Raw genomic sequence first — 70,273 nt, forward strand, 5'->3', positions numbered from 1 at the left:
CATTCGACTATTCATATGTTCCAAAAGCATCATTTCCGTTAAAAAATAAACAGTTGTCTGAGCTGAACGTAAATATATTGATTGAAAATGATAAAATCTGATCTCAAAATCGTCCAGGCTATATTTTATAGATCAACTCTCTGTTTACATTATGTCATCGAGCTAGAACTTGAAATATTGTGTCGTCGAGAGAGCACTTAAAAGTAACGACAGTGCCAATAGACATCATTAAAATACGATTTTATCATATCTCAATCAATATGTTAAAATCTAGCTCATACAATTGTCAATTTACAAAAAATGATGATTTTGGAAGATATGTATAATTGAGTGGTCATTTTGTAACTTTTCATAGTCAATTAACTTAACGAAACAACATCCTATAGTTCATAAATTATTTTATAACTTTTAATAGTTAAAGGAATCAATAAAACAACGCCTTATAGTAAGATGTCATTTGTATACTTTACGCTTAAAATTAATTTATCCGATATTCATATAATAATTAAGTAACCCTACATAGAATTGACGAGGGGATAATGTGTGTTTTTCCCAAGCAAGCATATGCTTTTTGTATCAAAAAGTGTACAACATGTCAACCCACTACATATGTACATGTTTTACTATTGATGATTAATCATTGATATACAAACACATATTGGTCCAATAATAATAATAATAATAATATAATAATAATAATAATAATAATAATAATAATAATAATAACAATAATAATAATAATAATAATACATTTGTGGTTGAAAGTAGGCTCATGGACCTGAGTGTCACAATTAATGGATTAAAATTACGTAATTTAACAATATATCCAATATTAGTAGTTGAGCTCAACTAATTAATATAATACATGTATTAATTGTACCTGCTGCTGCCAACCCTTCTTTATTTTACTCCATTTAGCATCTTGTACAACAATTATTTTATATACAAACACAGCCTTGCAGCAATGAAATCAGAATAAAATTTTGAGAGTTGTTAGTAGGTGACCAAGAGTTGTTAATTAGAGATGATAACGATGAGACAACAACCTAATTATCATTTAAATGATAATAAAACCACCACATAATTGAAGTGGTTCGGCATATATACATACCATGGTTTTGACTTCATTTTTGTTAATAGGGTGAATATTACCGTGCCATCGAAAGTCGTCGTAAGAAGACGTCCAGGAGACATAACGTCTTCCAGCATCATCACCCCAAGCTTCATTAACGACATCTCAGTCTATCCAATTAATCAATTTTTATTTGAAAAATATGTAATATTGAAGAAAAAAATATAGGTTGGATTGAAAATCTTTATCCACATTCAATTCAGATTAGGCTTAATCATCGTGCCATCTAACCTATAGACAATCTAATTCCAATGTTCTTTAACATTATTTTCAAGAAAACAAAGAGAATAATAATATCTTTTTTACTTACATAATTATCACACAACTTTAAATTGATTACGAGAGTTTTCAAAATATAATAACAATCTAAATTTATAGAAATCTCCAAAGATAATAAGTTATAGAGAAATTAAGTTTTAGATGTGTGAAGAGTACAAGGACCAAAAGCATAGTTAAACCTTTTTAGAGTGTTTATCTTTGTATGTGGCATGACAAAACCATTCGTATCTATTTTATATTCTATTTTTGTGAATGCATTACTTTTGGGCGAATAACTAAACTTATTATTTTTACGATTTAATCATATATCTTAAATAGTGAAATGTTATTTTTTAATATATTTATTAATCATAGATTAATAATTTAATTTAATTTCTGAATATATTTATATATTATAATTTATAAATATAAAAAAATTATCAATCTAATGATCATAATTAATCATGTGACTTAAGTAGTGAAAATTTATTTTGTTACTTTATAATATTATAAATTCATAATCTCCCAAGTCTCAATTACCTCGTTCTTCTCACACAAATCATAGACTTCATCAATTACAATTTACAAGTCAAGTGAATACCAATTTGGGTCAATATTAAATCAGTTCAATAATAAGTCAGATCATTTATAGGTCGACTCAAGAATAAGTTGAGTCAATTACAAGTCAAATAAAATCCGATTTCGAATCGGTTCGAGTTGAATTATATCAGTTATTTACCAAGTTGATCTCATGTTTGAGTTCATATCAGGTTGGATGTAGGGTAAGTTTAATTTTCATATTATCAGGTTTAATTTGTATTCATGTCGTTCTCAGGTCGGGTTTAAATCATTTTAGGATAAAAAAGGCTCCTATTTTGGAGTGTGTTATCTAATAGTATTTATTCATAGAGGGAGCTCCAAAGTGAAACGTTAGGGCCAAAATACTCCAACAAAAAATATATGTCAAAATAATCATTTTGGTAAAAAGTAGAGGCTATTTTTACCATTATGCCAATTTTAAAATTAAGGGGCGAATAATAAATATTCACAAGGCAAGCATAATAAAAGGGGAAAGTGGACAACTCTGATACGATGACTGAGTATTTGAAATTTGAAATGGAAAGTTGATATATGTACACACCAATGAGCGATTAGCAGAGCCAGGCATGGATTGCTATGTTAACAGCTGGCGCCTAATTCCCTCCGCCTGGACAACAGAAAGGAGTATTTTATCCGTCGGTTCGATTAATCAATCAAATTAAAATTATAAAAAATTTATTAACCGATTCTTTTTAACTGTTAATTGAACAAAAACATTTTTAAAAACTTTTAATTGAACTCAACAAAGTTCAATTAATTTGATCGGTTAATCAATTTATCCGAAATCAAATGCTACTCATTTATTGTGTTATTGCTTATTCTGGTCAAACTATTTTATAGTTTCATCTCATCTCTTCTAAGCTAAGCTACTTCCACTTTCAACTCACCCATGATTCAGATTTCAAACATTCCTCTTCACATAACGAGATTGAATTATCATTAATGATAAAAAAAAAGGTTAAATTATTAAGTTTAAAAGGGATTAAAAATGTTATTATACCATTCTACCTGCTGTGGCGGTTCAATTTAAGAAGATAACTAAACCGAGTAACCAAGTGTTTTTTAAGCTTAAACTAAATTCATAACTAAAGTCTAAAAGTTAAGTGGTGTCCACATCTTGAAAGCCCGCAGAAAGAGGAGATGCCCACATGGCAGGTACAGATAAGTCACAATCATAGGACGTGGCAGAACTGCCAGCGTGTTCGGTGGTGCTTCCCAGCTGGCCATTACGAGTCTCGGCCTTTGTCTTTGCTCGTAAGTCGGAAAAATAATTATTAATAATAATTAAGATAAAATATATACAAATGATCCCGACTATAGTATGATGTTTTATTGAGTCTCTCGACTATTAAAAATTATAAAATAATATCTTAATTATATGATGTTATTTTGTTAAATTCTTCAGCAATTAAAAATTAAAAAATAGTCATTTGACTATTTATATATTTCAAATTCGTCAATTTTCGTTAAAAAATTAGTTATCGTCTGAGTTGGACATTAACTTATTGACTAAAATATGAAAAATCTGATCCTAAAATCGTTTAAGTTTCATCTTATAGATTGACTCACCATTTACATTATATTATCAAGCCAATACTTAAAAGATTATGTCGTCGAATCAATGTTTGAAAACAATGACGATATCAGTAGACATTATTAAAATATAATTTTTATTTCAATTAGAAAATTATTTTCTAATTTAGACAACCATAATTTTTTTAACGATAAATGATGAGTTTATAACATATGAATAATCAAATAATAATTTTATAAATTTTAATAGTTGAGAGAATCAACAAAATATCACCCTACAATTAAAGGACCATTTATGTAGTTTACCCAAATAAAGAAACCCCAGATTCCCAGAAGGAGGAATTGAAACTCTTAATAGAGAAATTAAAAACTTGAAAAGAGAAGGAAACAGGCTGTCTTTTTTTTTTTTGCAAGAAAAAGAGAGAGAAAAGCAGAGGCAGCAGCAGCTCACTTACTGCACAAATAAAAAATAAACACCCTCATCTAAGTCATCAATTATTGACATTTGATTAATAATTATATTTTATAAAAATATATATTCAAGAATATTAAATAAAAAATAAATAACAAATTTAATTGACAAAGAGAATACCTTTATTATCATCCCATATCTTAGCGCTTAATAGTAGATCCTATACACTAAAAGTTTTGTTATTAATTAGTTTTATTCTTTAATAAAAAACTATGTGGTTATTTGAGCTTCCACATTGTAATATTAACGAATTACTAAATCAGAAGCACAAAGTGAGTAAAGTCATAATATTTGAAATAGAGAGACTAAATATAAATTTGTAAAAGTTTACAAGGAGCGGGAGAAGAATTAGACATGTATAATCATAAATTGTCAGTCTACCCACGTCTCACCTCACCTTTTTAAGACATTGCCTACGCGTTCCTGCCGCCCATTCTTCTTCTTCTTCTTCTTCTTGTGTTCATTTCGATTACGAACACCGTTTCTGCTTACTTTAATGGCAAAATCGAAGAACATAATCAACGCCAATCAGCTATCGTACATTTCTGTTCCATCTCAGATAATCAACTCTCTTTCCTCCTCTTCTCTCCAGTCTCTCTTGGTTTCTCCCAAGAGAAGCAGTTCCAGCAGCTTCTTTTCCGTCAACAAGTACTCATGTAGAAGGCCGAGGGTCTGGTTGTTCGCTCTCTTCCTCTTCGGCCTTGTTGGGATGTTGAGGTTGGGCTGGAATGTTAACACTTTGATCCCATTCTCTCCCTACCCGAACCCGTGTCTCCAAACTCAACAAAACGTCGACACCATTGGTCGAAACCACGACTCCTCGGTGGTTGCTACTAATCTCGGTCAACCCCCTCATGAGGAATCAGGTGAGTTTTGGAAGCAGCCTGATGGGATGGGTTACCGGCCGTGTTTGGATTTCAGCCGCGAGTACCGAAGAGCAAGTGACGCCATTGTCAAAGACAGGAGTAAGTACTTTCTGGTGGTTGTTTCGGGTGGCATCAGTCAACAAAGGAACCAAATCGTCGATGCCGTTGTCATCGCTAGGATTCTTGGAGCTGCTTTGGTTGTTCCCATCTTGCAAGTCAATGTTATCTGGGGCGATGAAAGGTAACAAGTTAAATCAAATCATACATTCCCCGAGTACATAAATTGTTGTTTACTAATATGTTCATCATTTGCAGTGAATTTTCTGATATATTCGACTTGGCTCATTTCAAGAATGCTCTTGCGGATGACGTGCGTATACTATCCTCGTTGCCTTCTACACATATAATGACAAGGCCAGTAGAGGAAAGAAGGACTCCACCTCATGTCTCGCCTCAATGGATCCGTTCACGTTATCTCAAGAGGGTATCAATCCTTTTCCTCTATATTGTTTCATTTTCAGCAAGTAATTTAGTCACTTGCAAAATATTAGGCTTTTTGTTGTTAATGGATAGGTCTCTTAACAGAGATTTAAATAGCGGTCCACAACCGCAATTATGTGTCATCACCCACTATTGTCTCCTAATTGCAACTCAACCAAAAACGCGACCACCAGATAAACTATGACACATTGCGTTTGCTTAGGCTTTCAAAAGTGTGAGACTCGTTTAGATATGTTGCGTATGGATTACTTGTCAATTTTCTTTTCCTTTTAATCTGCACCTATTGATGCGTTTCTCTTTGTGTAATAGATAAATAGGGAAGGGGTTTTGCTTTTACGAGGCTTGGATTCAAGGCTCTCTAAGGATCTTCCTTCTTATCTTCAAAAGCTTCGCTGCAAGGTACACAAAATCTTACTGGATTTGAATGACTTTGCCCTCTTCTTTACCAAGTCATGTTTGATCTGGAGATTCTAATTTTTCATTATTTAATATCAGGTGGCATTTCAAGCTTTGAAATTTGCTCCACCAATCCTTGAACTTGGCAACAAGCTGGCTCAGAGAATGAAGAGTAAAGGACCCTACCTTGCTCTTCATCTTCGAATGGAGAAGGATGTGTGGGTGAGGACTGGTTGCTCACCTGGCTTGAGTAAAGAATATGATGAGTTAATCCAAGATGAGAGGAGACGGCGTCCCGAGCTTCTTACTTCGAAATCGAACATGACTTACCATGAGCGAAAGCTTGCAGGACTCTGCCCCTTGAATGTTTTCGAAGTGACTAGGTAAGAGCTAGTTCCAAGTTATGCAATGCTATGCGCTCCACTTGATACCCTATCATGTACTGAACAATCTTCTCTCGTATACTTCAGGCTGCTTAAAGCTTTAGGGGCTCCAAGGAGTGCAAAGATATACTGGGCTGGGGGGCAACCACTTGGTGGGAATGAAGCCTTGTTACCTTTAACCAGAGAATTTCCCCATTTTTACAATAAGGACGACCTTGCGTTGCCCGGCGAATTAGAACCATTTGCGAAGAAGGCTTCTTTCATGGCTGCCATTGACTACATAGTTTCCGAGAAGAGTGATGTTTTCATGCCATCTCATGGTGGAAATATGGGCCATGCCATCCAGGTTCGTTGTAATGTCTTTTGTCCAAAACCACATATGCTTCTCTGCTGCTACAACAAAACTGATTTTGTTGTTGATTGTTGATACAGGGACAGAGAGCATTTTCAGGACACAGAAAGTATGTAACTCCAAATAAAAGACACATGCTTCCTTATTTCCTCAACTCTTCAATGCCTGAAGCAGAGTTCAACAACATCATCAAGGAATTACACCAAGAATCTTTGGGGCAGCCGGAACTCAGGACCAGCAAAGCAGGAAGGGATGTAACAAAGTATCCGGTTCCGGAATGTATGTGCAACGATGTACATTCCAGTTCGATTTGATGCCGAAGGTTTCCAACACGACAACAACATTGCACAACAGTTTCTTGACACTGAATTGAGAAAATCATTGGTGCTTCCCCTTTGAAAATTTGAGAAGAATGGCTTCTGGGGCACTGATCATCATCTGGAGCGCCGTTTCATGAATGAAGCCGGCTCGAGCTTGGCACAAGCGTATCAGATTTCGTCTTTGCGTATACCCATCCTGCTTGGATGTGTATGTACGTATTCGAAGCAAGAGAAGTCAGAAGTGTTCACATATAATGAGATAATGTATACATACGATATAGTTTATCATTCTTTGATTCTTTAAGAAAAGATATTTTTTATTCATTGGATATGTATGTACCTCATAATTATAATATACATTGCATATTTGTTAGTAAAGAGCTTCTTCCTTTTTGCCGTGTGTATGTTTTTCCCCCTGATAAATCGGGTGAATATAAAATAATATCTATTCAAAGATTTTCAATTAATCATTTGACAACGAACGTTTATATCTTTATATACACGGTATTTAAACCTGGGATCTTAAGAGATAATAACTCATAAGGTCATTGAATTCGTGTATGTTTCTTTGGATTCACACAATTGAAATTTCCTTCACCAAAAACATAAATGGGTGTATATCTATATGATATTGCCTTTTTCAAAAGAATTTGGAAAGTTATAATTTAATCTTTCACTTAAAATATTATTATAAATAAATTATTTTTATTAAATATTAGAAGAAATAATGCTATAGTATGATATAATAATAATTTTAATATCAAAACTTATATATTCTATTAATATAGTTCTAATTTATAAGATTCCAATAAATTTAATTCCTCCTGTTTAAAGAATCTACCAATTCAATTTTTGTTCTACTCCTAAAATATTATTACTTTCTTAGTAATAATAACAATTTAGCAATAACTTATTGTTGTTTATAGCATGATGCAATTATTCGAGTATAATTATACATTTCTAATTCCACTCAGTCAAATAGTCTAAAAAATTGTTACTATATTAATAAATCATACCACACTACAAGAATTGTGATTTTTGAATAATATTATTTTATTAAAAAATGTCATTAATTATAAATTAGATGATTAAAATTATATAAAAACAAAAAATTCTTTTATTTTTCACCGTTTATCCAAATATATATATATATATATAACAATTAATTTTAATCCCTTACTTTATTAATTTAGCCATCCAAACATGAATTAAATGCATTCATTCCTTTCTTTTAATAATATTTAGGGAAAATTACTTATTTAGTCACCCACATATTCTCACTTTTTTATTTTGATCATCTAATTATTATTTTTAAATCATGCTTTTCGTTACGTTTTGTTTTTGTTTTTATCATCCGTCGTTAAAAAAATTAACAATATTGACGTGACATGATGTGATTTTCTTAATTTCCACGTCACTTTTCTCTTTCATATTCAGCATCCAAGTGGCATTTTCAATAATTTTATTCGATTAATAAGATAACGACACATTTCATCATCTTAGGATTAAATAAATTAAACATCCAAATGAAGGAAAGGAACCAAGAACCTAGCCATTGGGCTAAGCATGTTAGTTGTGTTTACTTCACCAAAATGTATATTTAATTTCAAGCGTGTAGGCATTAGAAATTGAACCCTAACTACCTTGAAGAGAGGCTAAATACTTAGTCACTGTACTAACTATGATATTAATTATATATACACCAAAACTCACCCCGTATTTCCTCCACGCATGACCATCTTCAAAAGTTGCAGAAGCTACTGTCCATGTATGTTCAACTTTCCTGCAACAAAAACACACCCCGTTAACATTTCGTACAATCTATGTATGAACATCCAATGTTTAAGATCATGAGTTTTCTAACACCTTCTCTTATAACCTCCTCTCTTTTCTTTGGAGACAGGTCTCTTCTTACAACAAGGGGAATCATAGTATGAAGCTGCTTGATTCTGAGAAGCCTCGATAGATTCAACACTAATTAGCAAAGAGATCGGGTGAATTATGAATGCATATATTGCTTAACCTACTTAAGTTGTGGGTTGTTTTAATGTTCTTGCTCCATGATCAGCGATGAAGAAGTTGAACAGCAAGAAGCGCGGCAAGAGGGGAAGCCAGAATTGGGAAGAAAAGCATATTAAAAAAAGGGTAAATTAAAATTTTGTCCCTAAATTAATTTTTATTTATAAAAAGACCCATAATTAGTATTTTATATAAAGCTTAGGGGTTAAAATAAAAATTAAACTCTTCTATTAGTGTTTCACATCATTAAATTAACGACATTAAACGTCTAGTAGCCAAAACTTAATAAAATGATAATGTAAGTGACCAAAACTTAAGTTTTTTGAATTTGATGAGTAAAATGTACAATTATAAAACGTAAGTGACCATTTGGTAGTTTACCCTACAATTAAATAAAAAATTCTTTTCAAGTGAAATTTAAAACAGCTCCAAAAGAAGCTTCTTGAGCATATTGTAACATCCCAAATCAGTGTCAGTGACTAAATTGTAAATTTTGAAAGTTTTGTGCTCAATTTAGAAATAAATTAAAAGTCTCGGGAGTTAAGTAAAGAATTTTAATATTGGATTAAATAGCAAAGATGGATGAACTAAAGGGGAAAATGGTCTTTTCATGGGAAAGATTTTTATCTTCCCTTTTTGAGTATTATAAAACGTGGGAAATATGAGAGAGTTCCATACTTCTCTTCTTCATTCTCTTCTTTTCCACCGTGAAGCCATAAGCAAAGGTAAGATCTCTTGTTAGTTGATATTTAGCTGAATTTAGGATTTGGTTATGATCATTGGATGATAATTAAGCTTTAGGAAAGCTTAAATCATCTTAAAAACAAAGGATGGTGGAATTAGGAGAGATTAAAGATCAAGAGTTTTTGAATGAAATTCTGGAATAGAGTTCTTTACTCAAATTGGAAGATAAATTTGACTTGTCAATGGTTGAATTAAGAGATATGAAGTGATGGAATTGAATTTAGAACAAGAAGAAAAATTAGTGTGATTCTTGAATTCTATGTAGAGGATTAGATTTTGAAGTTAAAGATGTATTGAATGAGTAAAAATGAGTTTAAACATGTATATGTAAGTTAAGAATAAGAAAGGGGATGTTATATGAAATGTTTGAGAGGAAATGAAGTAATTTTCGTGCTGAAAAATGTGATTTCTGGGCTAGGGGAATCGGTACCCATTCAAGGGGAACCGATTCCCCCTCAAGCGAACTAGAATTTACAGAATGTCATGGGGGAACCGATACCCCCACAGGAGGGAACCGATTCCCCCCTAAATGAAGAAATGAATATTTGTTTATTAAGTTCGTTTAAGTTGTTAGTATCGAATTACAAGATGTAGGTATCTAATAATTGTCTTGAAAATGTATAATTATGTAGATTCAGAGCCTGAACGAGTTCCGGAATCATTGTCAAGTAAGATCGATCAAAGGGAAAGATAAGAGATTGGAATTGACTAGTGAGGCAAGGTGAGTGCATATTCAATAGTATATGATGGGCGATGGGAAGAAGACTTGCGATGAGTCTATTTCCTGAAGAGTTACATATGAATTCATGATTAAAGGCATGAGTTGAATATGAGTGTATGTATGCTTGATTATATGAATTGATATGTTTTGTATGTGATGTGGTTTATGTACACACACTATTAAGTGTTAATGAGAGAATATCAAATAAGTTATGAAATTATATGAATATAGAAGATAAGTCAAGAGTTGTAGGGAAAGGAAAATAGAGGTTTATGAAGAATCATAGGAGAATAAATATAAGTAATAAGATAATGAAATATAAGACTATGTGAAATACATGGTTATGAGAATTAGTAAAATAGAGTTATTTGATTTAATGAGAATTGAGGAAACTAAATAAGATTGAATTATAGAATGGAATGAGAATAATATATCTATTAGGGAACTTGAATATAAAGCGCTGATATGTATATATATATGATAAATTATATGCTAAAGATCTATGGGGTTATATGAAAAGGTTATAAGGAAGGTATGAAATTGAATTAATTAAATGGATTAAAGTAGTATATAAGTAAAATATGATTAAGTGTAATATATTTGTTTAGAAATACAACATAAGTTATATAATCTAAGGGAATATAAAGAAATAAAGAATAAAGTAGACGAAATGAGATAAGTTATTATATACCTATATGATATACGTTATCAGGTAATATGAAAGGATTCAGGAAACTTATATAAGCTATGTGAAAGTGATCTAGGTGTTTATATGTGAATTATTCGGTAATAAGTTATATGAAATAAGTGTAGTGATTACCAGATCATAAGAGATAAGTCAGAGAATGTGAATAATATGACCAGAAACTATGAGTATGTGTGATGAAATGAATATATGAAGACATGACTATGAGATATGTGATAAGAAGTTATGATTAAATGATCAAGAGATATAAGCTAAGGGATATCTGTGAATTACATGAAAAATGTGCTATGTGTAAGTGAATTACGTGATTATATGAATATGAAATCATATGAGAATTTACATGAACTACGTGATTACATGTATGTGTGAATGAAGCTACGAGCTTATATGAATATGTGATATGTTTACATGAATATGTGCAAGGATATAAAAGATAGTGTCCATGTTATGTGTCTTGAGAGCTAGGGGTATAGTTGGCATGCCAAGAGTCGAGGGTCTACGCGGTCCTTCGGGATATATATATATATATTCTTTGGAACATGTGTGAAGTCTTGTGAGACACATTCTTGATCCCTAGTATATGTATATGATTCTTAAGGAATGATATGTGGTCCTTATGGACATTATTATATGGCACTACGGTGCAATTCTACGCGGCACTCCGGTGCAATTCTATGTGGCACTTCGGTGCAATTATACGAGCTGTGGTGACAGCATTAGTGCACAACCTCTATAGACTCACATATCTATGGTTCTCACATGTGTACATGGGCTAATAAAGGAAATAATATAAAAGAACCTTGCATGATAGTATGTGATTGATTTGTAATCTTTATGGTGTGAAGTGATATATGTGATATGATGATGTGAATATAGCTTGGTTAAGAGGAATTGATGCACGAACATATGACAAAAAGATAAAGAACGAAAATAAGACTAATAAAGAGATAATAATAAATACCTTACATATGATTTACATGTTTTGTGCTAGGAAACCTGTTATAAGAATATGTGAATGATGTGTGTGTACAAGTGGATAGTGGTTGCATTACAGAATGTATGATTTTGTATGATATAATAAGTATAGATTATGAATGCATTAGTAGTGGTTATATGTTTTTATGCCTCATTAAGTCATCGACTTAGCGTGTGAGTGTTTCACACGTAGGTTCCAGAAAGCTAGAAGAAAAGTGAAGAGGAGCAAGACCGGTCAGTTACTTCTTACCGAAGATCAGATCAGAAAAGATGTCTTGAATTAGATGTATTCTGTATATTGAATATAGTTGGCATGTACTAATTGATTGAGTTAAACAAACCGTTGTGACTTTAATGAAAGTTTTAAATTTTCTCGAGTTTTTGTCATGAGTCAAAGTTTGAAAAGTAAATGTGATACCTCAGACTCGTATCCGGGTCAGGTACGGGTTGGGGGTGTTACACATATTCACCAATAAGCACTTCACTACTATTATATTCCATTATATGTTTCTATGTCGGTTTACAGTTAACTTTTGGATTATGGCACTATTTTATATTTAAATTTAAGGGTAAAGTACAAAATGGTCCCCAACTATAAAAGATTACTTTATTAAGTTCATCGACTATTAAAAGTTACAAAATGATCTTTCGACTATAGGGAATTATTTTGTTGAGTCCCTTGATTATTAAAAGTTACAAAAATGGTCAACTAACTATTCATATGTTCTAAACTCGTCATTTTCCGTTAAAAGTTTGACGGTCGTCTGATCTGGATGTTAATATGCTAACTGAGATATGATAAAAAAATCATATTTTAATGATGTCTATTGGCAGCTTCGTTGTTTTTAAACACTGGTTCAACGAGATAATGCTTCAAGAGCTAACTCGATGATATAATGTAAACAGAGGCTTGATCCACAAAATACAACTCAAACAATTCTAAAATTATATTTTTACCATAACACAGTGAGTAGGTTAACGTTTAGCTGAGACAATCTCCGATTTTTTAACGAAAATGAACGAATTTGGAACATAAAAATAGACAGGTGACTATTTTGTAACTTTTAATAGTAGGGAACTCATCAAAGCAACACTTTATAGTCAGAGGATCATTTTGTAACTTTTAATAGTCAAGAAACTCAACACGCAACACCCTACAGTCGGAGGATCATTTGTGTACTTTACCCTAAATTTAAATTAAAAATTTTAGTTGATATTATATATATTTTTATAATCTAAATAGGTATTTTATGTATTTTTTTTAAAATCGATATTTAAATTTAGTTTTATCAAAATGTTTTGATATTAAGTATTAAAATGTATGGTAAAAATTAAATTAAATAATCAATATGAACTAAAAAAATTGATTTAGATGATGAGATTAAATTTAAATATAAAATATTATAGTAATAGAAAATTTTGATGCAAATAATAGATTAGGAGCCATCTTCTCCAACAATGCATTCCTTGCTTCAACAATGAGAGAATCTTAAGTATTCCATCTTTACAATCTCCTCCTTTCTTACACCTTCTTTCCTTGAGAATAGAGTTTGAGGTTTCTTGTGATGAGCTACTAACTTAGCTTCTTCCACCAGCCTCACACACCCTCTTAACTAACTGATTAATATTGAAAAGGAGCATGAAGCTGGATGCTACACATACTTGCTTTGAAAACCTTGATTCTCCAAACCAACTAAGCAAAAGTAAAACCTGCAGAAACAAACTCCATAGTCCATACATACATAAACACCTACCAAAGTAGTGCAAAACTAAAACTATGCAGCCTCTCAGTGCACAAGGTCAGCTGCCTGGCGAGCAGGAGGACGACTATAATCTCAAGGACACCAATCCCCAGCTGGGCGAACGATGGCCTAATGGTGGTGCTTTTGGAGGACGAGGGTGGATGACTGGCGGCGAGAGATACACAACCACTTACGACCTCGTCGAGCAAATGTTCTATCTTTACGTTCGGGTCGTGAAAGCTAAAGATCTTCCTCCCAGTTCCCTAACCGGAAGCTGCGATCCGTACGTGGAAGTGAAGCTGGGGAATTACAAGGGAAGAACGAGGCACTTTGAGAGGAAAACAAATCCAGAATGGAACCAGGTGTTTGCTTTCTCAAAGGACCGTGTTCAGTCCTCGTCGCTAGAAGTTTTAGTGAAAGACAAAGAAATGGCGGGACGAGACGATTATCTTGGAAGGGTGGTTTTCGATTTGAACGAGGTTCCAACGAGAGTCCCACCCGACAGTCCATTGGCTCCTCAATGGTACAGATTAGAGGACCGACGTGGAGAAGGGAAGGTCAGGGGAGAGGTGATGGTTGCAGTTTGGATGGGAACGCAAGCTGATGAAGCGTTTCCCGATGCATGGCACTCGGATGCCGCCACAGTCCATGGAGAGGGCGTTTTCAACATCCGATCCAAGGTTTATGTGTCGCCCAAGCTTTGGTACCTAAGGGTGAATGTGATTGAAGCTCAAGATGTAGTGGCCAGTGATCGAAATCGCCTCCCCGAGGTTTTCGTGAAAGCACAGATAGGAAATCAAGTGCTGAGGACCAAGATATGCCCCAGTCGTACTCCCAACCCGCTGTGGAATGAAGATTTAGTGTTTGTAACGGCTGAGCCTTTTGAGGAACACCTTTCGATCACTGTCGAGGATCAAGTGCACCCATCGAAGGAGGATGTGCTGGGGAAGATAAACCTTCCTCTTAGCGCGTTCGAGAAGCGGCTCGACCATCGTCCTGTGCAATCTCGGTGGTTCAATCTCGAGAAGTACGGTTTTGGTTCCATGGAAGGTGATAGGAGGAAAGAGCTTAAATTTTCTAGTAGGATTCATCTGAGAGTTTGTCTTGAAGGTGGATATCATGTGCTGGATGAGTCAACAATGTACATTAGTGATCAAAGGCCCACAGCAAAGCAGCTTTGGAAACAACCTGTTGGGATACTAGAAGTCGGCATTTTGGGTGCAAAAGGGCTCCTCCCAATGAAAATGAAGGATGGTCGAGGGTGTACGGATGCCTATTGTGTGGCCAAGTATGGCCAGAAGTGGGTTCGGACCAGAACCATCATCCAAACTTTCAATCCCAAATGGAACGAGCAATATACGTGGGAAGTTTACGATCCTTGCACGGTGATTACACTGGGAGTTTTTGACAACACCCACTTGGGTGGCAGCAACGGTGGTGAAAGCAATGCAGCACGAGATTCACGGATCGGAAAGGTACGAATTCGGTTATCAACTCTAGAAGCTCATAGGATATACACACATTCTTATCCACTCCTGGTGTTGCACCCACATGGATTGAAGAAAATGGGGGAGCTACAACTAGCATTTAGATTCACTACTCTCTCACTTGCTAACATGATATACATCTATGGGCAACCTTTGCTGCCAAAGATGCATTACTTACATCCATTCACAGTTAATCAACTAGACAATCTGAGATACCAAGCCATGAATATTGTGGCAAGGCGGCTCGGTCGAGCAGAACCACCTTTGAGAAAAGAGGTGGTTGAATATATGTTAGATGTGGATTCCCACATGTGGAGCATGAGAAGAAGCAAAGCTAATTTCTTCCGCATTAAGTCTCTTGTCTCCGGCATGATCTCTGTCGGTCGATGGTTTGATAATGTTTGCAACTGGAAGAACCCCATCACATCCGTTCTAGTGCATGTTCTGTTTCTGATTCTGATATGGTACCCTGAGTTGATTCTGCCGACGCTGTGCTTCTACCTGTTCCTTGTGGGACTATGGAACTATAGGTTTCGCCCAAGGCACCCACCCCACATGGATACAAAGCTTTCATGGGCTGAGGCAGTGAATCCAGATGAGCTTGATGAAGAATTTGACACCTTTCCGACATGTAAACCACATGATGTAGTTAGAATGAGGTACGATCGGCTTCGAAGTGTTGCAGGGAGGATTCAAACGGTTGTCGGCGACATAGCAACACAAGGGGAGAGATTCGAGTCACTGTTGGGGTGGAGAGATCCTAGAGCCACCAGCCTTTTCATTCTGTTTTGCCTTTGTACGGCTGTTGTGTTGTATGCAACGCCGTTCAGGGTAGTGGTTCTGGTGGGCGGTCTGTATTGTCTGCGCCATCCCAGGTTCCGAAGCAAGATGCCATCTGTTCCCAGCAATTTCTTCAAACGGTTGCCTGCTCGAAGCGATAGCTTACTGTGATGATAAATGATGTTAGTTTGCTCTACAATCTTGGGTCGATTTAGTTTTAATTAAGCAAGTGTCCTATCAAAACAAGTATTAACCAATACGAAATAAATAAATAGTTTGCTCCTCTTGCAAGTTGCAATACAAGGTTATTTCTCTTAATTGGTTGAAAATTGAGGTCTGTTCAAAACAAAGTAAAATTGTTTGTACGAGCATACAATAATGGAAAACGCTATTATGAGAGAACGAAACCTAGGAAAGGAAGCTCATTTCATTACACTTCAATACCAAATACTTGAATCCTAAAATGACAAGTCCAAAAGGAACACAACTGACTGAAAATGCCAAAATCCTAGTCGCCTCAGATGCTGCCCTGTGCTTAGCAACAAGCTGATTTCATGCCAGATTATTGGGGGGCAAAAAAACTAAAACAATGTATATTGCAACTTTGAATTCTTGCTCCGGACTTGCAATCGATAACTACCAAGGATGAAAAAAACAATCCTCAAGCTACACACGTCAATTTCAAGATGTGACTTTGTGTTTTGCTTTCTGCTTTTTAGCATTCAATGAAACCAGACCTGTGCCTAATCCAACAGGTGCTGCTGCCTCTTCTCCTTGCTTGGATGTTGACTCATCTTTTTTGGTATCAACTGGAGCATCTAGATTATGATGCCCATTTGCTTCCTTACTCTCTCCGGCAGCTTCTCCCCCATCTCCTACCTCTGGAGTTGCCCCCATATTGGTCATATTAAGAAGCTGACTTAACGGGGGCACAGCTTGGACTGGTATTCCATGCGAGCGAGTCAAAAGACCTCTGGCAACAGCCTTCTTCCTTGCTTCCGCTGTGGCTCGAGCTGCTCTTTCATCAAATCCTCGTCCACGAGGTAGAGTCTCGCCAATCATTGCTGCATTCAGAGACTTGTTGAAAGATGCACTGGAACTCCCAGATCCTCCAGCTGCAGCAGCGGCTTGGAATGCATGCACCAAATCTGGATGAGCCTGCCAAGCCAATTTATGTCAGGTATACAGTGTGGCTAATCACATGAAATAACATTGTTTCTCTCGGATCTGTCTACTGATTTGCAGAAAAAGGAACCCAGAGAAAGAAAGCAAGAAATGGTTACATGCATAAGTTTCTAATAGCAGTTGCATAGTGAAACTGACAATGTCAAAGGGAGGGGAACAAAGAACGGGGTGATTAGAATACCTTCAAGAGATCAATTGCCTTTTGAGCAGAAGCTGCATTTAAAGCTTGACCTTTTTGCTTTTGAGCATTCATCTGCAATAAAAATTAGCTACCTCAGAAACCACAAAGAACATATATAAGAAAGGCACACTCAACATTACTCTTCAAATAATTCTTTCCCAGATATTAGACCCTTCGACAATAGATTGATATCAAAGTGATTGCATGACCAATTACTTGCCTGAAGTTCACGCATTTTAAATGTCTTAATCCAGTTCTGGGAGTCTCTTGTTCTTGAGTCCTCCTCACCAAGCTGTTTTACGAGAATGTTGTATGTTTTCTTCTCATGCTGTGTGCACCAAAAACAATAGTCAATAAAAATCAATCTTATTTAAACCAATTGGTTAGAAAAATTGCATTACTCTTCCAGAAACACATGCCTGATGCGAAAGTTTGAAGGCACCCATACAGTTGAACACAATTGCAAGTGCGTGATAGCATACAGCTGTTTGAATATGTTCCTCGCCAAGCAGCCTTTCATTCTTTTTCAAGGCTTCTTGCAGATAACGAAGTGCTGTATCCATCTTCTTAAGATCTTGATACATCATTGCAACATTTATGAAAGTAGCAGCAACATCAGGATGATCTGGGCCACAGGATAGGCTTAGCAAAAGCAGTGCTCTGGACATGTGCTGTAGTGCCAGTTCTGTCTGGCTCAGGCCGTGGTAGAAAAGAGCCATATTGCCATAACTGCAGAGCATGATAGTTGAAAATTAAATTTTTATTAGACCCCTGAAGAGAGCAAGAAAGGTTAAAAATATCTAGAAGTTTAAAAATCAAAATAATATTGTTGTAGCAATGGCAATGAAGATCAGTTCAGATTGTAAGACACCAAATGAACCCAATATTGTGTCTGAGAAGAAAATAGAGAAAGAACCCATGCCTATGAGCAGTATCAGGGTGGTCCAAACCCAAGCAACGTTCATTTATAATTAGTTCTTTGTGCTGTTGCATTATGGCCCCGGCCATATCCCTGCATGATACAAAACCATAGCAAGGTACCTGAAAACATGGAAGTAAAACCATTTAGACAAGATTGGAAGTCAAAAAGAATTGCCTAACTATAAAAGATATAATACCATGTCTTTAACATGGTTAAAAAAGGTTGGTTCACGTACATAAAGCAAAACATACAAAAATAAAGTACCATCACTATACTATGAAGAGGGCATAAAATTTTCTTTTTGGACAATTAAAATATTAAAGACAGAAAAATGATTAGAAGACAAAAATTAGTAAACTGATTGAGCTATGATAACTACCGACAGCAATTGGCAACCTCCCGGTGCATTGGCCCAGTGACCTGAAATCATTCAATTGATTAAATCAAGAAAAGCTTACATTTATTTATTCATAATAAGAGGAATGACCTAACTTACCTGTTGAAGTATTGAAAAGGCCTCTGAAAATATTGTGTACGCTTCAGTAAGCATGCCCTGAGAGAGATATTGGAACACGGTTTATTCAGAATGTGAAAAATATACATGCAACAAACTGCCAACACAATTCAACCATAAACCTAATAAAATTGCAGAAAAAAATGACCCTCAATTTTTCTTGTCTAATGTACTTCCAAAATTTCTACTGTAATTTTTCCACCTGGTAGTAGATACACAACAAATGCAGAAATCGAAAAAATGGTGCCATGAAATTAGATATATATCCTTGTGTTTATGAGTGAAAAGGGGAATACAGTGCTTACTTCAGCTAATTGGACCTTTCCCATCTCTATAAGATCTTTAGCTTCTGAACATACAGGAACTGACTGCTTCACTACAGGTTGGAGATTCAAGATATCCGATGTATGAAAGGGTGTAGCAGCATTCAAATCATACTTCCGAGCAGCAATAGTTATACCCACCTGTATAGAAAACCATATTCATGTAAGCATGTGGTGATAGTGCAAATTACTTAGCACATGTGACATAATCAAAAGACAAAGGCTTACAAAGGTTGTGTAAGGTTATCTAAGCTAGAAATTCATCCAAATTTTAAACAGACAAGCATATGCAATCAACTACAATCCATGGAACAGATAACGATGGAAATCACCCCTAACAAAATTGTTAGTTTGTTCCTGACACAAGATGCATCTCCTGAGGAAAATGTTTCACAGCATGGACCAGCAATGTAGGCAAACACGAAAAATCTGAAACTGACATGGAAGCAAATCATCAAACAAGAAGGAAAGATGTAAGAAATAGAAAATTGTAAGAACCTTTTGACATAGATTGCGTAAGACAGAAATTTTCTTCACCCGTGATCTTGCATCCTCTGGCAACTCAAACTACATAAAGAAAATCCAATATCAAACATAAATCATAGATATGCTCAATTCAAAGTATATTCATAAATTCAATAACCTCATATTAACATATCATGTTTTCTTGAGGCACTAACAGAAGGATATGGTGGTAAGCATTCATTCATAACTATAGGACATCCATACCAACAACAAAAATACAATTCAATACCTGATATTTCAATTTTGCAAATTTCTGAATTTCAGACCATAAACTTTCAGAGCTGACATTCATATAATAAGAAATATTCTTCTTTGCAGATGCTTTACCCTTCCATCTGGAATGTCCCTTTGATGTTTTGCCTGAAGATTGGTGACTTGCTTGCTCCTGCATATAGTTTGAACATAAATATAGGCCTCATGCACTCTAGTCCAGTCTAGAATGCCATCAGATGGACACTTACTCTTAAGAAACAGCATCTTTAGCTTACACAGATTTGGATAATTAACACACCAAAATATAGTGATAGTATACTATAAAGGGCTCTGAAATAGCAAGTAACTTGGGATGCAAAAACTCATCTACTTGAACTTACTTTCTTTTGGTTTTTGGACTGTGTGCTAGAAGTCAATTTTGCACCAACAGATTGGCAACTTCCAAATAAACAGCTAAAAAAAATGTGCAATTGCAGGTCCCAGATCATGATCCTCTGTATCTCTCAAAACATCCTGCATAATCATAAATAAACAGCAAGAGGGTCGATTACAATTTACATATTGAAAAATCACAGCAAAATATCCAGAACATAGAAAGCATTATACAACAAGAACAGATCTTAAGCAGACAAATAATACCACCTTCAAGACATGCTTTGCTGACCGGACAACAATCTCATTAGAACAAAGATCCCAAAGATGAGGAAGATGTTTTGTCCCATGGCAACCTGTAAATTATGCAATTCAGTAACAGCTTTCAGTTCTGTCACCAAAATGGATTAAACAAATAAACCCGCATAATTCATAAAGATTACATTCCCAATGTATCGGATATTAATTCCATGTGCATGAAGTGCTTCTGTCAGTGTCTGGCCATCCATGGGTGAAACTTCCAGCGTGCAAAGATCTTGTATAAACTTGGGAAGAACAACATCTAAAAGATAAGAGCTAGCTTTCCTTACATTTTCCTCATCAGCGTCTATCTCCTGGTGTACACAAAGGAAAAATCTAAGATATCAAAAGTTTAGCAGCATTGTAAAGGAAGGAAAGTTGCAGATAAAGAAGACTCACCTCTTGACTCCCACCCAATTTAAATTCGGTGAAAACGTTGGGGTTAAATAATATCTCATGTGTTTCACAACTTTTAACAGATGCAGAAGCACATTGTGTATCAACCTTATTTTTATCTTCCTTGGTTGTACCCTGAGGTCAAAGGGCCCATGAGCAAAATATCTTTCATGTTAAACAGACTGAAATATGTTTTGCAGCAAACGGTTATAAGGTAATAAACGGAGTATAGTTAAATATTACATTATAAGCCCAAAAATTCACATCTTACTACTAATCAAACAGTTCCTTAATCCACGTAAAAAAAACACTAGATATAAAAATGTCTGCAACCATTTCAAAATTTCCACCTAATCAAGAATTTGCATAACAAATGCATTATCCACTTATCTTTGCAGAAAATATTTAAAAGCTTTGACAAACACAATGACCACTTGAGTCACTTTCTTAAAGTTGGGTGATTATCACCATTTACCACATTTGGCAACAAAAAAGAAAATGCTTATGAGAACTCGAAAACCTGAACAGTATTAGATAGAAAGGCAAATGCAACAGATTAGATCTGTGTTATCGAAGAGAGACTTGCCTCATGATCAGAAGTTGCAGCTTCATGAGCATCTGTAGCCACTGGTGCTTCGTCAACAGCAGCTTTTGAAGAATAAGTTGCAACATTAACCTCTTCCTCAAATTTTGAAGAATCGGTTACAACATTAACCTCTCCCTCAGATTTTGAAGAATCTGTTGCAACATTAACCTCTCCCTCAGATTTTGAAGAATCGATTGCAACATTAACCTCTCCCTCAGATTTAGACACAGATTTTGAGCTTTCTGGAGCTTGAGCCTTCTCCAGTTAAGCAAGTCAACATCAGATAAGAGCACTTCATACAAATTGCAAATTGACATTAATGTAAGAATGTAATACCTGGATAAAAGCAATAATTAGTTCTGATCTCAATATACAAAATCGAGATCCTGGTCCATTAAAATTTGCATCACGAGGAGTTGCTCTCATCAAATCCAGAAGATAATGCCTAATTAAAAAATGGAATTTAAGGAACAGGAAAAGAAAGCCAAAGACAAAAATTTAGTTGAGCACAAATTATAACATGCAAAGTTGAAGCTCATATTAGCATGTAAAATGAAAAAATATAGTCATCTTTCTCTCTCTTAGGAGAAACATTCCTTGGAAGGAATATTAACTAATCTCATCTAGCAATTAAAGCTGCAAAGTAGATGTGTCCTCTGACTAGGAACCTAAAGAAAATAAACTGAACAGAATTGAGTAAAACTAAGATTAAGTCGGTGAAGTGCGAGGAAATTGCAACTCTTAAGAAAAGGGAAGAGTTAATTAGAAATGTGAAACAACAAGTAAATAGAATCAATGATTTGAGAACACTATGCCTTAAGTAAATAAAAAAAAATGTGAACTCAAGGCCAGTGATGGGTATCAAAAAGACTGTTAAGGACATCAAGAGAAGAATATCAATGCATCTCTGAGCTTGCAAACCAAAAGGATAGGTTCAATAACCTGTCATCACTACCAACAATGCCCTTGCATTCCACTGGAGCAGCCAATTTGAAAACATTCCCAGATGCATCAAGTACCGTGTGCTCCTTCAAATGAAGGCGTTTGGCAGCTTCAAGTACCTAAAGGAACATAGAAGTCAGCACTCCCCACCAAAACATTTATTCTCTGTAAAGAGTATCTAATATAGTAATGTAAGAAATTAAAATAAAATGAAATATAAAAGTTGAAAGAAATTGATGCTACAACCAACAAGAAAGTGATTTGTCCACAAACATGCCACATAAAACGGACATTTTTTTGAGAATGTCAAATTTTCTCACCTTTGAATGAAAATCTTCATTCCAACAGATCTTTTTTCCATTGTCAACAGATCCATAAAGGAGAGAATCTGATTTATCCCCTTGGAGAATGCCAGGTAAGACACTCTACAAAAGAAGTGTCAAATTATTACCTAATTCTAATCAAATAAATGAAGACATCAAAAAAGGAAAAATTAACAATTAGGCTGAAGAAGCATCCAACAACTTCTCCTAAAATAGCAAAGGAAAGGGCGCTCACCTGCGCCACCACTCTATGACCTCTATAATCAATTATGGCCATAGCAAGGTTATGAAGTCCAGGGACATCAGCTTCCTGATATGCCTTTGTGCCTTTCAAATCATTATTTGCAGAAGCATATGTAGCCTGCTCGCTCTCAGCCAATGGTGTCTCAACAGACCCTTGAGCCAATTCTGTTACACTATCACTTCCCCCCATGCTTGATCTTACCTCGTTTGGATTCATGCTACCTGCAGCTTCGTTTCTGCTCTCAGAATTTGAATAAGTATCTACTGAACGTTTCCTGGACAGTCGTTCCATATCCGAATCAACAGCAAAACTGAAGAATATGTTGTTATGAACGTACCTGAAATGAAAATATATGACATTACCAAATTTATCTCGATTATAAGGTAAAACAACAAGAGCAAAAATGCAATGAGGAGGAAAATTAGGCTGTAAAAAATGAAATTACTAAACAAAGAACAGAGAAATAAATGAATTGATAAACTGCTAAGAGATGCCTAAGCCTGACCTTAAAATAATATCACAAACATCAAGAGGGGGAAACAGGACAATGTAACTCCTCAGAGAAATCATAGTTCATCTTTCCAGAGGAAATGTGAAAGATAACACAGTTTTCAAATCATCCTAAAATTCTCAATCAAAGGCAGAGTTCTTTTAAGGAATACTAACATGTGAAAGCACTCAAGGATCAGTTGGATTTATAGGTGGTATACATCTGTTGATGACTCCAACAGCACCACTAATTGCTGCATCAACAAAGTCTGAGGTCACTTTATAGAGAGCCCTATCCCGCAGGATCCTGCAAAAAATGTCCACATGATAAGCAGAAACTCTAAAATGATTGATAATGGCTTAAAGCCTGCGAACATGTGGCATGTATGTCCAGCTTAAAAGAAAATTAAGATACTAATTCATTCACAAACTACAAAATAGTACATATCATACATTGTAACCTTAAAAATCTTAATATCAGAAATGCGTTGGATTAATTTTTTTAATTTCCCATTCAACCACACATTAACTCTATATTTTGGGGCTTCTTATGTCAAGATTTAGAACATTAATGACTCATTTGGCATAAGTATTAGCAAAAGGAAAAGTTTAATTATTATAGGGGTTTTAAAATAGTTTCTCATAACATAAAAAAGAATCTATACAAATCTAAACTGGAAATTAGAAAGATGAGTAAAAAACTCAGGTAAAAATGAGACCTCATCAAAATAGACAATTTCTCTTTATTTTAAACTAAGTCACGTGAATAACTAAAAATTAGAGTACGAAGTTAAGTTAGTTTATTGCTACCTCATGTACTAAAACGTGAGGAAAAAAATAACAGTGCTACCAAATGTAGCAAAAGTTCTATCAGACCAAAAGACAAAAAGATTTAATTTCCTTTCAGTATGACACATCAAATTTAATCCTCTATCTGATATGTATGCTATTACAATTTAAATTTACAGTACCAATTAAATTCGGTGCACAAGCATATAAAACTGTTATTCAAACATGATACATTCTTATCAAAATGAATAATCAGCATTGCATGGATCACGTAGATCCAGCTAGACATAATTTGCAAAGAATATTGATTAAGGGGTCGTTTGTTTACTGCTGAATGGAACCCTTCAGCGCTGAATGCTGAACCGTTCAACATTCAACGTGTTTGATTGTCACCTTTGAATGAAGACTATGCTGAATGAAACATCAACACTGTTGAATGAAACAACAAAACACTGCTGAATGATTCAGCATTAAAGCACATTCTGAATCATTAAGCACCTGGTATTTTACCATAACACCTATTTTTTCACATGTTGTCTTATTAAACAATCATATCTTATAATATAATAAATCATTATGAAGGTAAAAATGAAAATATTCATGATTCAGATTGTACATTCAGAACCATTATCAAACAACATGTCACATTCAGAGTCAATCATACAAAGCCTTTGAATCATTCAGGCGATTGAATCATTCAGCGCTTAAACATTTTATTTTATCAAACAACCCCTAAATGTTTTATTACTAGCTAATTATTAGATAATAAGCATTATACATCTACAGGATGAGTTAAGTTCTTCAAAAAAATTATTATGATAATTAGAAGTTAATTATAAGTAGGTCATGGTATTATGTACCTTTCTTGAGGAGTTGTATGCGGGAACTCTCGACAAGATTGCAGTTCCTCATTCCAATCTCTTTGCATGCCAATCAACTCACTCCCATATGAAGGAGTTAATGCATCCTCTGCTCTGGCTGCATCGCGTTTGTGATCTGACAACAGCACAAACAGCAGAATCAGCTTTGCAAAACAATAATACTGTTTTTCCAATGCAACATACTTAAATTCATTGTTTTTAATTTTTTAAAACAAAAAAAAATATATTCTCACTGCGCAAACATCTAACAAGCACACCCAAAAAGCAAACAGAAAAAATTACACTAGATGGAAGGGAATGGAATATTAGGATAAACTGCTTTCTTTCCACCCTTTCCTACAATTGATAGGAAAGAAGTACAGGAAAAGAAAATGGGTGCATTTGCAACTATCCTTTCCCTTCAAATCAAAGCCTTCTATGGGATATAAAAACGCCATTCAACTTACATTAACAACTTTATTTATAACTTTACCCTATCTTCTCTCTTTTCCTCTATTTTTATCCTCCATAGCATACAACTTTTAACAACTTTCTTCCCTTTCCTTCTTTTTTCCTCACTTTTTTCACTTCCGTCCATTTTCTTCCCTACCGCACGTAGTGTAAGAAAAAACAGACAAAAAAGAAGTACCCTCCACATCAGAGGTTCAATCCATTTATTCCTTTTCCGAAGCAAAACACTAAGCATAACTTTAGAAAGAACTTACCAGGAACTGGATATGATTCCAGCCATGAATTTGGTGGAAGCAAAGATTGAACATTTTCAAAAGGATGCGCAGTGGCCTTCCGCTCCATAGTCTCATGGAAAGCTTCATTACAAATACAAAAAAAAAATTACAGGATAATGGTAAATGGACTAGAAAATATCAACCTCTAAAACCAGGTAAAAGAATGTTTTGACATATTATGTTACCTTTCCTGAATTTAGAGCTAATTTTCTGCAAGAGTCCAACGAGAGTTGTTGCTTCATAACCAACTTTGCTTGGTCTGGGATCAAGAATGTTCCCAGTGCTTGAATTGACATAAAATATCTTTGCGGTTCCCGTAATACAGTATTTGTTACCCTCTAAAGTTTCTACATCCAAATAGATCAAATCCCCAACAAGCCTGTCCCCAACAAAGTTACAATATGTTGTTACTCATTCAAGATAAATGGCAAAACTCATTCACCCCCAGCAACAAAAACACCCTGCCAATATAAAGAAAAGAAATTCAGAATTTTACCTTTGATAGCTTGGTGGAGGATTGAAGGACGAAAAAACAATGTTCTCCACACATTTGATCTCCTTTGAAGATGAGGACAGTAATTTACCTAATGATCCAGTAACATCCTCCATAAAGCCCAAGCCATCAAGCTCTGGAACTTCAATTTTTGCAGCATCTGGATTTTAAAAAAAACTAAAGGTTAAAATCCCAGAGTTTGCAAAATGGTAAATGACGGTGATTTAAGGTCCAATTTAAAACCTCCTGAATTGGAAGCTTTACTTTGTGCCTTCTCATACTGCAATGCAAGTGAAGTTGAGAGCGAGGCATGAAGTGTAGAAAGGGAAAGTAGATCTCTTGTGCAGTGAACATGAGCTCTGATGGATCTATCATCATATAATGCTGCCAAAAATATCAGGTTAGAGCCCACGCATAGACCTTAAAACCATAAAATGGAAAACAATGCTAGTATACCAGCAACCATCTCCAAGGAGCAACCACCGATAGTAATGTCAGCTACTTCAGAAATTTCATTATAGTCTTCTAAATGATGAGTTGAACCGTCCTTAATGTGCAGCAGTAAATCATAGCATGTGAAGTAACAGGTCTCTGGAGCATCAAGAAGGAATTGCCGTATGTCCATGACAGAATCTCCAGGATTCAACTGCATATGCAAATAGTCAATTCATCATTTAAACCACATCAGTAATAAGGTATCTACACAAAAAGCAAATTCAATTTTTAATTGTATCCCAATGAAAACCATTCCAAATCTAGATTTGTAAACACATCCACCCATAAAAAGAATACATCTGCAAACCATATACATGCATAGAGAGAGTGAGAGCATTGTTCTGAAAGCAAGTTGGTTCACCTGCAGTTCAAGCTTTTCTCCGCTTTGTGTTTTAACAGGCACCGGATAAAGATGAAGGTCACCTGCATTAATATGGGAAGAATGTGAGTCCAAGAGCAATTCAAGAAGTATTCAATAGAAGTAGAACCATAAAAAACACACTTAAATTAAGATTTCATATAAACAACAGCAAAAGCAGGTTGTTAAACCAAAGATGAAAAGTCTAATAGATGCAAAGATATGAAATGACTATTCATCTGTCTAATATTGTTCAAGGAAACATATTTATCAACAACTTTTCAGAATTTTGACAAATGAACACGTACACACAGACAAATAACTGAAGTCTGAAAATCATGGATTAGACGACTGAAAATACATACATATAGATAAATTATTGAAATCATAGAATGTAGATGGAAAAATAATAATAATAAAGCTCTTTCTTTAAACACCAATGCTAATAAATCTCTTGAAAAAAGGAAATCATTATAAGATTTCAGAGCTGATCATAATTTGCTAATGGAAGGTCATCACACTAAAAGTAATAATATAGCAATCATGCATAAAAATTCACCTTGCTTTTGTTGGCTTGATGAATCCAAAGCTTCTTGCTCTGTCATTTCTGACTTGGGACCAGATGATTCAACCACGTTTGCAACTCCATTAGAGGCAACATTAGGAGGCTTGGAAGCAGTTACATTATCCTTCAAGGGAACATCTGAGGAGACAGCTTGCTCTGAAGAAGTTGTTGAATTGTGTGACCCTCTCCGGTTCCTTCCCTTACTAGATTTTCCCGCCATTTGCACTAACTTGATTTTTCAATACTTATAAGCACATAAAGAGATTGAATAACTTCTACAATGAGTTGGTTGTCACCCAAAAATCCGATAACAAATATTATAAGTGTATAACATAACTAGACGGGAGGAGAAAAACAAAAGCCCATGAGCTAAGAAAATATCATAAGCGGCTCCACAGAAATTGAACTGATATGTATATGTGTCTGTATATTCGTTAAAAGGGGGAAAAGCTTTTTTTCAAGACAATCCCTGAATGCACCTAAAAAGATGCAAACTCGTTATTAGAAAAACTTGGTAATCAGAAAAATCAAGACTGGCAATTAGATTGGAATCATTAGACCATAATCATTTCACCGAATAATGCATCCAACAGAAGCAAGATGCTATAAACGTAACTATCCTACCCAAACAACAGCTGTATCGTATTTTGTTTGGGTTACCTCGGGATTTCAAATAGCAATTGCCTAGCGCTGTGGTGGCCACTATTTCACATTAGCGGCACATACACCTCCAGAGCAGCCTAAACAAACCGCGGCCACTATAGTAGTGGAACGGAAAATAGCGGCAATAATGGTCCGCTATTTCCAAGAAAACAGATACCTTATACATACATACATTTATATATCATTTTCAACAAAACAAACAGAGAAAGTATGGGATGAGACAGTGTAACAAACAGTGAAATCGAAAACATAATATCAAATATAGAGAGTGATGCAGAGGCAGAGGGCAGATTACTCAGAATCTCGTGAGTTCAGTAGATATCAATCTTGAAGTGAGATTTAGGGTTTCAATAATTACCGGTCGCAACAAGAAGACGAGGCGAGAAAGGATTGGGTCAGAAGAGAAAGCGAAGCTGTAACAGACTGGTGATGATGGCGGCGGGGGCTGTGCGAAGAGAAATGAGAGTAGGTCCGGTACTTTTAAAGGGGAATTTTTCAGAAATGGTATATAAATTTTGTTGAGATAAATTTGTAAGTATTTAAATAGAATTTAAATTAATATAATTTAGATATATTTATTATTTAAACAAAATTATTATGTATTATTCTGTGATTTTATATTAAAATTTGAGTAATTTTTTATTTGGAATTTATATTGTTTTCTATTAGACTAGTTTTGCTTTTATGTGTAATTCATTAATAACAATTAAATTATTTTAAATAATTGATTAGGAATAGAATCTATTAATTGGTTTAGTAATTAAAAAGAGTATTGTATCTTCTTGAGGTGTTGAGTTCGAGCAACTGTATCTGTATGATGTATGTATCTTGTCAATGGTTAAGAAAGTTGGAGAGGATGATCAGAAACAGTCGTCACCTGAAAATTTCAAATTATCATATATTTTATATATATATATATATTTATTTATTGATAATTTGTTTGAATATAGGTTTTTAATATATTTAGATTCATTAGTAAAACGATTGTTGAATTATGTTAGAGTTGTGATTTACCTTTATTTTATATACAAACAGTTAGTTTTTAATTTAGAATTACAATTAAAAATTTATAATTATAAACTTAAATTAAACGCATAATTAAATTTATGACGATGAAATATAATTATTGGTGTAAAAATTAGTTATTTAAGATCACACAATGATCATCCATACAATAAAAGATTAAAAATTTAACAAAAAATTCAAACAAAATATTGATATGAACAGATTTGACCACATCAGAAAACGAACCAGAAAAGGGAATCAAGTTATTAAAAGAGAATCGACTAACTGCAGTCGAACGATGTAAACAAACTATCCACAAATGTAATTGTGTATCCAAATTTAATATGAGAATCAAAAACAGAAAAGATCAATGTGATAATAAATAAGCATGATTTTGATTAGTCGTAGTAATGTCAAATATTACCCTAAAAAAATAAACGAAAACAACAATCAAATAACTAAAAACTTATCATAAAGTCGAAATTATTAAAAACTAAATAAACAAAAGAAAAATAAATTTCACTTAGTTAATCTTAATTTGTCCCCAAAACTTTTAACACCTAATTCGGGGTGTGATAAAATCCGTGTTTGAAAAAAAAAAGATAACTTAGTTTATTGAATATTAGTTTAATTAATTGGTATAAAATTAGTGTAGATTCTTTAACATTACAAGTTCAGACTTAAATCTTCAAATAATTACTATATATTAAAAATAATAAAAGTTTAGCATAATAAAATCAAATCATGATAATAATGAAGTCATTTTACTATATATTAAAAATAATAAAAGTTTAGCATAATCAAGCAAATCATGATAATAATGAAGTCGTTTAGCATACAAATCATGATAATAATGAAGTCGTTTTACCTAAGTATTTTGGTTAGGTTAGTCAAATCATGAGTTTAACATCATAACTAGAAATATTTTACTCGTTCAACATTGTTTTTGCCACGAGGAATAGCTTATGACCTCGAAACTGTGACAACAACAATGCTAAGGAGCCTAACTGTTTCAGATTTTATATTTGAAGTTGGTTTGGAGTAGAGGCGAAATCCAACATTATTTTTTGGAGTTATTTAAAAATATATATTAATCAATATTTTTTATTTTTTCCGATATAAATTATATATTAAAATATCATGCTGATATTGTTTTAAATCTTTAAAAAGCATCTATTCACATAAAAATTTAAAGAAACAAAATACATCGATAATTATATTATCTAATTTTTTATTTTTAGAGATAAAAATTCAAACCCACACAATAAATATAGAAATTTGAAATAAAACTATAAATATAAATTAAATTGATTTTTTTTAAGTTACATTCAACTAAAATAGAATTAAAAATTAAATATTGGTACGAAGTCCTCAACTCAAATATGAACAACTCCAAGACAACCAAACAAGGAAAAATACAAAGAAATGGGTGGTATATTGAAATAAAAAACGATAAAGTAAAATGGATTTTCATTCATTTGATCAAAATAAAATAACAGTACATAAAAAATTGACATTCGTCTGAGATTAACCAGTTGGTTGGGATATGATAAAATCTTATCACAGAATTATTTGAGTTGTATTTTATAGATCGACTCTCTGTTTACATTATATTGTTGACCTAGTGCTTGAAAGATTATATCGTCGAGCTAGTGCTTGAAAGAACGACGATACCAGTAAAATATGATTTTATCACATCTTAGTCAACAAGTTAATGTTCAGCTCAAACCACTACAATTTTTTAACAGAAAATGGCGAGTTTGGAGTATATGAATAGTCGGGTGATCATTTTATAACTTTTAATAGTTTTAATTAAATAATAATAATAATAATAGTCGGATGAGTCAACAAAGCAACATTTTATAGTCGATAGATCATTTTGTAACTTTTAATGGTCTAGAGATTCGATAAAGCATCGCTTTATAGACAAAACCATTTGTGAACTTTACCCTTCTAATAAATTATATTAAATTGGTTTCCAAGGGATAAGCGAGATGATGGCATGAATTGTGTGATACGTGGTTAGGACATAGGTACCTAATGGCATGACATGACTTCTATTCATGCATATTTATTCAGATATCTGCTCTGAATCCCAATAATTAAGAGGAAACCAACAAGGGAGTAGAGATAAGCTCAAAATCTAAGATGAAGCTGCTTCTTCTGGGGTCCAACTCCAAGGCAGTGCCTTTGATGATGTTGGTGTTGGTCCTTACAGGTATGGTCGAACAAGGTCGGGCCACTTCTTGTCACAACACATTCTTGATGGCACTGGTGCAGTTGATACCGTGCAGAGCTGCGGTTACTCCCTTTAGCCGAATTCCACCGAGCGATACCTGCTGCAACGCCATCAAAGCTCTGGGTCAACCATGTCTATGTGTTCTTGTCAATGGTCCTCCCATAACCGGTGTAGATCGGAACATGGCACTCCAGCTGCCTCAGAAATGTTCTGCCAACTTTGAACCATGTATTCCCCTCTCACCCTCTATACAAACACTTATATATTTTTCCTTGTTTCAACACATAAATTATTTACTCCTTAAATATACTTTCTGGTGCATGCGCAGGCGATGCAATGAAGTAGATCCATGCATGACTTTTAAGAATAAAATTGTGCAGAGCTCATCATCGGAGCCTTTCCCTATTCGTACTATCTGTAGATTGCATAAAATGAAAAGATAGCTTAGTTATTTGCATATTAAAGCTTGTTTGAGTTGTTTCCTTTGGTGACAGATACAGTTCATTGGCTCCATTTCTTTTAATTATGCTTGTCTTCTCTCTGTCAAACTGTGCAGAGTAGACTTCACAAATATAGAGCCCACTAACACATCAACAATACTAATAATAGAATTGAATTACATTCATTATATTTATGGGAAAATATAATAAAAATATCACAACGCTTCGTATTATTGAAATAAATTAGCTCTTCGGCAACGATGGCGGCCAGCCAAACAATCGATCGTACGAGATATTGTGTCAGATAGAGATTACAAGGCAGATATTGATATAAAATACTTAACATCAGTGTAATTTTGAAGAAAAACCTGAACATCTCTCTCCTGTATGTGTATATATACAAATATAATATATGTGTATGCGTGTATTAGGGACGGAGATAATATTAGATATAAATATAGGTCGAAATATTAATTTTTTTTAATAAAAATACAATGAATTAGAAAATAATGTCTAATTTGTCTAATAATTAAGTTTATAATGACCAAAATTGTTATTAGATTGAAAAATTGAGAACATTGGATTATCATTCCTTTATTTTGTATAACCACTGATTTTCAATCTATTGGTCGACTAATTCAGATGGGTACTGCAAAGGTGATGGCAACCCTCCCAATCCAGTTTGCTCCATTCGTAATCGCCAAGATTCAAACCCCTGAACTTACTTAAGGAATTTATTGTCTCATCTCGCTATACCAACCGGTTATTGGTATTGAATTATCATTCTTTAGTTTGCACCCTATTTGATTAAATATCTAATAAATTATTTTATTGCTTAATTTAAATACTTATTTTTACATTAACTGAAATACTATTAGATTAAAATTTATCAAATATAAAATATTTTTACATTGTATAAAATAATTTATAGAAAGACTTATCAAAAAATATCTTATAATCAAAAAATTATTTATAATTTACAATAATAGAAAGACTTATCAAAGTAACAATATATAATTGAAGATATTTATGTATTTTATCCTTAATATTTGTAAGTTTAAATTTTTTCAAAGAAACAAATATTAGATTTATGTTCATGATCTAGAAAAAGATTAAATTAATATCTAACTTAAAATTTAAGAATCAAATGAAATTTTATTAAAAGAATTAAAAATTAAAATTATTTCTAAAAATTAATATATCATTATTATTGACAAACAAACAGCAAACTTGAGTATTAGCAATAATTTCATCGAACTTGGATCTCAAACAAACAAACCATCTCAAGTAAATCATAAGCTACAACAATTCTTCATTTCTAAAATAATAAAATTTGATTTTTTTAAAGTAAAGATTGAACATGAAATACTATAGATTTGATTCAAACATGAAGAATGAGAGGAGAGAAATTATCTTCTTCATCCCCAGTTCATGTCAAGATTTTGACCCAGTTCTCCCTTTCTGAAAATTGTTTTTTCCAATTTTCCGAGATGGAGCATAGATCTCCACTACTTGCTTCAAGTTTCAGGTCGAAAAATTGTTAACAATACTTTATTTAATTGATTGAATTGAATTTAGACCCAATCGGTCCAACTCAAACTCTGATAATCTTGGCTGCTTTAACCACGGGATTATCCCTAGCGATGGCCTCGCGACCCGCTGCCTTGTAGTCGTAGCTACAATCATGTCGATCCGAGTACCGATGATCCGAACAGAAAAGCTCACCGCATCGACACCTGAACCCGGTCAACCCGACGCGTTTTCTGCAACCCGAACATCGGTTAACTGACTTCTTCTCCGCGGGATCGTTTACCGATCTATTTGATGACGTCATCGGACGATTCCTCGTTGTCTTTGTTGTTGCAGCTGTTGAAAGCGGGGCAGAACCGGATCGGCTTTCCCGTGAACGGGACGGTGTAGATCTAGAGGATTGAACGTCGGGGAATTTGAGACTCGAGACTCCAGAAGCACTCGCATCACCGGTGGTAGAAGAGGAGGATGCGGCTGCGGAAAAACATGTCTGGCACATGTTGTTGGTGGCTGGGTTGCCTGTAACCCCACAGTTGTTAACGCATAACGTTAAGGCGTTGGGGACTTTGAATTCGGTCTCGTCTTTTTCAGTTCGTTGAGCCATATCTCCCTGCGTTGTTGATGGAAGCAAAAACAAGGATGAAACGGAGGAAGAAGAGAAGTATTTGTTGAATGGTTTGAAGGGAGAGAGGAAATTATGGGGATTTGAAGGGATCCACAGAGGTCGGTCAGGTCAGTAATGGCGACGGAATATGGGCTTCATACACACGCCTATCAAACTAACATTTTATTTATTTATTTCTCATTTGCCAATCACTATTTTACCAAATTAACCTCTTCTTCGCTTTTCCCCCATTTCAACTTGCTTCCTTTCTCGCGTGTTTAATCCATGATTTTATACCAGAGAATAAGTTTTTAAAATGTTAAGATAAACGAAACTATAAAATTTTAAAAAGTAATAGAAACAAATTTTTAATATAAAATATATATAATAATTTTAAATTTTTAGAATAACGAATTCTTCTACCCGCTTCCCTATGTGAATCCCTTATTGTAATGGATATATTACTATTATTATATGGAATGCGTGTAATGAACGTGTCAAGTAGTAATAGAAGTGGGGCAAGCCATCACATGTTTGCTTGGATATATATTTGGTTATTCTCCTGGTTTGAAGTTTTGATATAGATTAATCTGCGTTGTACACTTAAATTTAATAGATGAATATTTAAACGAAGTTTTTTGATATACAAAAGACCTCGAATTTAAAATATACTTAAGAGAGGTTAAATTAGTATAAACTTAAATCAACTCTATTGATTGCTTGAAGATATTATATAATCTTAGGGAGAAAAAGAAGAGGATATAATGGGAAAGTAGGGAGAAAAGTCGCAGCCCACAGGCCACTGGCTGGGCAAAGGTGATAACCATATCCTTTTCCATGACCTCGGTTTCTCCCTTCCTTTCGGCATATACGTGTCTTCATTCTCTACGTATTCGTATATCTCTATATACATACATACACGTATGTATGTTCATGATGTCCTTTATTTTATGCTAATAATAAATTTTCTTAATTTAATTAACGTCACTAATCAGACATAAATGATAAGAAAAATAAGAGGACGTACACAATTTTAATTCATCCTATTTGTCTTTTGCAGACGAGGAAAATCTATAAATCTTTGTTATCTCTATAAAAAAAATGATAGTAAATGTATTGTCATGAAATCATTATCTTTTGCTCCAAAAGGTTTGAATAATAAGATATGTAATGTCATCGTTTTTAAAATTTAAGATTTTGTTATGCAGCATTGATATCTCACAACATTTTAAGATGTAATTTTTTTTTTATTTAATCTCATGACGTCGTCGTCATAATTGTCATCATGTCTACTCTACTAAAATGTTTAATATATAAACTATTACTTTTATTCTATTTTATTATCTAAATTTTATTTTATTTCAAAGCTATACCTAATATTTAATTTAGGTTTCATTTTGATACTCTATTGTTACAAACTTAACGATTATGCTAACGTGTCACCATAAGGTAATGTCACGTCATCATTGAAAAAAATAAAATAAAAATCACGCCAGCAGTTCTGTTAATTTTCTAATGGCATATGCCAAATTGAAACCTAAATTGAACGTTAGGTATGATTTTAAAGTTTGGGTACTAAACTTGTAGTTTACCCCTTTTTTAAGATAAAAAAAGTTATTTAATTGAAGTAGAATAATTACAGTATAAGGTATTGGGAGCTTGTATGTATTCATATCCAAAAGCCAATGTGTACACAATATTCAGCACATTACAAATACAGGATCAAAGCATGGGAACCCTGAATATTTCAACATACAACACTGCTTCTGCTGCTCCATTTTTCACTTCTCATCTCTCTATAGCTCTGCCAGAAAGACGAGAGCCACAAGATACAGCTCCAAGCGTCCCACTTGATTAAGGGAAGCATGCAGCATTTTTCACTGCCACTCACATCCATTACTCAAATTAATCACCAATGGCTACTAAATACATCCCATTCCCATTACTTGCTTTCAACATTATATTTATATTTATCCATCCATCATTATAACAGAAGATTGCACTTTATATTGCATAGCCCCGCACACCCCCATGATTCCAAGCTTGATTTCTCTTATCAACAATCCTGCATTTCGTTAAAATTTGACGTTTTTACCAACTCCTAGATAGCTAAGACATACAATTATGACTACCTGTGCCCCCCAAAAGATTGGGTTTGCGATACACACCTTTTGATGTGGAGAGCAACAGTAAAAACTGAAGAAATAACTTTTTTCATCAAAGCTGCATATAGGTCCTTGCATTATTTAGATATCCTGCATGCGTGGGAAGTATTTTGGAATAAGATCGAAACATCTTGGAGACATATACAGCAATATTGGAGAAAAAAACTGGAGAATTAGCAATTATCAATCAGATGATAACTGCATCAGAATGATCAATAAAGAGATGTCTACCTAAAACAATAACCAGACTAATGGAGTTACTCACACTCTAGTAAATGTTGCGAACATTCACCTAATGTCCATAGTCACTATGAAAGTCGGACAACCTACAAAAACCCTCAGTATTGTAAGCAAGAATGGAAGGAGAAAACTTCTAACAAATGAGAGCAGAAATTGCTTTAGTTCCACAAGCAAAGTCCGCAAAAAAAAAAAAAAGGCTCAAAATAGGAACAGAGAATACCTAATATTTTTAGTTATGATGGTCTGCCCATCTTCAACTCCAAGATGACATAAAGCCACTTCCTCCAATTGACCATCTCGATATGCATGCTACAAAAACAGAACATAGCAATAAAAATGGTATATGAACAGCTAGAACAGAACACTAAAGATGCAAGGCTACGCTAGAAAGGAAAAATATGCCATTTTTGAAGTACACCATTTGAAAGATACGACTTCATACAACCATCTATTTGATCGAAAGAAATTTCTGTAACCAGAAAAGCTTGGCTTGTGTTTTTCCAGTAACTTTTTCCGGAAAACATAAGACTAGACTAGGAGGCACGAGTAAAAAATCCTCTAGAGAACAGTTATATAAACTTCAGGATTTAAACCAGGGCAAACCTGCACGCATTATTAATATTTATAACATGAAAGCCCTCAAACTAATTTAACCTCTAGAAACTTGATTCCAATCACAGTTAACAATGTCTCAAGTCTAGACAATCTGCAATGATCGAGTTAACAAACACCAAGATCAATCTACTCCTGGTTGAGAAAGGCGGCATCATATCAAAGACCACCTTTCCAAAATTCCAGCAGAAGAACATAGCAAATAAACTTAGGAACTTGATCAAGAATATACTCATCATTGCTTGAGGATTCAATTGGTTCAAAATTCCACATTGTTTTGAAACCTTCAGTATAAAGAATAATCAGTTTGTCTTCTGTAATTAAGTGTCTGAAGAAGACATCAAATGTTGAGGTTGTCAAATGTTCTGAGTACGAACAAATTTATTTTCCTAAACCAGTCTCCTTCAAATAAAAGTCCAACTGTTAGATACCATAGATGAGATTGGGTTAAAAACCAGCTAAATCATCATGCAATTGTAGTGACTACATGAGAGAAAAGGGTGAGGAATCACCACACAAAAAACAAGATAGGGAAAATGGAAAAGCAGGGAATGAATGATAATATAAATTCACATCTAAACAGCTTCTAGTTGACAAGATCCAAAAAAAAGAGGAAATTTATAGGTTGTACAGTGAGTTAAAGAATGAATGAAAATTATTACCTTGTAAAAACAACTATTCCCAAAAGGACAGTTCCCATTTCCAAAGTTAAAGTGCTTGCAATTTATTGACCTGCACATGTGAAGAAACAATATAAAACAAAAAGATTTACTAGTTAGAAAAGCAAAATTGGCATACAATTTACAAATCTACAAAATTCTAAGTTCAGCATTTTCCCTTATGTTATGTACGTATGCAAGCCTGAAGCTCAGAGTTGTTACACTAAAATGACTTGTGCTCATCACATCATGAAAACATTCTACAATGTAGATTTTTTCTTTTTTAACAGATTCCATCCTCCATTAAGTATGTAGTGGAAACCAGATGATCTGATTCACCCCATCATTAAATATATTTTACAGATTATCCAAACAATCCATCAATTATATATATATTCATATATACATACTTCTGACAACTTACAACTTAGAATCTAATGCATGTAAGCAGGAAATATAAGACGCTTCGAAATCGCAGTGACATTACCTCAATTTTGCCTTGTAGCCATCAACAATTCGCTGTTTTTCGTCCATAGTCCAATACCAAATGACACTTGGAATGACGAAATATGATAGCCTGCGGCAGATTGGGCAAGCCCTCAAGGCAGTATTGACATCCATTCCAGAGGAAGGAGAACTGCTACGCCAATTTCTAATGCATGTTATGCAGAATGGATGATCACATTCCGAAAGAATTCCAAACTTACGCTCAGCTGCTGTGGGCTTTGAGAGAATACGATCCAGGCACACACAACATTCTATTTCTTGACTAAGTTTCAATGCATTAAGATATTTTTGCTTCTTCTTGCACATTTTCATATGTTCCTCCCTTTGTTCAGGTCTAAAAGGATGCAAACAATGCTTTTCACAGGTGGAACACAAGTCTCCATGAATATGAGGACATTTTTCTCCAAGGGGGCAATTACCAGCTGCGGCAAATGAGCAGATAGAACGTTCAACAGGATTATTGCTCCTAGGCTCAACAGGTTCACAGTTATCCGATAGATCCCGAGGCACAGATTCCAAATTCCCTTCTTGTGGAGCAACGAAATCTCTACTGGAATCAGGAAACTTGGTGGAAGCAGCTAAAGATACAACCGACCCAACAGATGCAGTTTTTGAAGGAGGTAAAGGTACAGAATCAGGTGCTGTGGACGAAGATGAAGCCGACGGATCTGATTGTGAAGCCTTGACGTGTTCATATCTGCACCGACTACCATAAAAGCAGTTTCCTTTCTGATAGTATGTGCATATCTGCAATGACCAGGTAAGAAACAAGATAGTAAGGTAACCAAAAAGCATCATCAATAGGTAACTGCAAATAATAAGAAGGAAAAAAAACACAAGGGAATGGAAACTTCCTACATTATTCGGAGGATGCTTCCAATGATGAGAAAATTCACAATGGTCCCCTTTGAGGCATGCTCCATGAGCAAAGAACTTGCAAAGAACTCTGGAATCATAACAAAAATTAAAAAGGTTACAAAAGCTGCAGCCCACATCCAGATTGATCCAGACATCATCCACGAAATAATGGAATCGAGGAAATCAGGGTAATTGAAACTCAAATGCGAATGAAGCTCGCTAATCAAACAGTTAATTTTGGGGCTTCATTCATACAAGGAAAGCTGAGAAAAATCCAACAATTCATTTGGCTATGTTGTCCCAACAGATAAACATGAAAGTTGGAAAAACCAAAGGATAAACACATGATAATCAACAGATTAAAAAGGAAATATTATATAATCACCTCTTAGGCATGGAGAATGGCGATTGATTGAGAGAAAGCTTTCAAATCAAAATTATAAGAAGGGAAGTTTGGGGGGTTAAGGGTGGGATTTGAATGATGGCTGGAAATAAAAGAACCAAAAAAGAAAGAGGGGATCAGCGAAAATGAAGGTGGCTTCTTTCAGAGTTCTGGGTTTTTGAAAAGCAGCGAAATTGAAGGTGGAATCTTTCACAGTCTGGGTTTTTTTGTAACCAACCTTACATGTGATCAACGTTTTCACAGCACGTTATAAAACATGGCATTGTTTTGTATTGGCGGTGAGTTGGTTTTTCCGTACAATCCATGAGTCAAAACTGTCAAAAAGCCATTCGTTGTGTAATAACGGAAATTTATGGTTTTGGCCCCTTGTTTTATCTTCAATTCCCATTTTGGGTAAATTAATATAAAACAACTATTTTTTAATAGTAGAAAACAACAAACAACTATTGTTAATGATTTCTAGTCTGTTGCTGTCAAACCTAACATGAGCTGAAGCTTAAAACAGATCCTGAAGTTAAGGACCGAAGCCTTCTCTATTTTGTCTTATGAAACAAAGAAAGTTAGTAATATCTGGAATGAGATTAGGGTAAAGAATCCTAAAGTTCATTGGCATTCACTGCTTTGGTTTCCTCTTCTCATCCCAAAACATAGTCTTATTGCTTGGATGGTATTCCTTGACAGACTCGCTACAAAAGAAAGGCTTAACCGTATGGGGATTATTATTGACTGCCACTGCATCTTCTGTGGTGCTGTTCTGGAAACCAGAAATCACTTATTCTTCGATTGTTCTGTTGCTGCTTCATTATGGTCAGGTGTTTACCTCCTCAATGGGTTACGGTTTAGGCACCCATCTTGGGATGCCCTTTTTGCTTGGGTTGCTGCTTCTTGGAAGGGTAAATCTTTACTCACTTCTATTATAAAAATTGCTTCAAATGCCTTAATCTACACCATTTGGCAAGAAAGAAACAAGAGGCTCTTCCAAGGTCGTTCTTCAACTGTTGAAGAGATGTTCTATGCTATCAAGGAAATAGTTGGACTTCACCTAATGGATAGGCCTATTAATAGAATAGATAATGTTAATATAATTCTATGTAACAAATGGGGTATAGTTTGATTTTGTTTGGTTGCCATTTTTTGGTTAAGGGCGATCTTTGTAAATCTGAACTTTGATTGTTTTTTGTAGCAGTCCTCTCTCTTTGGGTAATAGAATTGAATTATCCAAAAAAAAGAGAGAATTTTTTGGATAAACTACATGTTTAGTACATAAACTATCAATTTTCATCTATTTTAGTACCTTAACTTTCATTTTTTTCAAAATCATACCTAACGTTTATTTTTTTTTGTTTCATTTCAATACCCCGCCGTTAAAAACTTAACGATAGGTTGACACGTCATTGCTCTGGTCAACGAAAAGTCAATCGAAACGGTGAACCACAAGAGAATAACGAGTCGACCAACATAGTCTAGTTTCAAGCTCATTGGACGGTGGACCATGGAGATAAGAGGATGAAGAAATCGAAGGGGCCATTGTCGATTTGGGGAGATCGAGGCGTTTTCCGATGAAACAGATGCTAAAATCGTGTTTAGGGAATAAAAAAATGTGCATATTGAAAAGTTTGGGCTTCATCGACCGACGAATATAACAGTCAGATGTTATAAACTCGGCGATCAATGAGCCCATGCGTTAAGTTTTTAACAATGAAATACTAAAATGAAACAAAAATTAAATGTCAGGTATGATTTAAAAAAACAAAAGTTTAGGTACTAAACGAACTATAATTGATAATTACATACTAAACTTGTAGTTTACTCAATTTTTTTAACAAATGTCAATAAGAAAATTCAAAATTTCTTTTGACCAATGAAATATTTTAGTGCTATTACTGAATGGAGTTGCGGGATTTCATCGCTGGACCAACAAGATTCAAAGACCCAAAACGGACTGCTTTTAGACGTTATTTATTATAGATAACCAGTGGCGGATCCACGTATACTTGAAGAGATATTTTATTTTTAATTAATTAATTATTTATTTTAATGATTATTTTCATCTTAAAACTTTATTTGTCTTTATTTCATTCAAAAAATTTGTGTTACTAATATACGTGTCTATTCTAAAAAATATTTTTAGATTTGTTATTTGTGTAACAACTAATATGTGTTATGATTAGGACAGTGGTAAATGAGACAAACCAAGTTTGAGTATTATTAAACTTCAATCAATTCGAAAAGCTCAAAGCTAAGTTTGAATCAATTTGAAAGCTCCGAGTTTAAAATTATTAAATTTGACTCGAATTTTAAAAAAATTGAAGCTCAACTCGAGCTCGAAATATTCTCATACTTAATTTAGTTCGAGCTCAAACTTAAACTTAAACATAAACCTTATACTGTATTTAAAAAAATAATATATAAATATTAATATTATTAATAATCTAATTTAGAAAATTAAAATTTTAATATATATTCTTTTGAGTTATTCGTGAGTTTTTTGAGTCAGATATGAAGTAACTCGTTTCGACTTTTTAAGATCTCGAATTGAGTTCAAATTCGAAATAAGTCCATTCGAATTGAGTGTTGATCGAATTTTGACATAATCAAACTTAAATAAATTGTTGTTTGTCTCATCTAATTTATATCCATAGCCATGATAAGGACAAATAAATTGTGGTTTGTCTCACCTAATTTACAGCATAGCCATGATAAGGATTTTGATGTTTAAACAAGTTAAAATTTGATTGTTATTATTTTTGAAAAGTGTTATTAGAAAGTAACTTTAAAAAATTGACATAAGATTTTAATATTTAATATTGATGTAAAAAATAATTTTTTCTTCTGAAAAGTATAATTTTTTTTTGAAAAGGTCCACTTTAGATAGAATGTTATAAAATTTAAAATATGTTAAATTAAATTAAATTTTTTTTTTGAAATAGGGTACTTTGTATTATTAGCAAAATAAAGTACACCACCTCAAGGCCTCATTAAAAAACCTCTCTAATCTTAATTGGAGGAAAAAGAGTAAACCTTGAGATGGTAAGGGATGTACACATGATATTCGAACTATATACAAACCAATCTCCTTCCTACTAAGTTCCCAGACCAATGCACAAAAGACGAACATATACAACCAAATAACAAAAGATAACTGGGAATGGAGGAAGACACATACAAACAAACCACAAGTGCTAAGACTAAGACCACAACCGAACCACAACCAAACAGCAGCATTACCTTGAAATATACGATGCCAAGCACTATCCTGAACCAAGACAGTGAAGAAGGATTGACAAGAAGCCCAATCACCAGAAAACTACACAACCTGGAATGAAAACACTCTAAATCTGCAATCATACTAGGTGACCCCAATCGACAAGCCTTAGAACCAAGGCATGCATAAGATGGAGATTCCAACATGAAGATGCTCGACACTGAAAGAAGGAAACACCCAACACTGCTTGTGGACCAAATGAAAATCCAAATAGGAACCAAATGTAACAATAAGCAAACGAACAAAACAGGCAGTAAAGAGCCGAATTCAGGAGCCATCACAGGGAAAGTCAATTAACTTAGTTAAAATTAATTGAATCCGGAGTTCGCACAAATTCTATGGCATGAGGAACCAAAGACGGCCATAAAATATTAGCCCAGAAACCAACCTGCAATAAGGCCATATTGAAAATCCGATCGACAGAGAAAGTCTCCCCCTGAAATAAGGACTTATTTCTGCACAACCAAATCTACCAAATCAGTCCGAAGAAGCCGATATACCATAGATGCCTCACTCTCCTTCTAATATGTTGTGCCGACCAAATCTCTAATAGTTGTTTAATGTTCATGGGAATTATGATCGAAACTTTCCATAATTTACACCACTTTTGCCACACTTTCCAAACGACAAAACAATGACATGTCGCATGGTTCACATCTTCCGGGTTAACTTTACAAAAAATACAATAAGGCTGGACACTGCCGCTAACCCCTCTCTTAATCAATTCGGACGCAACTGGCAGCCTGTTATGAACCGCTTTCCAGACAAAAGCAACCACTTTAGGAGGAACTAATTTATTCCAAACTTTACTCCATGTAGGGTCTTGAATCTTACCAGTCGAAGCCAACTTGATGCAGAAATCTTTAGAATTATATAAATCATTAGAAGCACCTAACCACAACAATCTATCGCACCCAGGTATAGCAGAAACACCTCTGTTGATTACTTGATTAAACTGATTCCAAATCGAGATCTCCCAAGAGAAAAGCCTACGCCTCAACTCAATCCTCCAAATCCAAACACCATTCACCCAACTCCCAAACTCACTATTTTTCCCCTGTTTATTAATAGCCATCCCATAGATTCTTGGGAAGGCTATTTTTAGCGAACGAACCTCGAACCAATGGTCTAGCCAGAAATCAATTCGTGAACTGTTCCCCATAACACACCTGACATCGGTAAGGAAATTACCCTTGGTCGACGACACCTGGCGCACTACGTCGTACCATAGACCATTCAATCTACGCATGCTAATACCATAAGGTAGCATTGCTTGAGAATCGTAATTATACTTAGCGACAATAATCTTTTTCCAAAGGCTTTGGCTATCCTCACTAAAACGTCAAATCCATTTATTCAACAATGCTCGATTTCTGACACTAACGTCAAAAAAACCAAGACCACCATGAGATTTCGGTGCACTAACCATATCCCACTTAATCCAATGAATACCTCTATTCGATTTAACATTCCACAGAAAACTCGCTATACTTTTATTTAATGACTCTGCTATTGACTTGGGCATTGAAAACAGAGACATATAATACACCGGTAAGTTGGCCAACACTGATTTAATCAATGTAATCCTTCCCCCGAAAGATAGAAACTTACCTTTCCAGCTTTGTAATCGAATTCTAACTTTCTCCAATATTGGTTGCCACAACAACTTCTGGTTTATTTTATAACCTAAAGGCAGCCCCAAGTACGTCGTCGGCAGCCTAGCCCATTCGCAAAACAATGAATCTGCCCACCCTTTAACTCTGTTGTCCTCGACATTAATACCAAATAATTTCGTCTTCTTCATATTCAATTGGCGAGAACCAGTTCGCCTTCATGGCCGGGAAACAAATTTTAGATTGTTCATTGATAGCGAATGAGATTGTCGATGAGCTGAAAAAAGAGAGAGTAAGGCAGTGATGGTTAAAGCAGATTTCAGCAAGGCTTATGACACTCTAGTCTGGGTCTTTTTGAATTTGATTTTGAAGAAAATGGTTTTTGGCAGGAGATGGAGGAGTTGGATTAATTTGTGTATATCGACGCCTAATATTGTTGTATTGGTTAATGGGTGTCCGTCGAAATATTTCTCAATTAAAAGGGGCTTGAGGCAAGGTTGTCCACTGTCGTCGTTTTTGTTTAATGTTGTGGGTGAGGCTCTTAGTGGTTTGTTTAAGAAAGCGGTTGATCTAGGCTTGTGTGAAGGGGTGCACATTGGGTCAAGTAGTGTAGGCGCATTCCACATTCAGTTTGCTGATGATTTAATTAAATTAAATTTTAAATATATTAATTATAACTTATTATTAATACTTTATATAAAATCATTTTTTTAAAATAATAATTTAAATACCTACACGTAAATATATTAATTCTATGATTCCATATAATTTAAAATAAATTTATTAAATTACAAGGTATGAGACTAAGAAAATACATTAATGTTTCATAATTTAAATTGAATTCAGAAAGTCGTCTAAATTGTAATTTAAATTAGAATTTATATATGAGATATTTGTAAAAAAAATTAAATTGAAATACTCATACGGATATAAAAATAAATTCTTCAAATTAAATGTTATAAAATACAAACGAAAACCATACAATGTATAACAGTAGGGCATCCAACGTCCATCAGAAAAGACAACAAAAATAGGAGGGATTTTTTTGCAAATTTAGCTACTGGTGTTTTGTCATATTCACCCAAAACTGACAGTTGAGGGTCATCTCCAACCTTCACCTTTACTCTATAATATTTTTATATTTACTTTAAAGATAAAATAGTAATTCATCTCAAGTACTATCTCTACATTATCACCAATTTTACTTTATTCACAATATTTAACTATTATAATATTGATTTTATAAATATAAACTAAAGAGAAAATAACTTCAGTGACCGAAAATACCTTTTAATATACGATTTTAATCAACTTTTTTTGGATTTGTCAAAATGACCAACAAAATCACAATGTGAACTCTAATTTTTCAACTCAGTTTCCAAATTCGCAACGCGAATATCCAGATTCGCAACGCGATTTTGAAAAATGTGTTGCGATAGTTAAAATGTGTTGCGATAGTTAAAATGTGTTGCGAGAGTTTGAAAAACGTGTTGTTGCAATAGTGAAAAATCTAAAATAATTTTACATTTTAACTATTCCAAATTCTAGTGGAGTTTGAAACAATAAAGAATGTGTTGCGATAGTGTAAAAGATTCCCAAGCCATTTGTAAGATCTTAGTTTGAAACAATAAAGAATGTATTGCGATAGTGTAAAAGATTCCCAAGTGTTTGCAATGCTCAATCCTACATAGTATTGGAAACACTATTGATAATATGTATTTAAGGCTTGGATTTCCCACTTCCTTGTTGAGTGGAAGTGAATAAGGGGGGCTCTCGCGCACCGTCGTCGCCGCCGTCTCGTCTCGTCTCGGGTCGTGGTCGTACGTGTCTTCGACACGTCCGCGCGGATACTATCTTTTTAGAGAAAATTCTTAAGAAACAAATGCAATACCACTAGTCGTTGCGATTTTGGAAAATTTCGACTATCGCAACGCGAATTTCGACTATCGCAACGAATTTGGAAAATCGCAACGCGAACTTCGACTATCGCATCGAATTTGGACTAACGTAAATTTGAAAAATCGCAACGCGAACTTGGACTATCGCAAAATCGCGTTGCGAATTTGGAAACTGAGTTTAAAAATTAGAGTTCGCGTTGCGATTTTGTTGGTCATTTTGGCAAATCCAAAAAAAATTGGTTAAAATCGTATATTATAAGGTATTTTCGGTCACTGAGGTTATTTTCTCTAAAATAAAACATATACATTTCTAATAAATATTAAGATAAAAAGCACAAATTAAACATTCATAAATAACAAAAAAATCAGAAAAATAACAAAAAAAAATGTAGCGCATCTACAGTTGTACGCTAGTTGTAGCGTTGCACTGAGCTGGAGCACTATCTCTACTCTAAAGTGAAGATTTTTTTTACTCTAACGATGCGTTGGAGTTACTCGCGTTATTTTATTTATGTATATATGTCATAAATATATATATTATACGTTACCAGTGGTAGATCTAAACCTATATGAGAATGAATTTCTGAATTTTATTCGATTGATTAATTATTTTATTAATAATGTCTTTTTTGAAATATTATATGTGTCTACTCTATTTAAAATTTTTATGCTATTAACATATGAGTGTTTACTCAAAAAATATTTTTAGATCCGATATAGTTTGTAACAATTGTCTTGTGTTATTATTAGGGCGGTAAATGAGACGAGTCAAATTTGAGCGTTGTTGAGCACCACTCGATTCAAAAAGTTCAAAGTTGGGTTCCAATTAATTTGAAAGCTGGTGAGTTTCAAATTGAAGTACTTATATAAGTATAAACTTTTTTTTAAAAAAGAGAGTAATAAATCTAAATACTCACATAAGTGTACGTGTATATATATATTTTTTAAAAAACTTTAAATTTAAATATTTACATTGATAAAAATACAAGTTGGTCAAATTTAAAATTTTCTATCGAAATAAGCTTTTCCACTGCGAAAGTAGGTGTAAATGAACAAATGTTTGGTGAACTGTTTGTATAATGTTCATTTGTTAAATTAAATAAATATGTATGAATAATTTTTTTATGTTCATTTAATAAACGTTTGCAAACATTAAAAGAATATGTTCGTGAACAATAAATAAATGAACAAGTTTTCGAACAATAAATAAATGAACACAAACAACTTCAAAATAAATAAACTAATACGAACATAATATTAAGAATTTCAACGAACAAAAACCAAATATAAATGCCTTAAAAAATAAACAAACGAATACAAACATAACCTTATTCATTCAAGTTTGGTTCATTTACGCTCCTACATGAAAGGATCAAGTATAACAAAAACTAAAGTAGGTAGATATAAATTTCACATAGAAGACTGATATTGAAGCTCAAACTCTGAGATCCATGCTTGTCGCCTGGGTCACTCTCAGAGAGTCGGGTCCCTTTCTGTACTGAGATCCATGCCCCCGCGAATGCAATTCATTTTGTTGAGAAATATGGTTTACTTAATTGTTTGATTTCCTTAGGGTTCAACAGTGAATCCTACCTGCAGGTTGTTGAATCTATTAAAGGTGTCAACAGACATGACATGAAAACTGTGTAGGACCACCAAGAATCTGAGTAGGGGTAGGAATCCTATACTGTCCCTTGCTTAAGGCAAACGTCCCAGAACATGCACCCACGCTTCCTCCTTTATTCAGAGGAAGCATCCATGGAAGAGATTGGAGCAAGGGTCTGTCATGGAGTCGAAAGATTGAACAGAAAAATAAATAAATTATAAAAATAGAAATTAACTCTAACATTAATAATTGTAAGTGTAGTTGATTCTTAAATTAAATACCCAAACCGTTATTCAAATAAATGATTGTTACTGGTGGTAATTTTATATTGACTTTTTAATTACTAAAAACTAGATAGATACTAGGGTAAACTACGCGTTTAGTACCTAAAATGTTAGTTTTAATCAGTTTTAGTTCCTAAATTTTCACTTTTTCAAAGCCATACCTAACATTAGTTTTTGTTTCATTCTAGTATCCCGCAGTTAAAAAAATAACGGACGGGCTGACGTGACATAGCTTCGGTGGACGGACAACCAATCTGAACAGTGGACCACGGGAGAATGACGAGTTGACCAACATAGTCCAATTTCAAGCCCATTGGACGGTGGACCACGTAGATCAAAGGATGAAGAAATCGAAGAGGCCATCGTTGATTTGGAGAGATTGAGGCGTTTCCTAGTGAAACAGAGGCCAAAATCAAGTTCAGGGGGTCGAAACCGACTGCAAAGTTTGGGCTTCATCGGCCAATGGATGCGACAGCGGGCGAGCTTGTCCGATAAGTTTTTAACGGCATAGTACTAAAATGAAACAAAAACTAAAAGTTAGGTCTGATTTTGAAGAAAATAAAAGTTCATGTATTAAAACATATAAAAATGATAGTTTAGTTACTAAATGCGTAATTTACCCTAAATAATAATACTTTAAAATGGAATTCATAAGTACAGAATTTAAAAACTCCATCATTGACAAAGATACATAATTTTGGTACAACACTAAAAGGATGCACTTGTAAGTAAATGATTAAATACAATGAATTTAAATTTAATTCAATTGTAAATTTATATGAAATTAAAACAGAGAAATAAAATTTATCATTAAAAGACACCAATGAATCCAAAAACTGCAAAGAAAAAGCAACTAAATTCACACAATTTTGACATTGTAGAAGCTATATATATGCCATCATCATTCCACTCCCAACGGCCAACAAACCCACCTTTCAAGATTCACATCCATTGATCTTCCATACTGCCAGGAAATGGCAAAAAAGAAATCTAAACAGAAATCCAAAGGCTCCAAACCTAAAGATCCAACTTTGACAAGAAATGAGGGTATTTTGATGAAAAAGAAGATAACGGTAATGGAGGAAAATGAGAGGAAATTTGCTGAAGAAACTGAGACTCTGAAAGATGAACTGGAGAAGGTGAAGCGTTTAGCGGGGAAGAGGAACGACTCGCTGGAGAAGAACATTAAAGATATGGTCCAAGAAGTTGGGACTTTGAGAAGCAAGATTGAAACAAATAAGAGGGAACTAAAGGATATGCAGAAGAAGATTCTGGTGTTTCTTGGAGATAAAGCTACTGATGCGAGTGAAGATTCTGATCTACAAGATGTGAGTGATCTGTGGACTGTTGTGAACAGGCTGATAGATAGCTTGCAGAATTCCCTTTTGGAGGAGAAGACTAGTTTCAATGATTTGAAGCTGAAAGTTGAGGTAATGGAGAAAACTATTGTGGAATCCCAAAAGAAGAATAGTTTCTGGAAATCGGTCTCCTTAGCAACAACTATCATGGCTGCAGTAAGCGTTGCCTATGCTGCAAAACGAAGATGATGATCGATTAGTAACTTTGTTTTGAGCACAAGTTCTTGATGGCACATCATCAATGGAGAAACCTTATGACTAACATGTTATGCTGCTACTCCTCATCTTTGCTTTGTAATAAACAATATTTTTTTTCAAGTAACCTCAGGGGATGTTCCTATATGCAAGTGCTTCATAATTTTTTTGGTCAAATTTATTCTTGAACTTGGAAAGTTGGTCAAATTGCCCCATAAACTTTGAAAGCGTAACACAATAGTCCTTAAGATTAAGACATTATTTTTTTAAAATAAAATTTAAAACCCTTCTCCTCTATTGATAACGTCTTCACCTTAGTGATTAATATTGATCGAATATCCAAAATAATTGATTAAAAAATGTTTATGGCTACTTTGATGGAAAAGATCAAGGGTTAATTTGACCAAAGTTGCCAATTCAAGGTGTTTTAAACAGCTAGATTTTAAATAAAAATAAATTTATCATTCATTAATTACTCATTATTCTATTTACTTTTTCTTTTTATTCATTAATTTTTAATTAAAAGTCAAAAATCCAATTATATTATCTGAATATTAAATACTAATATTACGTTATTAAAAATTAATAGTACTCATCATTAAAATTCAAAAATATTTTAAAAAAAATATTATTTTTATGAAAATAATAATATAATTATATAATAATGTATCATATTTATTAAAATAAAATATAATTATATATTTTTTATTATATAATTGAGTATCTCATCACAATATTAAAATTTTAATATTAAATAAAAATATTATATATTTTGGAAAATTATTAATAAATATATTTTAAATATTTTAATAATTATTTTTATTAAAATAATATTATTAATACTAATATGCATAATAATTTTTTATAAAATAAATAATATTAATTCTATAAATAATGTATCATCCCTATTGGTAAGAGCTCAGATCCAATGAACCAGTATCTGCTACGAATAATGGCTATGCACATGGGGCCTGAGCTGGGCAGGCCTCCAACTGACGTACAGAGCCCATAAAAGCAGAGGAGGGCATCTTCGCTCTTGCCCCACAAAAGTAGAAGAAAATCATTTCCTCTTCCTCTGGCCAAAGGCGGAGTCCTCCATCTCTCTCAAAGCCTCCAATCACGCTCTTCTCTAAGGTAAAATGCTACATCTCTTTAAATATCCCATCATTTCATATTTTATGTACTTCTTTGTGGAGTTTACCTATTATAGTTCCTCGCTTTTCTTTTAGATCATCTATACTGTTATTTGACCTTTACCTTACTGTTCTAATCATCATTATTCATAGATCTGTAAAACTGTTAATAGTTTTGTCTATGTTTGATCTGATCTATTATCAAACACAGTGTTATATGGAAAATTTAGCCTTGATTCGTTAGATCTGTTGGTATTTACTGCTAAGCAGTGGCCTGGAAACCAATCGGATCTGTATCAGACCCTAATTTGCAGTTTGATTCTTCAGACATGTTGGTTTTGTTTAATGATACTGCGTTTATGTTACCCTTATTTGTTGCTTTGCGTTACTCTTAAGCTAACCCTGCTTCCGCCTTTTTCAGAGTTTAATAGGAGGCAACGTATCATGTAATTATAGTTTATACTTCTTCAAACTTTTTCTTCAAAAATTTGTTAACTCAGTAAAATCCTTGCATTTAAATTACATAGATATACATGTTGATGGTCAGACTCAAGTGAGACTTTTGAATGTTAATTGTTTATATCTTTTATCAGTGGTGTATCCAGAAATATAGTTTTGAGGGTGGGCACAAATAAATTCTGTATGGGATGGACACAAATAAAATTTTAAGGTGAGCACCTTCATTAAAATACTAACATAAATAAATTCAGATTTCAGGGTGGGCACGTGGGCAAAGCGCACCTCCGCCACTGTCTTTTATGATTTTTATTAGATAGTAATCTATGTTGATTCGACTGTTGATTGTGGGTATGTGTCTATTTGTCTTTCTTTTCATTTGTCTAGATGTTAAGACACCGGAATATGGCATAAAAAGGGTCCGGAGTAGGGGTGTAAACGAGCCGAGTCGAGCTCGAGTATTGCCGAGCTCGACTCGAACTCGAAAACTTTAAACATAAGCTCGACTCGACTCGAAAACTCGCGAGCCTAAAATTTTCAAGCTCGACTCGAACTCGAAAAATAATATTGAAACTCGACTCGAACTCGAAAAGGCTCGAACTCGAAAAAAATTCAAGAGATCGATTGAAGCTCAAGACTAAAGCTCAATTGAAGCTCGATTTTGAGCTCGATTCAAGCTCGAGGATGGGTTAATATTCTTTTGTTGAAACCCATCCCTTTTTATACATTCGACTTACCCTTTATTCCCCAAGAACCACCGATGTGGGATATAACTCACATAGGAGTTAGGATAATGAACCTTGTTTCTGGTTTCAGCTCTTTCACTCGGCCGATTTATCGTTGGACTGTGAACTTGTCTTCCCAAATATTACAACAGCAACATCATACTTTACGGATAATTAAATGCCTTTCTCGTTGATATTCAACTTCACCCCTCTGGTGCATAATTAGAATGGCTCTTCTTACCTGCCAAACATAACCACCATATTACAAACATGATTGAACTGGATGTACATACAACCCGAAAATTGGCATACTCAAATGAATCAGTTTTTAAGTTAACTACTTACAATTGATTCGTTCATCCCCATTCTAGTAAGATCATCGATCAGCCTTCTTCTGATATGCGATTTCCAATTCCCAGTATTCTCTTTATCTGGTTCTCCCGCTTCTATATTATATTTTTTGTTAACATGTGGAAGATCACAAGAGTAGGAGAACAAGTTCAGCAAAAATGTATACAAACCTTTATCTCATTGGCCATTTCGGGAGATATGTTAATATGCTGGTTTATTCCAGAACGTGCTGCATCCATGGTGGAAACTTTGATAAGTCTCAAATTACCAAAGTAGGTTAACTTCCTGTTTGAATTTAATTCAAGCATTAACGACCTAACATGACTTTCACGAATTGTCGACTACGTTGCACTCGAATCTGTCTTCCCATTAACATCTGCAATCACAAATTATCAGTTTCTTGACTGAAAATACAAAAAAAATAATCTAGAAATTTACAAAATAAGGAACTACCTTCCCTTGGAAAGCAGACAGTGCTGCATCAGCCTTCTTGGATTTGAAAGAGACAAAGGCATAGCCGATGACTTTCTCGATTATCATGAAATATAACTTCAGCAAACAACATTAGCACCCTCATAGCCCTCACTTCATATGAAAGATTCGCCACGAACAAGTTGATTTTGTCTCTATTTCTTATTTGTTTTTCCATTTTGTCTGTTCTGTTTGGTTGTTGCTGCCACTGCCATATGGTGGCCGGCCGTTTAATGTCACGACAAGTACAGTCGTAAGTTCGCCGACCCTTTTGGACTACTCTCGGTAGCCCCCTTCGTTGTTTCGTTCGAATATTATATTCGAATGGAACTCACTGCCAGGCCAGTTCTCCGACTCGAACCAGAAAAATATATATATACACATTTCTGTCACTGTAAAAATTATTTCCTACATTATGAAGTTTGGTATTTGAATTTGAAATCAAGCATCGTGAATTTTGTAGGAAATTTTGAATTAGGAATCGAGTTACAACCTCCTCCACTTTACCCACGAACTTCAAATCGACTGTTGCAGCTTGTGTTGATTGTGAGTGTTAATTGTCAAATTCTAGTAGGTTGGTCTTGTCGTTAATTTAGAATAATTTGTTTATTTAAACTATTTTGTATGTTCTAATTCGGGTCGATCCACTGTTCGAGCTGATCGTAATAAAGGTTATTATCGGTCCTTAACTGTTAATGACGTGTGTCTTTTTAATTGGGGCTACATTATTTTATTTGGTTACTTATTATTTATTTGGTTGAAATTGATTTGAAACATGAATGTTATGTAAAATTGATTGCCTTAAATACAATTTGGATAAATATTATATATTCCATGTTGGCTTGTCGGATTTTAATGGATATTGTACATTTAGAATATTTGAATTTTTGGGTGATTTGTCGGATTCAGAATATATGTATATATTTAGAATAAATATTTCGAAATATTTAGCTGAAAATATGTTATATTCGGATCAGATCAGATAATTATGCCATTTTGTATGTCATAACTTAAACCCTAACCCCTAACATATAAACCCTAAACATATAAACCTTAAATCATATCACGTAAACTCTAAAACTCTGAACTTTAAACCCTAAACTCTAAACCTTAAATCATATCACATAAACTCTAAAACTTTTGAACTCTAAACCCTAAACCTTAATACCTAAACATTAAGCCATAAATACTAAACTCTAAACTTTAAATCCTATTATATAAACTCTAAACCTTAAACCTTAAATCATATCACATAAACTCTAAACTCTAAACCTTAAATCTTATCACATAATTTGAAAGAATGAGATGGCTTAGTGAAAAGAGAGAGGGTATACTTGTTTTGATATATATTTTTTAAATTATTAATATTTAAATTGAATCATATTTTTTTATTATATTATATTTATTATTAAATAAAAAATTAGTTACGAGGTAAGTACAATATAGTATCTTGATATTAAATGCTCAAACCCTTGATATTTATGATATTTGAACATGAAACCTCAAAATATAACAACAATTTAAAAAATTAGTTATTACAAATATTATCATTAGAAATATATTAAAATATTTGTCATTAGATAAATAATTTTTTTATTAATTTAAAATAAATATAAGAAAGTTTATTCAAAAATAATTTTTAACCATTTTCAATTTAAGAATATTTATTCATCAATAATGTATTTTTAATATATTTTTAATAATGTAATTTTAAAAAATCTAAAATTATAATAAAACATTTTTTTCGAGCTGCTCACGAGCTTTCGAGTCGAGTATCGAGTAGCTCGTTTCGGCTCGTTAAGAACTCGAGTCGAGTTCGAGCTCGAGTCGAGTCCATTCGATCCGAGTATTTATCGAGCCAAGATCGAGTCAATCTCGAGTAGCTCGCGATCTGTCTCGTCTCATTTACAGCCCTAGTCCGGAGAAGGATACAGGGTGTGTGCTTAAGTATACAAAATTATATTATTTTGAGAATTAGATACTTTTTTTAGGAAAATGACTAGAAAAGTATTTTGATGCAAATTTAGGCTATTTATTTATTTTTAGTCCAAATTATAATCAATTATGGGCTTAAGTCTTAGCAAAAAATAGAAGAGAATAAACTTATGGACTTAAGAGCCAAAACCCAAGATAAAACTTCTACTTTCTCTTCTTGGCAAGGCAACTAAAATGTTAGAAAAAGGAGAAAAAGCCGGAGACTTCAACCAACAGTTTCTTTCCCCGCCCCGATGGGGCAGCTAAGAGGAAGCCTTGCCACATATTTTCCCTTCATATTTTCCATATTTCAATTTCTCTTTTTCTCGACCCGTTGTTTTCTAGTTTTCATTTTGAAATTCCTAATGTTTTCTCTCCTTCCTCTCTCCTTACCCGAAGTGGCAACAATAGTCTAGAAATTGCTTGTTGACTTAACTTTGGGGTGCTGATCGTGGGATGAAGACGAGTCCAAATATTTTGGCTTGTGAGACAGGTCCCAGATCCTAACCAGGATCGTGTTATGTCGACACGGGATCTTGATATTTTGCTGAGCAAGCATCATGAAATCTATCAATCTATAAATGCCAGCCTACCTGATCTTGTTATTTCTAGGACTGGGATTTTTTTAATAAAAGGCATGTATTTCAGTTGAGTTTAGGTTTTGTTTCCTGTTTATTTGTTGTTTTCTGCTTAATATTAATGTGATGGTTAAGTTCCTCTCTCTGGGTTGTTTTTGGTTGTCATTTTGCTTTATGTTTTTTTCTTCTGGATGAACTTAAGTTCTTGCTGAGGTGTTTTACTCCTGCGGGATATCCCTCTAGTTTACCATGTTGCACGTTTTGCTTGTGATTGCTACAAAAGATGTTTTGATTCTGCATGATATTTGCTGGGTTATGAATGATACTTTCCATGTTTATAGCATTTTCGTGTCCATGATTCTGACTTAGTTAACATTTTTCATAATTGATTCGTTGATATGTTTGCAGATTACTTAGCCTCATTCAGTAACAGACTTTTGTTTTCATTTTTAGTTGTATTATATTTGTGTGGTTTTTTACTCGGCGGCTTTCTTTCAGGGAAGTCAGTATGGATCAGGTTCAACACCCAACTGTCATGCAGAAGGCAGCAGGCCAGGTCACTCGTTTTAGAAATTCCCAAGATTTTCAAGCGAATGATGGGTCCTTCTGCAGGCCTGCTCTATACCAAAGGCATGCTGTATATCGGAATTACTCCAATGCTGCACTGCAGTATTCTACTATCCGAGCTTGTGGAGCTACCAGTGACCTATCTATGGTTTCATCAACTGCATCTTCTGTTTGTATTCAAGCCCCTGCTGAGAAAGGGTTTGCCAGCTTTGCTATTGATTTCCTAATGGGTGGTGTTTCTGCTGCTGTTTCTAAGACAGCTGCTGCTCCAATTGAGCGTGTTAAGCTTTTGATTCAGAACCAGGATGAAATGATTAAAAGTGGTAGGCTCTCTGAACCTTACAAGGGAATTAGTGATTGTTTCAAGCGAACGATTCAAGATGAAGGATTTGGATCTTTGTGGAGAGGAAACACTGCAAATGTTATTCGTTATTTCCCCACTCAGGTTTGCAGTCATTGGAACTTTGTTTTTTATGTTAGATTAATTTGATTGGTCTTGTGTTTTACGCATTCCACTTTTCTCTTTTGGCAACAGGCCCTGAACTTTGCTTTCAAGGATTACTTCAAGAGGCTTTTCAACTTCAAAAAAGACAGAGATGGTTACTGGAAATGGTTTGCTGGGAACTTGGCATCAGGTGGTGCTGCTGGTGCTTCTTCCCTTCTGTTTGTCTACTCCTTGGACTATGCTCGAACCCGTCTTGCCAATGATGCAAAGGCTGCAAAGAAGGGAGGAGATAGGCAATTCAATGGCCTTGTTGATGTCTACAGGAAGACCTTAAAATCTGATGGTATTGCTGGGCTTTACCGTGGTTTCAATATTTCATGTGTTGGTATCATTGTTTACCGTGGTCTATACTTTGGAATGTACGACTCTCTGAAGCCGGTGCTTTTGACTGGAAGTTTGCAGGTTAGTATGTTTGATAGCCTGTGATGTAAAGGGTTTATTACAATGCTATTTTATACCTGCAGTGTTTTATGACATTGCTCTCTGTTTTTTTTCCCCTCCGATAATTGCAGGATAGTTTCTTTGCTAGCTTTGCCCTTGGTTGGCTCATCACAAACGGTGCTGGCCTTGCATCTTACCCGATTGACACTGTGCGTAGAAGAATGATGATGACCTCTGGTGAAGCAGTAAAGTACAAGAGCTCGCTTGATGCATTCTCTCAGATATTGAAAAATGAGGGTGCCAAGTCTCTATTTAAGGGTGCTGGAGCTAACATCCTTCGTGCCATTGCCGGTGCTGGTGTGCTCGCCGGATATGACAAGTTGCAGCTCATTGTGTTTGGAAAGAAGTATGGATCGGGTGGTGCTTAATCTTTTAGTCCCGTTTAGGTTTATAGACGGCTATTCCATCAAATAATTCAGATTCAGTGGGGGGGTTACTCTCCAAACAATTTTTGTTTTGTTTTGGTTTGGTTAACAAAAGCTGATAAGATTATTGGTAGCAAATAATGACATTACCCCAATTTCGGATATTATGCTTTTAAGTTATAATTGTTTCTGTTTCAAGTTGGTTTATGATGTTTGGAATTGGGTTTAGATGGTGTGGTGGAAATTATCATGTTATTTTATAGGTATCATATGTCCTCAAATTATGGTCTTCATTTTAAATTGATCCTTAAACTTTTAAATATTTTAATTTTATACTTGAACTATCCATATTTAATCCTAAAATTTTTTAACGTTTCAATTTTATTCTCAAATTATAACCATTCTAAATTGGTATCCAATTTTTTTGAATATTCTAATTTTGTTCCAAACTATACGTATATATTAATTACATTCATGGTCAATAAAATTGCAGATTGTTACCATCCCAAGACTGCTAGGATTTTCTTCAAGCTTCGCCTCTTCCACCACGATCGGTTACTGCGGAGGAAGTCGAAGCTCCCCATTTCGGGAACTTAATCAAGGATATTAGTCGGAACCCAATTAACTTTACCGAGTGTTTAATTTCATCGGAACTTCATTTTCTTTCTATTTTCGGGCTTATTTTTGTTTCAGATATGCTAAACTGAAGAGAAGAGGGCAAACCCAGATTCGATCTTCAGTTTTTTCCAAGATTGATGATGATGAAAACCAGAACTCGAATTTATCGACTCCTCCGAATCAGCAAGCTAAGTCTTTGAAAGTGGGGGTCAAGTCGAGCAGTGAAAGGAAGAAACCAATGATGACGGATGACATCTCCCAGCCCCAGATGATGAGATGCGGCGGCTTAAAACTACTGTTCTCTAGGTATTTGTTTGCTGGTAGGGATATACTGAGTCATATAAGCGAGTTTTGCAACGAGTTGAAGAAATTGGCTACCAGGGCAAAGGAGAGAGAAATTGAGGAAGCTGAAGAGGCAGTGGTGGAGAAAGAGAGGAAGCCATTGCTCTAATTGGGTCAAGAGAAACCAGTTGTAATGCAGAAAGGAATTGACATTGCTAAAGAAAAAGAAAGGATTAAAAAGTAAGTTGAATCAAATTTACTCAAGGCAAGACACAAGACTCGCTGGATTCGATTTAGATTCTGTATAGTGTAAATAAGAAAAGTATGTTTACGTTGTGCGCAGAAACAGAACACACGAGTCAGAAGCAGAGAACATGTCCCCTCCTCTCTCTCTAAATCTGGAGAATGTAAAGAACAAATACAAAGGGTTGCTGCAAACACGGGTCAATCCACCATCTCCACAGTGCTTTTCTGCTACTGTCAAAACCCCTTCTAAGGCTCCCAGATCCAAAGTCACGGTGTGTAACTTTATATAAACATATTATATATTTAGTTTTACACGTGTACATGACAGTTTAAAAGAATGAGATATATCATTATGAGTAAAACTAAGCAGGGATCATATCTATATCTATATATCATATGAATCTTGGTTGGCATGTGCGTATGTTTCTTTTTGATGATTATTTAGCTTGCTACATAAATGAGGCTTATCATCATGTATCCATCATAGGAAATGGGGATCCTTCAAGAAGTGAAGCAAAACAAGGATATCAAAGAAGACAAACCTGGGAACAGTGTTTCTACTTGTGTTATCACTAATGTTGATGTTAATGATGGAAGACAAGCAAGAGCGTTGGATGTATTTTGGTTCCTCAAGCCTTCCACACTGTCTGAGTAAAACTATTTGGTAAAAGCCAACAACAAGCGAGCTCAAATGCTCTCTCTTTCTTAGTTGTAGTTCATTGATTCATTTGTTGCTGATAGATAAGAAACTGTAATCAGTTCGTTTAATAATTGTATTGAAAACCCGTTTTCACTGAATAAAAGGCTAACACTGTTGATCAAGCATCTTCCCTGCTTATTGGCCTTCCTGGAATTTAAAGCCACTGTATATATATATATATATTACATGTATCTATCTAAATACTAAGAGAAAACTCTACTGCCAGTATATCTTGAAAAGTAAGCAACAAAGCCCAAAGACAAAGAACTATCATACTCTGCATAGGACAAGCATTACATATAAAAAGGCCACCTCTTTTACCTCAGTGGTATTATTTTAATACTCTAGAATAATTACAAGGTAATATATGTTCAAAATCTTTCATAATTATTGACACCACTACTCAAATCTGAAATCTCTCAGGAAAACAATTTTTTTCCTTTTGCTTGATGGTTTCTACCTCAATGGCTTTAAATATAAATATTATATGATTTGCTTTTTCGTTTTAATCCTTTAGGCAATTCCCCGTTCTTCCTTCAACAATATTTACATAAATAAACAGTTTCTAAACCCCAATGTTTGAAATGAGATTGATCATTAAAGTTCAAACAAACATTAATGATAAAAAGGGAAGAAGCTCTCAAATACATGATCAAATTTCTAAACTCATCACCAACAAATACAATAACATCAAAAACCCTAAACGTTGGGGGTATCAAAGTTCCTGATTTCACAAGCATAAGATTGAAGAAGACACACACACACACATATACAAGAAACATACGTGGAACTACCAAAGGAATGTTTTCGACTTTATTCCCTGCGAGAAGAAGAGCCGTGGCAAGCAAAAAAAATGTCTGTACCATGAACGAGATCCGATGATGGTTGAAAGCAGGTTAGAACACAAGACAATCCAAAACCTAATCTAAACTCAAGTTGCAAAGCATAAAATCCAAGATCCTAGACCACACGAACCGTGCACGTGGGTAAAGCCTGTGGGTATACACACGCGACTCCCTTGCCAGATCCTCCATGGTCTCCACGAACAGATTCAAGCTTCTCACAGGCGGAACATATAGAATCAAAGGCGCTGCAGAGAAAGCAATTGTGAAGAACAGCTGCAACATCACGTCTCTTACGTACAATTCAAATGAAGCAGAGCAACAAAAAAACCCCAATCTAATTTGAAGAACGGAACGGTGTGGAATCTGAAAGAAAAGGGTTGTAGAATGTCCTAGAGATGGTGCAGGGTGTTGAAAGCTTTAATTTGCAGGTTTGGTAGAGAAAACAAAAGATTGAAGAAAGTAGGGCCCTAAAATTAATTGCTGTCGATGGTGGAATATATTATTATATTAGGGTAAACTTTCGTTTGGTCCTCACCTATTATTTAATTTATGTTTTGATAAAATCTATTATTTTTTAAGGCTTAATATTTATAAAAATAGTGCTCAAATTATACATCTGTTTTCATTTAAGTGCTTAAACATTTTTTTGGGTCAATTAGGATATCTAACGTTTATAGTGTTATCATTTAGGTGCCTACGTCGTAACGACCGTTAAAAGAATATGTAAAAAAATAGTCAACCAATCAATATTCGACACACAACTTGATTTTTTATTTCTTTTATTTTTTATAAAAATAAAATTCATAAATTAAAAATATAACTTTTCTATTCTTCATAAAATACCTTAAGGCCTTCAATTTCGGCGTCGATCACCACCACTGTCAGCAATCATTGACTCATCTGTCGGTCACCAACCCTTCAATCAGTAACTCACTGATTGAGATGGATGTGTGTTGGGATTTAGGGTTTTACAGTTTGAATTTAGAGATTTTAGATGTTTGAAGCCATTATTGACAGCCGTCAATGGGTTCGTAGGCGAAGGTGGGTAGGCGGTTGGTAGGGTCGATAGCGGCGATGGGAGACTGACAAATAGGGTGGATGCTTTGGAATTAGGGATTTTGAGACATTAGAAATATTTTGATTTTTTAATGATAATAATAATTTTAAAATTTTTAAAAATAAAAGTTTTACAATTATAAACATGCCACGTGTCACATTTTAAGTGGTTGATGAAATTTTTTTAACGTTTGTTACAACTGAAGTACCTAAATGATAATGTTGGAAACGTTAGATACCTAAATTGACCGAAAAAAATTTTAGGCACCTAAGTGGGGAAAGAAGTATAGTTTGGGCAATTTTTTATAATAAGCATTTAAAAAAATCACCTATAACATTACATTTTGATTCTATTTTGATCATTTGTTGATAAAAAATAATAATGTGTTGACAAGTAACCATAAAATAATATCACATCATCGTTAAAAATAATAAAAAATATCATATCAACACCATTATTAATTTTTAATGAAAAATAATCAAAATATAATCATATGATTTAAAAAATAATTATTAAATTATTAAAACAGAAATTAAATAACAGGCAAGTAAATAATAATTAGATTATTCTATTATATATGACAAGTAATTAGATGGAATTAATGTGTGTACAAGTAAACGGGTAATGTAAAATATATTTAAAATATGTAGAGATATATTAAATATATGTACTATGAATAATGATATGTTAAAAAAGAGTTGGTATCTTTAAAGGATGACTGTTATTATAACATATTTAATCTTAATAATCTATAGAATGTATATACATGTTTAAGAGTAAGTATATTTGACTAGTCGATTAAGTTGCTCATCTTTGTTCCTTCGTATTTACTTAAGTCATGAATTCTAGACCTATTAGGATTACTCGGGAAACGCTCACGTGCGACGCCTTAGTATACGGTTAAAATAAGGCGCTAACGGTTTTGTTATTTTAAATAACAAAATCGGTAAAAAATGATCGAAACCATCATTTTTTGACTGAATTTTTTACCGCGTTTACCTATATAGGTAATTAGAACAGATCAAAATAATGATGTTTTCGGTCATTTTTTACTAGTTTTGTTATTTAAAATAATAACAAAACCGGTAGCGCCTTATTTTAACTGTATACTAAGGCGCCGCACCGCAGAACTGCCCGGATTACTCTCCTTCATTCCCCCCTCTCATTTAGTTAAGACTAAGATTAGATTTATAATTTGTCAAAAAAAAATCGTGTATAACTTTATTTTTTTATCATCAATTACCATCTAGTCGGGTTTGGACAACCACTGTAAATGCGTTATTAACATTTAAGGAGTTAATACTCCCATTGGGCCAAATCAAGCATCCTAGCTCTTACCCAGTCAAATAAGACAATTAAATTCAATAACTTAGTAGTACTTATATTCCCCATGGGCCTACCCTTCTATTGATATGGATACCTTCCCTCAGTATGGATATTAAAATGAGGCTTGAAGTGTCCTAAAATTGGTTGGGTACCGATACTACCATATTAATATCGATATTGATATTGATCATAAATATATATATTAAATCTAACTTAAAAGTTCGCTAAAATGAATTGAGTATCGATACTTCTCTTATATAATGTCGATACTCTCCTTTAATACTGATACCAAAATGAGCTACCATAATTTGAAGGATAGCCCAGTATTAATACCAGTGTTCTTGGTATCGATATCCTATGAACAACATTGATACTTGTGATGAACAATATCGATACATGTGATGAACAATATTGATACTACTAATTTTTAACTAGATTTCTTTCTAAGTTCATATGGTATCGATATTATTATTCATGCAATATCGATATCGAAGTTCAAAGAATGAGTCCTAAGACTCAGGAAACACCCTCAAATTCCCTCTACAAGTCACCACTAAGACCTAACTTGATCCTAAAAGTTCATATGAGTTTTTAGGATCATTTAGCATCTAGCAATACAATTTAGGACGTCCAAATAACATTCAAGCCAAAAATCATGCAAAATCCATAATATGATCATAATCTATATTCTATCATAAGGCATGGTTTTTATGATAGTCATGCTACTACAAAGTCTTAAACATACATTACCTTGCATAAAATTAACCAAAAGGGAGTTCCTTGCTCAAGGCTCTCCGAGTTTACCCTTGTTTCTTGCTCAGATGATTTTCTTTGATCTTTAACTTACACAGACAAGTGAAAAAAAGAAGCCCATCCGAAAAATGATCAAAGAATACCTTAGGAATGAATTTAGAACATCAACATGTCACAAAATCCTCTCTAGGAGCTCTCAAATCAAAACCCTTCCTTTTTCTCTCACCTCCTAAAATAAGGAATATGCTACTTACATGGTAGCCCTCGAAGATTTAAACGTTTTTATTACCTCGGGAAAGATGAGATTTTAACTCTAGGTGCAATGGTGTAAGCTTCCAAGACTGGTGGAGGGAGGGCAGTGAAGAGTGAAGCTAGAGAAGGAGAAATAGTGGGTGGTGGAGATATGGGGCTTGTGCCTATGCATGGACGGTGACCTCATATAAACACCCCAAATTTAGCTTTGAAATCTCTCAATTTAAGCCTGAATGGGCCTAATGGAGACCCAAAAACCCTAAAAGTCCAATTCAAAATCATAGGCCGACCCAAAATCATTATAGGTCGACCTCCACACATTGAGTCGAAAATTCGGGCTGTTTGAAGATTGTTATGACAAGGTTTTTCCCATATTATCCTAGCACCCTAGAAGCTTTAGTTCTGCAAGCACATCTATCAACGTGTGGAGTTCTAAACCAAACTTAATTACAATGCTGCCGAGGCAGTAATGGAGCTTGAGATGGCGTATAACTAAGAGCTTATTTGCAAGAAGCAAATGTGCAATTAATGAAAAAGGTCATTTCGGTTGGTGTTATGTATAGTGCTCCTTTTTGTAGCATTAAGCAATTGAGGGAGGTATGCATAATTTTATGTTAGGAGTGAACTAAAATTTTAAGATATGACAAATTTATAAAATTTTAGGCGGTAAAAACAAATTTTCATTAGAAAATACATTAAAAAGAATCTATATTAAATGATAATTTTTAAATTTTCAGAGGGCGGTTGCCCCCATCCACCCTTTCGGTCCATCCCTAGTCGTTGCGATCATGAGAAGTCAAAGGTTTTGCATATTTACCGGCAAGGATACTTGCATTTGTTAAAGTGTTTTCGTTTCAAGGTCTCAATCAGATGAAAGAAAATCCCTTTGTCATAAGGCAGACCAAACTTATTTGAAGGATCCAAACTTGGCAGAAACAAAGATCAATAATGCAACGTAGTACAGAAGTAAGCATGGGGATGAAAACAAAATAAATATAAATGATAGATTGAAAATTTAGTTTCACATGTTCCTTAATTTATATGTAATTGAATTATAACAGGTTGAAAGTTACAAGTTATTTTAAGTAAGATTTCTCTTTATCTTAAATCCACATTGATTGATCGATAATAATTTTTCTTATATTTTATAATTTTAAATAATTTTTATGTAATTTTTTAAAAAAATAGAATTAAGATTAAATATACTGGAATTTGTAAGTGTTACGGGTTAAGTATATTGAAATTATTAGAATCAAAATCAAATTACAATAATATATAAATGTTGAGGGTTAAATTTATTATTTTGTCAATTAAACCAATCATATTAGCATCTCGTTAATAATTTAATAAAAGATCTACAAAAGAAAAACTTGGACGTCAATAACGTTGGTGAAGAAAGTGAAACCTTTTAGAGTGACTTTTATAAAAGTATGATAATACTTAAGGCAATTAATCAATCCAAAAATATATTTTAGGATTAATATATATATATATATATATATTAAAAATAATTTTTACAATTGTGTGTGGGTACAAATAAAATTTCAAAATGGCATAATCATTAAAATTGATAATCAACATAAGAAAATTCAAATTTCAAAGTAGATAATTACCTTAAATATATTGTGAATTCGCCAATGCGACCAACGTTATCATTCATCCGACTGGAACTAAAAGTTCAAACACTCTACAAACGGATCAAATGTCTATTGAATCATACCATAGTATATATAACATAAATGTATTAAATATTTTTTTGGTATAACACCAGTATCCGACTATTGATAAACTAATCTGGATCGGATACTACAGAAGGAAGGATGACCCTCTTAACCCAATTTACTTTATTCACAAACGTCATAATATAGTAATTTATATATAATTGCATTCAGTGTTTTTTCTTTTCTTTTCTTTTTTCCCTAATCGCCTATCTCTAAAAAACTTTAAAGTTGTTTATCTCTTTTCTCATTCTTGGTTGATAGGCGGTGGCACCAACCTTTGTGCTGATTGCCATCACCAATATTTCTTGTTTTTCATTTAATTTTTATATCACATATTTGCTTTGTTTTTTAGATTTTATTAATTACGCTTTTATGAAACGTTTTCTTCTACATTTATGATACATTTTTCTCTGTTTTATGACACATTTTCAGTTGTTTAACCGTTTTAGTTTATTTTTTTCTCAGAGTTGGATTTGAAATATCCACAACCGATCAAGATGAAGTTTATTTATTATCATGCTAATATTCTCTGCTTTGGACTATCGGATTGGATTTGGCGCAATTTGCGATGGTGGATAGTTTTTCAAGTTGCTAAACTCATATTTGTGATTTGTCGTTGATCTTTCAATAGCTTTATCCCCTTTTGTGATTCGTTTGCCGATGCGATCAGATATGTTCGTATCTATATTTTGTTCGAGTTTTTTTTGTTAGATTTTTAACATTTTCTTTGTATGGTCATTGTATGATCTTAAGTAATTCGTGTATGTGTTAATAGTTTTTGTGTTATTGTAGAGACGATGACGACCATTTCAACATAGTTTGCTCTATATATATATAATTAAGTCCAAGTTTCAACTCAAAAGCTTATAATTTCCCAAGTTGTTAATTTCCTCCTTCCTTTTTCCATATTCTTGTATTTTACTTCCCTTGATTTTCAGGTCATGCTTTCCCCGCATTGTCAGGAACCAAATTTGATATCTTCTCTCTCGTAAGAACGTATTATAGCATATACAGACTGATTCATTCAAACATGAATAAATATGCATCAATGCAATAGGAATAAAGCGATAGAGGTAGCTAGGTGTTTTTTCTTGTCTTTTTAACTAAGTAGTTTGTTGCTTGGAACATCCTTACAAGCATGACAAAGATTTTGTTTCCCCTGGACAGCTGTTGATATGATGAAGAGAATACTTTGGAAACATTTGAGTAACTTGAGAGTTTTCCCCTCACCTTTTGCCACAATTTGTGGCAGTCGCTGTCCACACAACACAAATAACATACACCTCAAGCATGTTTGACTCAGATCCTTCTCTCATATAGGATAGGACTTGGTTCCAACGATACATGAATGTTACCCATTCTTGGCATGCAGGAATTTGGTAAGTAAAAGGAAACATAAAATATTATATAAAGTTTTGGTACATTACGTATCGTATATAGACCTTATGTTAGACTATTGTTGATCAAACGAAGGATCAAGTAATAACAAGAAGGAATTAATATGAATCATGCACTGTTTCCAGATATATTATTCATCACGTTTCTCATCCGGAAAGCTGAGGGAGATCATATGTGGGAGACTTGAACCCTAAAAGCTAAAAGGCATTAATTATTATGGTATATGGATAAAAATAGTTCCGGTTCTTTTGCTGTTCTTGTTGTATATGTCTGGGGTCTCACTTTGCAAGGATTCATTCTTAGGAGGGATTATGATTTTATGTTAAGGGATGAATTTCTAAAATTTTAAGAAAAATTAAATTTATAAAATTCTAAAAGACGAGAACAAATTATCAGTTGAAAATAAAAAAATATCTAAATATATACTAATTTGAAAATTTTAAAAAAGGCGACTGCGCTGCTCGGTTCATCCTCTCCCTGTCCAGGGGGCCATTAATGGGGCATAGCATAGGGTTATCCTTCAAAAACACGTGTGGGTTGAGAGAGGGGAGGATTATGTGAAGTGGAAGCAAAACTGGGTGTCTCGTATGCATATGATGATTTCCTTGTGAGTGAAGAAAAATGCATCGAAAAAGACAAGATAGAGTCAAAGACAAGACGACCAACCATCCCATCTCATTCCTATGTGTGAGACAAGTGAGGTCCCCCTCCAATCCGTTTTCCACTCTACCCATCAACCAACAAAACTCTCTCTCTTTCTCTCTCACACACACATAAATATATTCGTACTGGTCTAATTATTGTTTTAGTCCCTCTTCTACGTTTAAAAATGATATACTTTAAGTTCCTATATTTGATTCCTATACTTTACAATATATATATTCCCTAGGGCAATTTGCACCTACATCATGAACACAAGCCGGATTGTCCTCTCTTGGCACCGTATTGTACTAAAATTACCAAGTGGATTCCCATATGAGGAGATCATTGGTTTAAGTTTGGGGAGATGCACCTTAAGGTGTGTCAAAGCTTTAAGGAACTCATAGGGTGCCCAAATAGACGATGTCAACTTGTGCCAATGCCACGACACGATATAGTTTAAAAAAGCGATAGTATTTTGTTGGTCGACAGATATGAAGGATAAGAATTTGAAACATTCAACTCACGTATAGATTTATCAATGATGAAATACGATTGATCGAATTTTCATATAACTCTAACTGTATGATTGAATAATAATATAAAGAATACTTATCACGTTTTTAACAAAACAACTGACAATGCTGTAGATAAATGATCACTTTGCATTATATTCTTTTTTTGAGCATTTTAATCTAACATTTTAATTTTTGGTCAAAACAGACCTTGTTGGATAAAATTAGTTGTTGACTAACAATCAATTCATGTTGTTGATATGACAAATGCGACATTATCACTTTGGATGACATGACACATGTTATGTCATCATTTTGGGTGTCATGACACATGCCTCATCATCACTTTAGGAGACATGACATGACACATGTTACATCATTATTTTTGGGTGACGTGACACATGCCACATTAGAAACATGAGTTGACCTTTAGTTAATTAACGGTTTTCATCTAATAGGGGTCTGTTTTGACAAAAAAAAAATAAGACGTTAGGGAGTAAAATGCTCCAAAAAAAAGAATAGGGAGTAAAATGAATATTTGTACAAATGTTGGAGGGTATTTTTATCATTATGTCATTATTATAGAAATAGAGGATCAAATTATGCAAAATTTAAAGTAGAGAGATTAAATCTCAAATTTTTGGTATAATAAAGGGACGAAAATCATAACAATACTATTGATATTCATATTTTAAAGCAAATAAACCCCACAACCATCGCTATCATAATCACCATTACCGCCCCATCAAGCTTTCTGTTTCTCTCTCCAATGCAACCATCATTCACCTATATTATATCTCTCTCTTATCCCCGTCAAGCCAGTTAAAAAGAGGAAAAAGGCTCCACTAGATCAGATCGAGACCCAGCACGGCAATGAGGAAGCCTGATCCAAATATGGCAAAAGACAGAGTTAACAACAGCAACAACAAGATGAAGCTGAGGAAGGGACTGTGGTCACCAGAAGAGGACGAGAAACTCATCAAGTACATGCTGACCAATGGCCAAGGCTGTTGGAGTGACATTGCTAAGAATGCTGGTCTGCAGAGGTGCGGCAAGAGTTGTCGCCTTCGTTGGATTAATTACTTGAGACCCGATCTCAAGCGTGGCGCCTTCTCTCCCCAAGAGGAAGACCTCATCATACATTTCCATTCCATCCTTGGCAACAGGTTCTTTTTCTCTTCTAAATACCATATCAAGTTAAACAATGCCACCAACACATGAACTAATAATTATATCATTGTGCGTTACCAAGCAAGTTCTTGGTGTAGTTCATTGTTTAGAACCGCTTAGGAATGCCATATATACATCAATGTAGGCTAGGCTTGTTCAATCCCATTGAATATGGTACTTCTGATCTAATAAATTTCTGGCTACATTTGAACCCTAGTTAAGAAATTAAACCTTTTCTTTTCTGTTCAAGTTTTTTCTTTTCCAAACTTCCCGAATTCTCTGCTAATAAAGCTTCAAGAAGTAGTCCATGTACACACCAGCACCATGCATCACCACTCATATTTTATGGGGTTTCATTTCCTTTTAACATACGAGCCTATCTTGTCTAATTGAAATGCTCTAAACCTAAAATGTGTTAGAATTCAACAAGTTTTAAACATATCTTTTGAAGTTTTATATTATAGATTATAGTTAGATCCATCCATGTCTTATTGTTTTGATTGGTTCCCGAAATTTGCAGGTGGTCTCAAATTGCTGCTCGTCTTCCAGGAAGGACGGATAATGAAATAAAGAACCTCTGGAACTCAACACTAAAGAAAAGATTGAAAAACAACGCATCAACAACCTCATCACCCAACAAAAATGATTCATCGGATCCCAGAGATGTTGCAGGAGGAGGGATTTTCCCTCTGCACGAACAGTACTCGGTGACCTTCTGCATGGACTCGATTTCCTCATCATCGAAAATATCAATGCCACCGCCGATGGTTACAAACAACCAATTCGATCCGTTTCCGCTGCTCAATATCAACAACCGATACGACCTGACGTGTGCACCAGGTTTACTAGATGTGCCCACATGCTTAACACAGGGAGGTATGGGGGAGGCATCATTTTATGGGGATTATGGGGTACTAGAGCCTGGGAAATTAGGGTTTGAATGTGACTTTTCTCTTCCTCCACTTGAGAGTAGAAGTATTGAAGACAACAATGCCGCAGCAGCCATTAACAACAGCATTGATCACAGGAAACGCAACAGCCACCATAATAACACTTGCTTCAACAACACTGATCATCAGAGCATTAAAGTAGGAGACATGTTCGGGTTAGAAAATCATCATTGGGGAGGAGAAAACTTGAAAATGGGAGAATGGGATTTAGAGGGTTTGATGGACAATATATCCTCCTTCCCTAATTTCCTTGATTTCCAAGTTGAGTAACTCAACCTACACT

The 70,273-nt window shown here is 34.2% G+C and overlaps 12 protein-coding genes across 15 annotated transcripts in view; 8 read left to right on the forward strand and 4 right to left on the reverse strand.

Moving 5' to 3' along the window:
- The first annotated feature begins 422 nt into the window (after positions 1–422).
- LOC120160980 (O-fucosyltransferase 20-like) lies at positions 423–7,207 on the forward strand. Its single transcript, XM_039171294.1, has 7 exons — positions 423–445; positions 4,477–5,102; positions 5,177–5,345; positions 5,672–5,761; positions 5,858–6,141; positions 6,229–6,487; positions 6,574–7,207. The coding sequence occupies exons 2-7, from the start codon at positions 4,492–4,494 to the stop codon at positions 6,805–6,807; spliced, it is 1,647 nt and encodes a 548-aa protein (XP_039027225.1). The 5' UTR covers positions 423–445; positions 4,477–4,491; the 3' UTR covers positions 6,808–7,207.
- A 6,568-nt stretch (positions 7,208–13,775) lies between these two features.
- On the forward strand, positions 13,776–16,186 carry LOC120160933 (FT-interacting protein 1-like). The gene has a single exon (XM_039171241.1). The coding sequence runs from the start codon at positions 13,882–13,884 to the stop codon at positions 16,156–16,158; it is 2,277 nt and encodes a 758-aa protein (XP_039027172.1). The 5' UTR covers positions 13,776–13,881; the 3' UTR covers positions 16,159–16,186.
- A 126-nt stretch (positions 16,187–16,312) lies between these two features.
- LOC120160952 (clustered mitochondria protein-like) lies at positions 16,313–28,974 on the reverse strand. The gene is given in 32 exon segments (XM_039171260.1): positions 16,313–17,145; positions 17,354–17,425; positions 17,574–17,681; positions 17,773–18,082; positions 18,276–18,366; positions 18,369–18,394; positions 18,655–18,695; positions 18,772–18,828; positions 19,095–19,253; positions 19,611–19,679; positions 19,867–20,022; positions 20,231–20,311; positions 20,313–20,363; positions 20,493–20,578; positions 20,644–20,836; positions 20,922–21,057; positions 21,506–21,759; positions 21,841–21,949; positions 22,447–22,565; positions 22,767–22,871; positions 23,005–23,350; positions 23,680–23,693; positions 23,695–23,809; positions 25,152–25,287; positions 25,877–25,978; positions 26,083–26,276; positions 26,394–26,550; positions 26,634–26,774; positions 26,847–27,036; positions 27,247–27,308; positions 27,803–28,055; positions 28,831–28,974. Coding segments are annotated over 31 exon segments (4,383 nt in total). The 5' UTR covers positions 28,029–28,055; positions 28,831–28,974; the 3' UTR covers positions 16,313–16,668.
- Positions 28,975–31,624: 2,650 nt separating this feature from the next.
- On the forward strand, positions 31,625–32,060 carry LOC120160902 (protein LIM1-like). Its single transcript, XM_039171218.1, has 2 exons — positions 31,625–31,943; positions 32,044–32,060. The coding sequence occupies exons 1-2, from the start codon at positions 31,625–31,627 to the stop codon at positions 32,058–32,060; spliced, it is 336 nt and encodes a 111-aa protein (XP_039027149.1).
- Positions 32,061–33,642: 1,582 nt separating this feature from the next.
- On the reverse strand, positions 33,643–34,420 carry LOC120160973 (zinc finger A20 and AN1 domain-containing stress-associated protein 5-like). Its single transcript, XM_039171287.1, has one exon. It carries the CDS (start codon positions 34,287–34,289, stop codon positions 33,750–33,752), a length of 540 nt encoding a protein of 179 aa, XP_039027218.1. The 5' UTR covers positions 34,290–34,420; the 3' UTR covers positions 33,643–33,749.
- A 1,509-nt stretch (positions 34,421–35,929) lies between these two features.
- On the reverse strand, positions 35,930–39,803 carry LOC120160972 (putative RING-type E3 ubiquitin transferase C3H69). Of its 3 annotated transcripts, none has more exons than XM_039171284.1 (8): positions 39,716–39,803; positions 39,331–39,418; positions 38,453–39,219; positions 37,969–38,038; positions 36,915–37,003; positions 36,720–36,780; positions 36,458–36,544; positions 35,930–36,354 (listed from the first exon to the last, which is right to left on the reverse strand). In XM_039171284.1, the coding sequence occupies exons 1-6, from the start codon at positions 39,724–39,726 to the stop codon at positions 36,747–36,749; spliced, it is 1,059 nt and encodes a 352-aa protein (XP_039027215.1). In that variant the 5' UTR covers positions 39,727–39,803; the 3' UTR covers positions 35,930–36,354; positions 36,458–36,544; positions 36,720–36,746. The 3 variants fall into 3 exon arrangements, with proteins under 3 accessions (XP_039027215.1, XP_039027216.1, XP_039027217.1); XM_039171285.1 differs by having other exon boundaries at positions 36,708–36,780; XM_039171286.1 differs by lacking the exon at positions 36,720–36,780.
- A 594-nt stretch (positions 39,804–40,397) lies between these two features.
- On the forward strand, positions 40,398–40,847 carry LOC120160903. Its single transcript, XM_039171219.1, has one exon. It carries the CDS (start codon positions 40,398–40,400, stop codon positions 40,845–40,847), a length of 450 nt encoding a protein of 149 aa, XP_039027150.1.
- Positions 40,848–50,980: 10,133 nt separating this feature from the next.
- LOC120160962 (ADP,ATP carrier protein 1, mitochondrial-like) lies at positions 50,981–57,624 on the forward strand. Of its 2 annotated transcripts, none has more exons than XM_039171270.1 (4): positions 50,981–51,086; positions 56,139–56,652; positions 56,743–57,114; positions 57,225–57,624. In XM_039171270.1, the coding sequence occupies exons 2-4, from the start codon at positions 56,149–56,151 to the stop codon at positions 57,519–57,521; spliced, it is 1,173 nt and encodes a 390-aa protein (XP_039027201.1). In that variant the 5' UTR covers positions 50,981–51,086; positions 56,139–56,148; the 3' UTR covers positions 57,522–57,624. The 2 variants fall into 2 exon arrangements, with proteins under 2 accessions (XP_039027201.1, XP_039027200.1); XM_039171269.1 differs by lacking the exon at positions 50,981–51,086 and adding an exon at positions 51,398–51,416.
- A 368-nt stretch (positions 57,625–57,992) lies between these two features.
- LOC120160904 lies at positions 57,993–58,587 on the forward strand. Its single transcript, XM_039171220.1, has 2 exons — positions 57,993–58,072; positions 58,212–58,587. The coding sequence occupies exons 1-2, from the start codon at positions 57,993–57,995 to the stop codon at positions 58,585–58,587; spliced, it is 456 nt and encodes a 151-aa protein (XP_039027151.1).
- LOC120160921 lies at positions 58,141–59,367 on the forward strand. The gene is made up of 3 exons (XM_039171233.1): positions 58,141–58,658; positions 58,762–58,936; positions 59,152–59,367. The coding sequence occupies exons 1-3, from the start codon at positions 58,612–58,614 to the stop codon at positions 59,317–59,319; spliced, it is 390 nt and encodes a 129-aa protein (XP_039027164.1). The 5' UTR covers positions 58,141–58,611; the 3' UTR covers positions 59,320–59,367.
- Positions 59,368–59,999: 632 nt separating this feature from the next.
- Positions 60,000–60,650, reverse strand: LOC120160923. Its single transcript, XM_039171234.1, has one exon. It carries the CDS (start codon positions 60,489–60,491, stop codon positions 60,285–60,287), a length of 207 nt encoding a protein of 68 aa, XP_039027165.1. The 5' UTR covers positions 60,492–60,650; the 3' UTR covers positions 60,000–60,284.
- An 8,060-nt stretch (positions 60,651–68,710) lies between these two features.
- LOC120160918 (transcription factor MYB83-like) overlaps positions 68,711–70,273 on the forward strand; it is a 1,924-nt gene continuing 361 nt past the window's right edge. The window contains exons 1-2 of the mRNA XM_039171231.1: positions 68,711–69,036; positions 69,561–70,273. The exon at positions 69,561–70,273 is cut by the window's right edge and continues 361 nt beyond it. Coding sequence (XP_039027162.1) covers positions 68,744–69,036; positions 69,561–70,260 — 993 coding nt within the window. The 5' untranslated portion in view covers positions 68,711–68,743 and the 3' untranslated portion in view covers positions 70,261–70,273. The remainder of the gene's footprint in view (positions 69,037–69,560) is intronic.

This window comes from Hibiscus syriacus, unplaced genomic scaffold (genome assembly GCF_006381635.1).
Source record: "Hibiscus syriacus cultivar Baekdansim isolate YM2019G1 unplaced genomic scaffold, ASM638163v2 tig00111394_pilon, whole genome shotgun sequence".
Lineage (NCBI taxonomy): Eukaryota > Viridiplantae > Streptophyta > Magnoliopsida > Malvales > Malvaceae > Hibiscus > Hibiscus syriacus.

What these genes read in the sequence shown, in the direction of transcription:
- LOC120160904 (XM_039171220.1), top strand. Translation starts at nt 57,993, where the DNA reads ATGGTCAATAAAATTGCAGATTGTTACCATCCCAAGACTGCTAGGATT. An exon ending in CGCCTCTTCCACCACGATCG is followed by an intron (nt 58,073 to 58,211) that starts GTTACTGCGGAG and finishes TTTTTGTTTCAG; the next exon opens with ATATGCTAAACTGAAGAGAA.
- LOC120160962 (XM_039171269.1), top strand. An exon ending in TTCGTTATTTCCCCACTCAG is followed by an intron (nt 56,653 to 56,742) that starts GTTTGCAGTCAT and finishes TTTTGGCAACAG; the next exon opens with GCCCTGAACTTTGCTTTCAA. An exon ending in TTTTGACTGGAAGTTTGCAG is followed by an intron (nt 57,115 to 57,224) that starts GTTAGTATGTTT and finishes CGATAATTGCAG; the next exon opens with GATAGTTTCTTTGCTAGCTT.
- LOC120160980 (XM_039171294.1), top strand. Translation starts at nt 4,492, where the DNA reads ATGGCAAAATCGAAGAACATAATCAACGCCAATCAGCTATCGTACATT. An exon ending in GTTATCTGGGGCGATGAAAG is followed by an intron (nt 5,103 to 5,176) that starts GTAACAAGTTAA and finishes CATCATTTGCAG; the next exon opens with TGAATTTTCTGATATATTCG. An exon ending in AATGTTTTCGAAGTGACTAG is followed by an intron (nt 6,142 to 6,228) that starts GTAAGAGCTAGT and finishes CGTATACTTCAG; the next exon opens with GCTGCTTAAAGCTTTAGGGG.
- LOC120160933 (XM_039171241.1), top strand. Translation starts at nt 13,882, where the DNA reads ATGACTGGCGGCGAGAGATACACAACCACTTACGACCTCGTCGAGCAA.
- LOC120160921 (XM_039171233.1), top strand. Translation starts at nt 58,612, where the DNA reads ATGCAGAAAGGAATTGACATTGCTAAAGAAAAAGAAAGGATTAAAAA. An exon ending in GAAAAAGAAAGGATTAAAAA is followed by an intron (nt 58,659 to 58,761) that starts GTAAGTTGAATC and finishes CGTTGTGCGCAG; the next exon opens with AAACAGAACACACGAGTCAG. An exon ending in CTCCCAGATCCAAAGTCACG is followed by an intron (nt 58,937 to 59,151) that starts GTGTGTAACTTT and finishes TATCCATCATAG; the next exon opens with GAAATGGGGATCCTTCAAGA.
- LOC120160923 (XM_039171234.1), bottom strand. Translation starts at nt 60,491, where the DNA reads ATGTTGCAGCTGTTCTTCACAATTGCTTTCTCTGCAGCGCCTTTGATT.
- LOC120160903 (XM_039171219.1), top strand. Translation starts at nt 40,398, where the DNA reads ATGGTATTCCTTGACAGACTCGCTACAAAAGAAAGGCTTAACCGTATG.
- LOC120160973 (XM_039171287.1), bottom strand. Translation starts at nt 34,289, where the DNA reads ATGGCTCAACGAACTGAAAAAGACGAGACCGAATTCAAAGTCCCCAAC.
- LOC120160972 (XM_039171284.1), bottom strand. An exon ending in GGAATAGTTGTTTTTACAAG is followed by an intron (nt 37,004 to 37,968) that starts GTAATAATTTTC and finishes CTGTTTTTGTAG; the next exon opens with CATGCATATCGAGATGGTCA. An exon ending in ATCATAACTAAAAATATTAG is followed by an intron (nt 36,781 to 36,914) that starts GTATTCTCTGTT and finishes GGGTTTTTGTAG; the next exon opens with GTTGTCCGACTTTCATAGTG.
- LOC120160902 (XM_039171218.1), top strand. Translation starts at nt 31,625, where the DNA reads ATGAAGCTGCTTCTTCTGGGGTCCAACTCCAAGGCAGTGCCTTTGATG.